General features: G+C 40.6%; 3 protein-coding genes across 9 annotated transcripts in view; all 3 read right to left on the reverse strand.

The window, feature by feature from the left end:
- Positions 1 to 3,936, reverse strand: part of smpd4 (sphingomyelin phosphodiesterase 4) — a 24,055-nt gene extending 20,119 nt beyond the window's left edge. For 2 of the 6 annotated variants that reach the window (XM_062047308.1, XM_062047290.1), the window contains exons 1-10: positions 3,775 to 3,935; positions 3,436 to 3,519; positions 3,276 to 3,362; positions 3,011 to 3,147; positions 2,850 to 2,925; positions 1,748 to 1,856; positions 1,594 to 1,646; positions 1,366 to 1,514; positions 422 to 554; positions 279 to 344 (exon numbers count right to left, since the gene is read on the reverse strand). In XM_062047308.1, the coding sequence (XP_061903292.1) occupies positions 279 to 344; positions 422 to 554; positions 1,366 to 1,514; positions 1,594 to 1,646; positions 1,748 to 1,856; positions 2,850 to 2,925; positions 3,011 to 3,147; positions 3,276 to 3,362; positions 3,436 to 3,474 (849 nt within the window). In that variant the 5' untranslated portion in view covers positions 3,475 to 3,519; positions 3,775 to 3,935. Of the gene's footprint in view, positions 1 to 272; positions 345 to 421; positions 555 to 1,365; positions 1,515 to 1,593; positions 1,647 to 1,747; positions 1,857 to 2,849; positions 2,926 to 3,010; positions 3,148 to 3,275; positions 3,363 to 3,435; positions 3,520 to 3,774 lie in introns of all 6 variants that reach the window. The other 4 variants (XM_062047270.1, XM_062047260.1, XM_062047280.1 and 1 more) reach the window with 4 other exon arrangements.
- An 8,259-nt stretch (positions 3,937 to 12,195) lies between these two features.
- On the reverse strand, positions 12,196 to 39,171 carry si:dkey-49n23.1 (semaphorin-3D). The gene is made up of 18 exons (XM_062047321.1): positions 39,037 to 39,171; positions 37,359 to 37,462; positions 35,720 to 35,874; positions 33,964 to 34,026; positions 33,774 to 33,893; positions 33,388 to 33,478; positions 30,374 to 30,499; positions 30,132 to 30,274; positions 29,940 to 30,054; positions 27,874 to 27,943; positions 27,643 to 27,787; positions 27,336 to 27,558; positions 26,900 to 26,988; positions 20,766 to 20,807; positions 18,989 to 19,146; positions 17,293 to 17,357; positions 16,078 to 16,208; positions 12,196 to 12,746 (listed from the first exon to the last, which is right to left on the reverse strand). Exons 2-18 carry the CDS (start codon positions 37,456 to 37,458, stop codon positions 12,357 to 12,359), a joined length of 2,226 nt encoding a protein of 741 aa, XP_061903305.1. The 5' UTR covers positions 37,459 to 37,462; positions 39,037 to 39,171; the 3' UTR covers positions 12,196 to 12,356.
- Positions 39,172 to 39,355: 184 nt separating this feature from the next.
- ssuh2.1 (ssu-2 homolog, tandem duplicate 1) lies at positions 39,356 to 51,638 on the reverse strand. 2 transcript variants are annotated; one of them, XM_062047342.1, is made up of 12 exons: positions 51,574 to 51,634; positions 47,868 to 47,958; positions 47,716 to 47,800; positions 47,521 to 47,650; positions 45,727 to 45,787; positions 45,495 to 45,619; positions 41,189 to 41,251; positions 41,041 to 41,120; positions 40,865 to 40,957; positions 40,698 to 40,803; positions 40,507 to 40,614; positions 39,356 to 40,337 (listed from the first exon to the last, which is right to left on the reverse strand). In XM_062047342.1, exons 1-12 carry the CDS (start codon positions 51,592 to 51,594, stop codon positions 40,203 to 40,205), a joined length of 1,098 nt encoding a protein of 365 aa, XP_061903326.1. In that variant the 5' UTR covers positions 51,595 to 51,634; the 3' UTR covers positions 39,356 to 40,202. The 2 variants fall into 2 exon arrangements, with proteins under 2 accessions (XP_061903326.1, XP_061903319.1); XM_062047335.1 differs by having other exon boundaries at positions 39,358 to 40,337; positions 47,868 to 47,960; positions 51,570 to 51,638.
- Between the last annotated feature and the right edge of the window lie 543 nt (positions 51,639 to 52,181).

Below are 52,181 nucleotides of genomic sequence, written 5' to 3' on the forward strand. Positions count from 1 at the left end.
CAATGTGACTTCAGGCTGACCTTAGAACCATGCAACATAAAGTGAGAGTAAACATGCGGGAGATCGAGCAGCTCTACAAGAACACGCCTGCGTTATGATCCCAGCCGATACCTGACTTCCACTGGCCTTTATTCTTTCCACGGGAAAACAAAAAACTTAATGAGCGGTGGGCGGGGTCGGCCAATACACAAGCAGCCATGCAACGCTGCAGTGAGGGGGTATGGGAGGGGCATTGTGTGTGTGGAGGGGGCAGGGTCACTTGATGATCTTACCTTTACCTGAGGAGACTGAAGCTTCTGGTACATCTCTAAAGAGTAGTGATGGAGCCACACTTCCACAAACATCTGTACACACACACATTATCAAAAGGTCCGATTTATTCAGAAAGTCTATGTCAAAGTATGTTGCTACGGAAACACACCTGCAGCAGTGTTTCCGACCTCCAGATTTCCTGCGCTGCAGGATCTGCGTTGACCGAGGGCTGATGGAAGATGTGATGCTTTAAGAGACTTGGACTATGGATGCCATAACCTGCCAAGGAAATGTTGGACGATCTACGGAACGAAAACAGAAGTGGAGTTTTTCGTGTCTCTAATGCAGGGACATTTTAGTAAATTGCTATTAGTCTTCTTTTGTATATTCAGTAAAGCCAGGTGTTCTCTACAGTCAACATTTTGGTCTATTTATTTTGTCAGCGTTACAGGAGAGCTATGCTGTTTTTAAAGGACCTTCTGCAAAAAAGCTAGTCAAAGGTTATCTGTATGACAGCACTCTATAGGTTTTTAAGAATCTGCTTCACAAATTTGAGTCTCTCATAACTTTTCAGAAGTGTGGGCCACCAATTCAATGGCCCAAATGATGCAAAAGAGAGGACCTAAAATACTACTTTGAGGAACACTAATAGTACAACTAAAGAAGTTGAACAAACGATTACTGACTGCACCTTAAGTTAACAAGCTATAGCAACACCTTAGTTACATATATCACAAAGAAAAAAATTTAACTGCCAAAAAGAAGAGGCCTTAAAGGGTAACCTGAAGAACACCTCGGTTATGTACAAGTTTGGGCCCCAGAGTTCTGTTTGCTAGTTAAGTTTGATCTGCCAATGTGTTTACAGTGGCCCAAGTGTTTCTAAACAACAGCAACACTCCAGTGTTTTTAGGAATTTGCTGCAAAAATGTTTGCATCGCAAGTTTTGAACTGAACTCGAGGGCTGGTATGATGTCATTCCCAGGCCAGTTTTTGGCCAATGGGCCGCCAGTTGAAATTGCACTTATCTATTGGCTTAGTTATTGAACTGCATGTGAAGGGCCTGCTGAGAGGACGTTATCTGTCATTTGTGTGTATGTGTGTGTGTGTGTGTACCTGGCAGGAGGCGCGCTGACAGAGCCTCTGTTGTCAGAAAAGGGAGATGGGGGTACACTTTCTTCAGTAGGCAAGAAATACTTGAGGTACATGTCCACCAATACAAAGTAGGCGCTGTCAGTGGCACTGTGTTGGCCCGAAGAAAAGTTCTGAAACGGTATGAACACTCGTGACCACTTGGTGTTTTGTGTGTGTGTTTCTGAATTTTCACACAGCATCTCTCCCCACCTTTGGTGTAATGAGACAGGACGCAAAATAGAACATGAAGAACTCAAAAGGATCTGCGCAATATTTAAGAAAAACTATCAACATTTAGTTTCCCAACACCTTATCCTCCCGAAGTCCATGAAAGGGCATGTGACACATGAGGTACAAAGGATACTCAGCGCCATGTTGAGAGTCAGCATGCCAGAAATAGGGAAGTGCGGCCGGTTGTGAAAGAGCGGACAGTCTGGAAGGACGCCTTCCTGGATGGAGGCTTTCACTGGAGCCTGCGTATGCAACCATGCAGGGCACAATTACAACTCAAAACAAACACACTGCAGCAATGTTACTCAAAACAGCAAAGACAGAGCGAACAATCTATTTTTTGTTGTGGTGGCGGTCCGCTACAAATAAATTCAAAATATTGGTCGTCCATTTTGCCTTCACTCACAAACACATTACGATGGGACAGCTTGTTGTTCCAACTCCCTAAAGCAGATGGCATTGTAAGTCTGCTTCTTAACACGCCTCACATACACCTCCTACAGCTGAATTTGTCATTACAACACATTTTTTCACCAATATAGTGTCTTCTAATGCAACACAGTGTGTCTATAAAAGCAAAAAATTAAACCAACACTCATGCAAAAATTGGTTCTTCTCAGGTTTCTCTATGTTTACATTTCACACTCTACACTATTTTGATGCACTTAATTAAGCATTTTTAAATATTCCTTATTTATGCACCTTAATTTAAAGAGGTTATTGTTAAGTGTTTATTGTGATTTTAGAATATTGTTGACATTGATCAATTGAGTGTTTTCCATGGTTGTGTTGACATTTCTTATCCTTTCTGCCTTGATAGCTGAGGGGTTTATTATCAGAGGAACGTTCATCTATCCATCCATCCATCCATTTTCTACCGCTTGTCCCGTTCATGGTCGCGGGGGGTGCTGGAGCCTATCTCAGCTGCATTCGGGCGGAAGGCGGGGTAGACCCTGGACAAGTTGCCACCTCATTGCAGGGCCAACACAGATAGACAGACAACATACACACTCACATTCACACACAAGGACCAATTTTAGTGTTGCCAATTGTTTCATTTGAAAAACATTTTTAACACTTAATTTGTTTCCCTGGTCTATCTTTTCCATAGGTTATAAAAAATATAAATAATTATCGATATCGACCAATATAAAAAACCAATATCGTGACGCGGTTTTCAACCATATCGCCAATCTCGGACACAACATAATAGCAAATATGTGAGGCGGTCCTACCGGCAGATAATTGACAGGGACTTCGTACTTGTACTCTTCGGCTTGAAGTTTGTAAACCAGCTTCATCATGGCCCCACTGAGGAAGACAGCAAGTAGATATTTATATTTCCTAACACACATGCGCACAACCCCCAAAGTGAATTATGGATGACAGGAGTCACCTCGGCTTCAGGAATTCCACAACGAGCGGGAAATCGTTGCAGCGGGACTGCAGAAGGCGAAGGTTCCATCCTCCGAGGACGCCATCGAGACTTCCGAAGACACTCTCCACCAGCCACGAGAAAATAGCATGCAGCTCCTGAATAACACAAGGAGGTCACAACACGAGTGGCGCGGAAAAACATTTTTGACTTTGTTTTTCTAATGAACTATGGATGATACAGAGGCAACACACAGCAGGGCAGTTATTTTACTACCGTGACAAACCTTTGCGGGGTAGTCCTCGATGATTTTGACAAGGTCCTGACATCGATGGAAAAGAGTCTTGGTGGACGAATCTGCTTTAAGGTTGGACTGCAGCAAGAACACGTCATGTCATCGAAATGAGCTTTGCTGGAGGGAAACAATTGGGACATTTCGGCCTTACCAGAAGGAAGCCAGGGTGCTGCAAGCCTGGGGATGCCATTGAGGTTGCGTGAAGTCTTCAAATATCCACTTGGACCTTGTCTCACTGTAAACAACAAACAACACTAGAAAAGTAAGCGGAATACCTTTTAGACATATTTTAACTAAATTAACGCGTTCACAGACGACATGGATAATGTTTAATCTGTTTTTTCGACAATAGAGCATATAATAAACAAAAGTCGCCATCGGTGGCGAGCGATACATCATTATCTGCTAGCAAAGCTACACAAGCTTGACGAGCATATAAACACGTTACTACAATCAAACATAAACATTGAGGCAGAACACACACACAAACCTTCACAGTTGATTATAAAATATTTTAAAAAATGTCAATTTTGACACCAACGCTTCCATTGGCGTTTCAAAAAAAAAATAGGCAACAGGCGGCTGGATTTTCTTCTTCACCGCCTTCGTCGTCTTCGTCTTCGTGCTTATTTGCGATTGGCAAACGAGGTTAAGGCGCACTACCGCCACCCTCTGGCATATAGTACGCAGAGCATAGCTTGAGTCTTGCGGTCTGGTGACTGGTAGAACGGGGGAAACTCGTATAAATGATCTGAAACCTACAATTCCCCACAAAGCAAGGTTAAATCATTTTTTTAAATCCTCAGGAGTTTACCGCTCAGAATCATTTTTAAAATGTCGTTTTGTTGTTAATGAACGCTTGTTCATTCTGTGATGGGGATATTGAATCAACAGTACATCTATTTTATGAATGTACGTGTAGTAAAGCTTTGTGGGATAATGTACATTATTGTAATTTCCCCAAAACTCCAAATGTTCCTATATTTTGTGAAACTGATTGTAGGAGCCATTTAAGGCATCTTTATTTTTGTGTTGGCATTACTTTATTTTGTCACTAGGTGGCGGGCTTTTTGGTTGAGCAGTGCAGGGGGGAAGGCATATGTAGGAGCACAGGTGAGCCAAACAGTAAGGACTCAGGTGTGGGAGCACAAACCGTTCTTACCAGCAGCAGACAGCAGCAGCAGACAGCAGCAGACAACAGCAACAGGCAGGAGAACATATAACACAATATCACTGCAATAATCCCTGGTATGTTTCATTCACCCTGCAAATTCGTTAATAAATATGCATAAACTGGATTTTCGACTGGACCTCACTTCATATACAATGTTTGCTACTGCGTAGGATCACTCCCTCAAACCTGTTGAGTAATGACAATAAATTGGAACATTTGAAGGTGAAGATTGCCATTACATTCAAGTAAGAACGCTGCTCTTCGAGTGAAAAGGACAACAAGAACACCGAAGGCCATCAAAAAGCCGCAAGAGGACAAACTGTGCCACGGCCACGCTGCTGCTCATCAGCCAGGGTGATTGGAAACACCTGCCAGCTCTATAGGGTGAGTTGTGTGGAGCTGAAAGCAACACAAGGGACTTGGCCAATTATGTCTGGTGGAAAAGATGATGTACAACCACAAGGTGGCGAAAATGTGGATCCTGAAAAGGAAAATGTACAATATTTTGGAAAGGGAAAAAGCGCCATAACGTATACTGCCAAAGGCTTGGAAATTAAAGTTGACAATTATCATAAAGCAATAGGAGCATGTGTTAAAAAAGCTGCTAAAATAAGGGACACAATGAAACAACTCATGCATTCAAATGAAAATGATGAAAATGCAAATGCTGTAAGAGGTCACTTGGATGAATTGATTCATTTGTGTGGAGAGGCAAGGGAAAATCATTCCTCATTGATTGCCTTACCATTGCCTGAAGAGGAACTTGATAGAAAAAATGACTGGTTTCAAGAAAAGATTAAGATACTAGAAGGTTTCATAAAACTTGTGCATGAATGGTTATCAGAAGTGAAAAGGCTAACCTCACATGACACTGCCCCTGTTGAAGAGGAGTCACAATTGCATGTCTCTGAAACACATGGCTCAGTTGAAACGCAAGTCCAAGATGAAATGCATGTCCCACTTGCCCATGATGAACATTTATGTGTTACACTTTCTGATATTGGAGCCCAGGACAGACCATCGAATGTCTCAATCACACGCAGTTCCATAACATCAACAACCTCTTCTACCTCATCTGCTCGCATTCGAGCCCAGGCCGAAAAGGCTGCTCTCATGGCAGAGGCGGCTGCATTGGAGAAAGAACATTGAATCACAACAAAGAATTCAACAGTAACAATTCGCAAAACAACAGGAACAACTCAGAATGGAAAAGGAAAATTTGGTAATGGAAACCAAGCTGGCAGCAGCAAATGCAAGGGAGCAAGTTTTTGCAACCATGGGATCTAGGGAAGGATCAAGAGTGTCAAGAATGAGCTCTGAATCCCACAAGGGAGCTGCTGCTCCAAAGAAAACAATGCCCCTCTCTGACACACAGGTTGGGAAGCCAAAACAATTCATATATGAAAAATATACCGAAGCTCATTACATGACTCTAAGACAGGCTGCTCTCTCTTTAATGCAAACTGACAATCTGTCAAAATCAACTGTACAAATGAAAAAAAAGGATGTTAAAGGTCATACAGGTCACACTACATCCCCTGTCACAAATGCCATCAAAAAAGATCACATTCTTGATTTACTAAAAGCACAACATGATTTCAATGCCTTATTGGTTAAGCAGAATGTCCATTCCTCTTTACCATCAAGAGACGTACCTGTGTTTGATGGAGATCCGTTTCAGTATGAAACCTTTATAAGGGCATTTGAATATGGAGTGGAGAAAAAGTGTGACACCTATGACTGTTTGCATTATTTGGAACAATATACTAGAGGGCATCCAAAAGAGCTGGTTCAAAGTTGGTTCAAAGTTGCCAACATATGCCTCCGTCCCAGGGCTACCAGAAGGCAAGACAGCTACTCAAGGAACATTTTGGTAATGAATATCATATTGCAACAGCATATATGGAAAATGCTTTTTCCTGGGGAACAATTAAATTGGAGGATATAAAAGGATTGAGAGCATTCTCTCTATTCCTCAGAAGTTGTTCCAATGCAATGGGAAATCTGGCCTATATGGAAGAAATGAATGTTGTTTCTAATATGAGGACCATCATCCTAAAGCTTCCATACAAGCTCAGAGAGCAGTGGAGGAACAAGGCCTGTGACCTACAGGAGAAGCAAGGCCATTGTGCCATTTTCCCAGACCTTGTGAACTTTATTGAAAAACAAGTCAAAATACTCTCTGATCCACTGTTTGGTAACATTCAGGACACTAAGCAATCAACTGTCAAACCCTCATCCGTCCCTAAGCCAAGGGTAAAGTCAAGTCCAAGAAGCAGCTTTGCAACAACATTAATACCCATAAAAACTGTGGAGTCAAATGAAGGAAAAAGGAATGTGATTGTCAAATCTCACAGTTGTCTTTTCTGTAAGAAGAGTGGTCACACACTGGAGTGCTGTCCACAATTCAAGAGGAAGAAACACAAAGAAAAAATAGACTTCTTAAAGGAAAAATGAGTCTGTTTTGGCTGTCTGAAAATAGGACATTTAAGTCGAGACTGCAGAAATCGTCTATTATGTATAATCTGTAAACAACAACATCCACAAATACTCCACATTGAACAGACAGAACAAACACAAACCAAATCAATTGGAACCAATACTGTTGTCCCACCTCCCAAGCATACTTGTGGTCATATTGGGGCCGGGGATGACCCCCCCATCTACTCCATTGTACCTGTACAAGTTAAAAGCAACAAGGGAGACACAGCGTTACAAACATATGCATTTTTGGATCATGGAAGCACCTCCACATTCTGCACAGAAAAACTGATGCAAAGACTGAACATTACAGGACAAAGAACAAACATCCTTCTCAAAACCATGAATCAAGTGAAACCCGAAACCAGCTACCACATCACTGGACTGGAAATAGCCGGGATAAATACGAATGACTTTATTCAATTGCCTGATGTATTTACACACAAAACCATGCCAGTTTCACCATACAATATTCCAAAACAGCAGGATTTGAAACACTGGCCATATCTAAATCATATCACATTACCTGAAATTGACTCTGACATCGACCTCCTCATTGGCACGAATGCCTCTAAGGTACTGGAACCCTGGGAGGTGGTCAATAGCCAGGAGGACGGGCCATACGCAGTGAGGACCCTATTGGGATGGGTCATTTATGGTCCTTTAAAAGGAGATGACACCAGCAGGCATAATGGCTGCCCTGTTGCTGATGTCAATAGAATATCTATTCTAAACCTGGAGGAGTTATTAGTCAAACAGTACAACCAAGATTTCAGTGAAAGATCCAGTAAGGAAACAGAGGAAATGTCAAGAGAAGAGGAAAAGTTTCTTGATATTGTGAGTCACTCTGCAAAGATTAAAGATGAACATTACTGTTTAAACTTACCTTTTAAAGAAGATCCCATCATGCCGAACAACCGTTGTATTGCAGAGCAACGCATCCAGAGCCTGAAACGCAAGTTCAACAAAAATGAAAAGTTCCATAAAGAATATACATCTTTCCTCACAGATATGATTGACAGTGGCTATGCTGAATTGGTACCAGCAGACCAGCTGAATAGAAAAGATGGAAGACTCTGGTATATTCCACATCATGGTGTGCACCACTCAAAAAAAGGAACATTAAGAGTTGTTTTTGACTGTGGTGCAGTCTTTAAAGGAACATCACTGAACTGTGAACTACTTCAGGGTCCTGATCTTACCAACTCACTTATCGGAGTCCTCATCAGATTCAGACAAGAACCGGTTGCCTTGATGGCAGACATTAAAGCCATGTTCCATCAGGTTAAGGTGTCTGATAAGCATGTCGACTACCTGAGATTCTTATGGTGGCCTGACGGTGATATGCAGCAAGATCCGACTGAATATAGGATGAAGGTACATTTATTTGGAGCTGTGTCATCACCAAGTTGTGCAAATTTCGCTTTGAGGAAAACTGCTGAAGACAACCAAGCTCATTTTCCACCTGAGGTGACAGACACAGTACGCCGTAACTTTTATGTAGATGACTGTTTACATTCGATTCCCACAGAACAAGAAGCAGTACAATTAGTAAAAGATCTGACTGCTCTCTGCCAAATGGGTGGGTTTACTCTGTCCAAATGAAACAGGAACAGCCGTGCTGTATTAACATCTATTCCACAAGAGCACAGGGCTAAAGAAATCAAGGAGTTGGATTTGGACAAGGACAATCTACCAATGGAAAGAGCCCTAGGACTACACTGGTGTGTGGAAACTGATGTGTTCAAGTTCACAGTTGTTGTATCAGAAAGACCACACACTAGACGTGGCATTTTGTCTGTGGTCAGCTCTGTATACGACCCTTTAGGATTTCTAGGACCATTTACTCTGCCAGCCAAAATGATTATGCAGGAGCTCTGCAAGGAAAAGCTTGAATGGGATGAAACCATACCACACGTTTTCTCTCAACAGTGGACAGAGTGGCTACGGAACCGTCTCATATCTAAGATTGGAAAACAAAAACAAAGAAGTGCATGTTGCATTCATCATAGGAAAATCAAGAGTGGTACCATTAAAACAAATGACAATTCCCAGAATGGAGCTGGCTGCAGCTGTCCTCGCTGTCAAAGTTGACACAATGCTGCGAAAGGATCTACAGTTAAAACTGGAGAAATCATTTTTGTGGACGGATAGCACAACCGTGCTTAAATACATTAGCAACGAAACCAAACGCTTTAAAACATTTGTAGCAAACAGAGTCTCTTTTGTAAGGGATGCTACCGACATATCACAATGGAGATACGTGAGCACAAAGGAAAACCCAGCAGATGCAGCATCAAGAGGGCTGACAGCGGATCGCTTCGTAGGCTACAAAAATTGGATCAGAGGACCAGATTTTCTCTGGAAAGCAAGCCAAGAATGGCCAATCTTGCAAGTTGAATCCAAAATCTCTGTTGATGATCCAGAGATCAAACCTGGCATCACAGTAAATGCCATTGTCAAAAGTCAGTTGAACCCAACTAACTAGTTCATCCACTACTTCTCATCCTGGATGAAACTGAAGATTGCAATAGCCTGGCTTTTAAAAGTAAAGACCACACTCTTGCAACTGACTAGGAAAAGAAAAGAAGTTCAAACTGCTGTGAGTAGTGTTGAAAATGATCCTGTCAAATTGAAGAAGAAGAAGTGGAAGAAGAAGAAGTGGTGGAAAAAGAGGATGAAGTGGACAAAGGAAAAGGCAAAGACAAGGAAAAGACCAAAAACAGCATACTGGAAAGACCAATAACCAAGATATGTATCCTCCAAAAGACTGAAATTGAAGATTAATGAAGATTCAAGATTAATGAACTATAACTGCCGACATATTTTTATTTTTTGAAATTATGAGGAAAAAAAAGGGAACTGAGAAGAAGAATTGTATAAAAGTGAATTTGAATGGCTCCCTTTCAAGTAATTGTTACAGTGTAAACAATTAGGGGCCGGTGTGTAGGAGCCATTTAAGGCATCTTTATTTTTGTGTTGGCATTACTTTATTTTGTCACTAGGTGGCGGGCTTTTTGGTTGAGCAGTGCAGGGGGGAAGGCATATGTAGGAGCACAGGTGAGCCAAACAGTAAGGACTCAGGTGTGGGAGCACAAACCGTTCTTACCAGCAGCAGACAGCAGCAGCAGACAGCAGCAACAGGCAGGAGAACATATAACACAATATCACGGCAATAATCCCTGGTATGTTTCATTCACCCTGCAAATTCGTTAATAAATATGCATAAACTGGATTTTCGACTGGACCTCACTTCATATACAATGTTTGCTACTGCGTAGGATCACTCCCTCAAACCTGTTGAGTAATGACAATAAATTGGAACATTTGAAGGTGAAGATTGCCATTACACTGATATTATTTTTGGTATGATAAGAAAGGAAAAACATTGAAAATGTGTCAAATTAAATAATTGCTATAGGTAAATGTAGATTTTTCAAAACAAAACTAATCCTTCCAAAAATAGCTTATCTATAAAACCTATTTAAAAAAACAAAAATCAAATCTTTAAAATTCATGGACAAAAACAAGCTGTAGAACTATACCATACAAATAAACTAAAGTTCTCTAAAATGTTTTCTATTTTTTTCCTGATATTTAATACAGTATGTCTAGTTATATGTATATTTTTTACCATATTCGTATTTTTTTACTCCTGTTCTGACAATCCTAGTGTTATTGTTCTTGATAATGATGCCATATTCGTTGTAATTCTTCTTTTCTGTTAAATAAAACAACAAAAAATAGTCTACTACTTGGGGGACTTCTTGATTTTATGGTGGGTCACGACCAATATTACTAGGTGCATACTGCCGCTGTACTGGTGTGTGTATCCTCAGGGTGAGTACTACCAAAAAATCACTTTTGTCTTACATCCTTGGCGGACTATTATTCTCCACTAAATACACTATATTGCCAAAAGTATTTGGCCACCCATCCAAATTATCAGACTCAGGTGTCCTAATCACTTGGCCCGGCCACAGGTGTATAAAATAAAGCTCTTAGGCATGGAGACTGAGAATAGACCGCTCTCAGGAGCTCATTGATAGGATGCCACCCGTGCAACAAATCCAGTCGTGAAATTCCCTCGCTTCTCAATATTCCAAAGTCAACTGTGGGCTTTATTATAAGAAAATGGAAGAGTTTGGGAACAACAGCAACTCAGCCACCAAGTGGTAGGCCACGAAAACTGACAGAGGGGTCAGTGGATGCTGAAGTGCATAGTGCAAAGAGGTCGCCGACTTTCTGCACAGTCTGTTGCTACAGAGCTCCAAACCTCATTCGACCTTCCAATTAACCCACGTACAGTACGCAGAGAGCTTCATGGAATGGGTTTCCATGGCCGAGCAGCTGCATCTAAACCATACATCACCAAGTCCATTGCAAAGCGTCGGATGCAGTGGAGTAAATCTACTGGACTCTAGAGCAGTGGAGACACGTTCTCTGGAGTGATGAATCACACTTTTCCATCTGGCAATCTGATGGACGAGTCTGGGTTTGGAGTTTGCCAGGAGAATGGTACATTTCGGACTGCATTGTGCCGACTGTGAAATTTGGTGGAGGAGGAATTATGGTATGGGGTTTTTTTTTTCAGGAGTTGGGCTTGGCCTCTTAGTTCCAGTGAAAGGAACTTTAATTGCTCCAGGATACCAAAACATTTTGGACAATTCCATGCTCCCAACCTTGTGGGAACAGTTTGGAGCGGGCCCCTTCCTCTTCCAACATGACTGTGCACCAGTGCACAAAGCAAGGTCCATAAAGACATGGATGACAGAGTCTGGTGTGGATGAACTTGACTGGCCTGCACAGAGTCCTGACCTGAACCCGAAAGAACAACTTCGGGATTAATTAGAACGGAGACTGAGAGCCAGGCCTTCTCGACCAACATCAGTGTGTGACCTCACCAGTGCGCTTTTGGAAGAATGGTCGAAAATTCCTATAAACATATTACGCAACCTTGTGGACAGCCTTCCCAGAAGAGTTGAAGCTATAATAGTTGCAAAAGGTGGACCGCCATCATATTGAACTCTATGGGTCAGGAATGGGATGGCACTTCAAATTCATATGTGAGTCAAGGCAGGTGGCCATATACTTTTAGCAATATAGTGTATGTACTGTAGCTGACAACCTTAACATTACAGCCACACTGTCAAATAGGCTGTCAAATAGGCTGAGAACAAACCTAATCTTTTTTCATGAAAATGTTTATGCAATTTGCCAAATAAACACACTGAAACATTTTATGTTTGTTTCAGATTTGTTTTAGTAGAATAACATATTTTAGCAAAGTCTGTTGGCCATACATACATACATAGCTACATAAAATACAGGGCATGTGAACTTGTTTATGTTCTCCATCAGTCCATGAGTGCCATGTTCACAGGACCTGACTGATCTCAGGTTCTCATGTCATGTGTCTAGTTCCTCCTCACACGACTTTTTCTACTGCCATGCTTCAGTTTCAGCGCAAAGATCTTCTGTTGCCGCCGTTTCTCTCGGAACCACAGCTGCTCGCAATATTGCTCCACCTTGTTCTGGTCCTTGGGGCTTGTGGGCCAGCTGCGGTGCGGCAGAGACGAAGCAGCAGCGGGCGGGACTTGAGGCTGCAGCCGGTGGACGGTAGGGCGGCCGCGGGCAGCGTGGAGGCGTTGAGCGGGAATGACGTAAAGGCGATAGCGGCTCACAACGCGGTTGTTGGAGAGTTCGGCGCTAGTGCAGGTGTAGACGCCATCGTCGGCCAGTTTGAGGCGTTGAACCAGCAACCCTCTCTCTGTGTGGACGTGACTCTCGTCGTCGCACAGACGAAGCTGAGGAAAAACAGGCATTTTATTCATTTCCATTTATACAGGTGTGGATTTTGCGACAATTCTTGCAAATTCAAAACAACCCCCCCTCAAATTTTTTTAACTTATTTTACCCATTCAATATCTACACCGTCTATTTGTACTCGTGTTTGACTTTCCCTTCTACTGCTACCGAATAGCGTTATTTTTGTGTTACTGAGATTGAAAGATACAAACCATCTCTTTAATTTATTAATTTCTTCTGTTATTATTTGTATTAGCTTCTGTGTGTTCTCTCCTGAACAAAAAGCAGTCGTGTCGTCTGCAAATAATACTAACTTTATGTCCTTTGTAACTTTACAAATGTTGTTTATATAAAGATTGAACAATTTTGGTCCCAGTATTGATCCCTGGGGTACGCCGCAAGATATCTCTAGCTCTGTTGATATAGTTTCACCTAGTTTCACGTATTGCGTCCTGTTGGTTAAATAGCTTCTTATACAGTTTAAGACCAGGCTTCTGATGCCATATCATTCTAATTTTGTAATTAAGATATGATTAATTGTGTCAAATGCTTTCCTTAGATCCATAAATACTGCTGCTGCACACTGTTAACCATCTATTGCGTTGGTCATTTCCTCTGTTATTTCGAATAATGCCATCAATGTTAAAATGTTAGCTCTGTATCCATATTGGTTGTCTGTGAGTGTTCCATTTTTATTAATGAATTTGTCTAATCTGTTGTTGAATATTTTTTCAATTATTTTTGAAAACTGTGGCAGTAAAAAAAACAGATCTATAGTTTGTAAATTGGTGTTTGTTTCCAGTCTTATAAATTGGTACTACTTTTGCTATTTTCATTTTTGGGGGACTTTTTTGCAGTTTTAAATGACAGATTGCTAATATATGTTAAAGTCTTTGAAATTTCTTCAATAACTTTTTTATCGCTTTCATATCAATTCCGTGCCAATCAGTTAAAATCTTGGATTTGCATTTCTTTACAATTTTGATTATTTCCTCTTTTGTCACATTAACGAGGAACATAGGGAATGGGATTTCTATCTATAGAGTCATACCAGTCTTCAACTGACCCGGTAACTGGAATCCTTTGCTCAAGGTTAGTTCCAATATTTACAAAGTAATTATTAAAGTGTTCCACTACTTTGTTCATATTGTCGTTTGTTACGTTTCCATCTGTGGAGTATTTAGGATCATCTTTCTCAGGGCTGTTTTTAATGATACTATTGAGTATGCCCCATGGAGCTCTCATGTTATTTTTGTTCTTGTTTAATAAATGACTGTTATATTATTTTTTACATGTTCATAAAATGTTGGTTAGCTTATTTTTATTCTTTTTATACCTATTTTCTGCCTCTATAGATTTTTGTGTTATAAATGTTCTATATAATAGATTTTTTTTATTACATACATGTTCAGTCTTTTTGTTATCCATGGTTGATTGTTCTTTTTCTGCTTCCTACTTGATTGTTTCCATGGACAATGTTTATCGTAAAGCGTCATGAAAGTACTGAAAAAATTACCATATGCTTCGTTTACATCATTTTCACTGTACACATTATCCCATCGTTGTTCTTTGAGATGATTCTTTAAAGTGGTCATACTGTCATCTGTACATAATCTTTTAAATGTCTGTTTGTCATCCATGTTCCTCTACTTGTAGTTTCCATCATAGATTGTGAAATCTGGTAGACGATCACTAATATCAGATATTAGCAGACCACTTGTAGTATCGTTATCAAAATCGTTAGTAAAAATATTATCAATAAGTGTGGTACAGTGATTTGTGATTTTGCTGGGCTTTTTGATTTTTTAATATAAACTCATGCAATACATGGTATCTATGAAATTGTCCATGTCATGTAGCTTATTGGGGTTCAAGAGGTCAATGTTGAAGTCACCACTTAAAAAAATATTTTCTGGTTGATTCCAGTGAATGTTGCCTTAATACAGTGGTCAAACATTTTAGTGCTTGACTGAGGCGTCCTATATATACAGCTGATTAGTACGTTTTTGCTCTTTCAATTACACATTTCAATAGTTATAAATTCCAAAATATTATCAATCTTAAATTACATGTTTTTTACCACATGGTATTGTAAGTCCTTCATCACATACACAGCTACTCCTCCTCCGTTCTTGTTGGTTCTGTTTATGTAGTTTAGTTCATATCCTCGTAGATCAAAGTCCATTCCTTTCCTATTTACAATCCAAGTCTGTGAGATAACAATCACTTTGAATGGATCGTTGAATTGATCCAAAAACTGTTTGACGTTGGTGTAGTTTGCGGATAAGCTTATGATGTTGAAATTAATGATTGACAGTTTGTTGTCGGATTCAATGCTGTCTTTATATTGTTCGTCAGTATAATAAAAACAATTATTCCTGATGTGGGAGAAAAAATGGATGTCCGGATCTATACTATTCTATAATTCCAGATTTTTATATTCCATATTGCTAAAGGTCTCAAATTGCATATTGGATTGAGTGCTGCCGGTGTGTGTCATTGGTGTGTGTCGCATAATGTTATCTTTTACAGTACAGTAATGTTTAGCAGGCTGAATATGACATTTTAACTATATATAGAGAAGGTTAAGACTTTGTTATGCAGAGATCGGAGTACCATTTACTTGTACAGCATGAAATGTACAGAACATCAGAGACATTTTTTCAGGTAAAAATATCGCAGATTACATTACCAAACATCTTTGACAATCAAACCATGATCGTAACAATCCACATTTTGTGCTATTAATGTGCAAAAGTGGTATCTAAAAATGGTGTAACTCCGCTCCTCTCCTCTGAATGTAAGTGCTCCTACAGCAGGAATACAAATTCTGTAATTCTACAAAATCTGACAAGATACTAATGCACGTCAGGTATTTTTTATTTTTTTCATTAAATGTGTGTTTATGTCCATATTGTGTTGAGCGGTTTAAAAAGCATAATGTTTTAAAAAAAAAACATTTAATTGAAGCAAACTATTTGTACAGTCATGGTGTTAAAAACTTTAAAATTATCTGTCTAAGGAACACTCATTAATGATGAAAATCTACAGTATCTGTGATTAGAGTTAACTATAACAAACTGCGATAAATATTTTAATTGTTTGACAGCCCAATATATATATTTATGTTACAGATTTAGTAAGGAAATGAATCCTGGTTCTTTCTCATTCACCCACACTTTGAATTTCATTCCTGTTCTATAGCGCGTGTCCTATTTAGGATCACGGTCCAGCTGGAATTTATACATTGAAACCTATGGGCCAAATATAAGCAGGCGTCATGTTTTTGTACTGTGCAAGAGTGTGGAGGAAGTCAATTGTGTGACTTACCAGATGACTTTGTTCATTCTGCTGCTGCAGCGTCCACCTGAGTTGAGCTCGTGGCGAGCGAGGGACGCACTCCATGAAGGACGTGTTTCCCTCCACGCCATACACAACCTTGACCTCCACAGAGTCCCAGTCTAAATGACAAACATATTCACGACAATGGGGTATATGTGAAGGATCAAGAGTAGGTCAATCGTGACTCAAGTACAAAACCCAATACCAGTTAAGTTGGCACGTTGTGTAAATCGTAAATAAAAACAGAATACAATGATTTGCAAATCCTTTTCAACCTATATTCAATTGAATAGACTGCAAAGACAAGATACTTAAAGTTCGAACTGGTAAACTTTGTTATTTTTTGCAAATATTAGCTCATTTGGAATTCGATGCCTGCAACATGTTTGTTGTGGCGAAAAAGACTGAGAAAGTTGAGGAATGCTCATCAAACACTTATTTGGAACATCCCACAGGTGAACAGGCTAATTGGGAACAGGTGGGTGCCATGATTGGGTATAAAAGCAGCTTCCATGAAATGCTCAGTCATTCACAAACAAGGATGGGGCGAGAGAAACCACTTTGTGAACAAATGCGTGAGCAAATTGTTGAACAGTTTAAGAAGAACATTTGTCAACGAGCTTTTTCAAGGAATTTAGGGATTTCACCATCTACAGTCTGTGATATCATCAAAAGGTTCAGAGAATCTAAAGAAATCACTGCACGTAACATTGAATGCCCGTGACCTTGGATCCCTCAGGCGGTACTGCATCAAAAAACGACATCAGTGTGTAAAGGATATCACCACATGGGATCAGGAACACTTTAGAAAACCACTGTCAGTAACTACAGCTGGTCGCTACATCTGTAAGTGCAAGTTAAAAAACTCTACTATGTAAAGCCAAAGCCATTTATCAACAACACCCAGAAACGCCACCGGCTTCGCTGGGCCCGAGCTCATCTAAAATGTACTGATACAAAGTGGAAAAGTTTTCTGTGGTCTGACGAGTACACATTTCAAATTGTTTTTGGAAACTGCGGAAGTCGTGTCCTCTGGACTCCAGTTCGAACATTAAGTAATTGTCTCTGCAGTTTATTTAATTGAATATAAGCTGAAAAGGATTTGCAAATCATTGTATTCTGTTTTTATTTATGATTTACACAACGTGCCAACTTCACTGGTTTTGGGTTTTGTATAATCACATTACAGACAAGACTCCTTACGGCCATCTGTGATTGGACAATGACTCCAGGGGTCGCCATACGTTGTGTCCTGTGTCCGTGCCCTCCTGACACACACACACACACACACACACACACACACACACACACACACACACACACACACACACACACACACACACACACACACACGCACACACATACAGTTCAGACATAATTCAAAACACTTGAACGTTGTATGAAATATGAACTGTATGCTCCCCTCAGGCAGTGAACTTTATTGCAGATGCCATCTTAAAAAAAATAATAAAAAAATAAACATTATAGTTGTTTATTACGTCCAATTCTTATTTACTTTTCAGTGTAACTGTATCTATAGGTTTGTGCAATGCTGATTATGCTCAGCCTAGTAGGCTTCATCAGTTCCTGCTCCTAGACTTAGATTAGTCAAAATCTAGTCTCAGACTTAGATTGGTCACATCTCGTTTTAGAGTTACATTGTTCAGATCTCGTTTTCGAGTTAGATTGTTGGTCAGATCTAGTCATAGACTTAGATTGGTCCCCTTTAGTTTTAGACTTAGACAGGTCAGATCAAGTCTTAGACTTTGATTGGTCAGATCTTATTTTAGATTTAGATAGGTCCGACCTAGTCTTAGACTTAGATTGATCACCTCTAGTTTTAGATTGGTCAGATCTAGTCTTAGACTTAGATTGATATCCTCTAGTTTTAGACTTAGCTAGGTCAGATCTAGTCTTAGACTTAGATTGGTCAGCTCTATGAGCATGAGACCAATCTTATAGATTTGGATAGGTCAGATCTAGTCTTAGACTTAGATTGCTCACCTCTAGTTTTAGATTTAGATAGGTCAGATCTAGTGTTAGACTTAGATTGATATCCTCTAGTTTTAGACTTAGCTAGGTCAGATCTAGTCTTAGACTTAGATCGGTCAGCTCTATGAGCATGAACTGATGATGCCTACTTGGATGAGAGGCGAAACCATCCTCTAAGACAAAACGAACAGTCCAGTTGTGATCGATTGAATGCCCTGAGAATACAATGACCTGGATGAATAAGAAGTTTCATAGGCACCCTATAACATCTATTTTGTGCTAATTGAATTGGGTATTAAAATGTAGAAAAGTTAAAAAGATGAAAAATCACATTAATATAAAATCACAATTTAATTTTGAATTGTAGTCATTTCCAACATCCACAAAAAACGATCCCTGCGCACGTTGACAAGACATCTACTCAGTGGTGGAATCCACTTGGCCGACATTTGACGCTCAAATGGCAGGCCATATGGCATTGGACGCCGCCAACCCTCTGAGATGAGATCTGTGCTATTGACCCCGCCCCCAGAGAGGGCCGGGCGTGCTCCATCTCACCTAACACACGTTAATACAGTCAGTCACAATGATGACAAATTTTGTTTACAATGTTTCTGTTGTTTTGTGTGCCACCCCCTGTTGATTTGGCGTGGTTACTTGTTTACAGTGTTAAACCATCAGTCGCGTCTTTTACGGAAGAAGGTTCTGCAAATAATTGTCGTCCAGAGAAGTACTTAAAAACTTCCCCACCCCTGACCCATCATTCTGGTTCTGTTACGACCCTGACCGTCCCTTCGAAAGTGGAATATTGGCAGAACAACTCAGTCCTCCGTTCTACGCTGGTGCTGTTTGTACAAAATTGTGGCGTTCACACATCGTCAATCACAGGAACCATCTTTGTATCTACCTTTTGCTGGAGGCAAAGTATCTGGAGCAGGTCTGTCCGTCCCAGATGCAGTACGGGTCTCTGGCCAAGCGACAGTCTGTGCAGTCTTTGCCGTACAACTCGCACCTCTGGAACGCCAGCTGGGCCACGCCCCCTTCACTGACCACATACAGCTGTTGCTGTGAGGGACGAGAACAAAATCTATATATGTACATGATATATGTTCATAATCAATATCTAACAAATATACATATTGATGGTTTAATAAGTTAAAGTTAAAGTACCAATGATTGTCACACACACACTAGGTGAGGCAAAATTATTGTCTGCATTTGACCCATCACCCTTGATCACCCCCTGGGAGCAGTGAGCAGCAGCGGTGGCCACGCCCGGGAAGAATTTTTGGTGATTTAACCCCCAATTCTGCAGAGTTGTCCAAAGTGCGGCCCAGGGCCATTTGCCGCCTGCAGCTAATTTTTTAGCGCCACAATCATTAGCATTTTAATATTTGCATGCTAGCTTTTTTGTTAATTTTGCACGTATAAACCTCAGCGTCAAATTTTTTTTAACTTAACAAATAATACCTGTTAGCATGCTAATGTTAATATGCTAGCTTTTTCAACTCGGTCATATTTTAGTACTTAATGCATGATGATGTTAGCAGATTAGCAGCTACACACCTCAGAGTAATTTATTTTGGTACGTCACGCACGTAACAGTTAGCATTTTAGCATGCTAGATATTTCCGCTCATTTAGCAGGTATATGATGATGATGGATTAGATTTTATATCGCGCTTTTCTATTATTAGATACTCAAAGCGCTCACAGAGAAGTGGGAACCCATCATTCATTCACACCTGGTGGTGGTAAGCTACATTTGTAGCCACAGCTGCATTGGGGTAGACTGACGGAGGCGAGGCTGCCAGTTTGCGCCTACGGCCCCTCCGACCACCACCTATCAGTCATTCATCATTCATTCACCAGTGTGAGCGGCACCAGGGGCAAGGGTGAAGTATCCTGCCCAAGGACACAACGGCAGCGATTTGGATGTCAAGAGGCGGGGAGCGAACCTGCAACCCTCAGGTTTCTGGCACGGCCGCTCTACCCACTACGCCATACCGCCCCTAAGCATATAGTGTCAGTGTGATATTTTGGTATTTCTCTAAGCATGCTATTGTTAGCATGTTAAAAAAGCATGAGAGATTCTTTTTAGGTCATTTTGCTCATATCTTTTGTTAATTGTCGCTATCTGCCCAGGATGCTAAATGTTAGCATTTCAGTTCGGTTTTGGCTCTTCAGCATTCAGAAGAATTTTATAAAGAAATTGCATTTTCTAGTTCTTTGGAAAAAAACAACTATATATTGTACTGGTTTTGAAGGTGAAAACTACTAACCTACTCAGTGGCCTAGTGGTTAGTGTCCGCCCTGAGATCGGTATGTTGTGAGTTCAAACCCCGGCCGAGTCATACCAAAGACTATAAAAATGGGACCCATTACCTCCCTGCTCGGCACTCAGCATCAAGGGTTGGAATTGGGGGTTAAATCACCAAAAATGATTCCCGGGTGCGGCCACCGCTGCTGCCCACCGCTCCCCTCACCTCCCAGGGGGTGAACAAGGGGATGGGTCAAATGCAGAGGACAAATTTCACCACACCTAGTGTGTGTGTGACAATCATTGGTACTTTAACTTTAACTATAATGGCACCCGCATCCTTTGATTTGTCAGTCTGTGGAACTTAGTGGAAAAAGTTTTGGCACCCCTGGTTTAATGATTAAACTATCCATAAAGGAACTTACTTTCTTGCTGGAGAGCTTCATGCTAAGAATCGCAGCAGGACTCTGGAGGACAGACACAAAAAAAAGTGTGAAAGACATCCCTGACAATGTGTTATAAATTGCACCTCTTTTTTTTAGTACAGTACAGTTTCTTGCCACAGCACGCTTCAAAGTTTACGGCTTGACTCTATCCCAGATTTTAAATTTTTTCATCCTGTGGAGGAAGATGTGGCCAGCGCTGCCTGCAGGAGCAAAGGTCACCGCCTTTGTCCATGATGCTGAGGACAGAGCACCATCAGACGGGGGTGTGGCAGTGCTGACGGCGAGACACAGCTGGCAGGTGATTAGATTTCACAGGTGGTACGTGTTAATCTAATCATCTGTTGTCTTTAACAGTAAGCGGCCGGGAGCAGGAGAGAGAGGATATGGACGTGACTGAAAAGTCACGTTCTGGGGGAGAAAGACTTTGGATAAAAACCTATGTACATTAAAACCTTTGTTAAAAACTGCACGCCTGGCTCTTGTGCCGTGTCTACAGTGGAACTGCCAGGCAGCAACTTCCACACATCCTAATTTACGTATAAAAATAACATAGCTTTTAACTTTTAAAAGCATTATTCTTTTTTTAAATTTACAGCATAGGCAAAATAATCTGTCTACGTAGAGCTAAACTCTATTTTACTCTCAAATCCGTCAAATAGACGCCTCATAAAAATGGTCAGCCCGTTGCCGCAATACGTCAATGCGTCCGCCATATTGGATGTGGCAAGTAAGCACCGTAAACTAATACAAGGAAATGGACAAAACGTAGAATATTGTAGTAAATATACACTTAAATGCACTCACTCTTTTCATCCTTCCTCTTCAACCTTTGCTCTGTCTGGAGCACTGACTCCTAGTAAGGCCTTCTTATTGTGAGAACACCATGAACCTATTGTGGCTATTCCTAATACTGTTATAACATTGACTTGCTATGTCCTCGTAAACTTAAAACTAATTTTACCCATCCTATAGTTTTAATGACGTACACAACCCTCTCTTATCGACGGATGGCTCCACCAAGGCGCCTCCTGATGGTCTTGTTGTGCCAAAGTCACCTGGACTATTATCCCTTGGACTCGCCCCCACCTTCGTGCGACCATGACGTTATCCGGCCCAGACGGACTTTGTTTTGCATGGACTATAAAAAGAATGAAGAATCATTGATCGAGGCTCATTTAATGCGATCATACAAATGCCACCTAAGCCTGTGACCTTTGCAAAATAAATGTTGTTAAAATTGTTCAAGGAAGTCCTGGCCTCTGACTGTTTAATCCAGGGGTCGGCAACCCAAAACGTTGAAAGAGCCATATTGGACCAAAAATACAAAAAACTAATCCGTCTGGAGCTACAAAAAATGAACAGCCGTATATAAGTGTTATAATGAAGGCAACACATGACGTAAGTGTCTATATTAGCAATAATAGCCTACTATCAAATTGACTATGTGTTGCAGGCTGAAGCAAATCTTTGTTGACAGAAATGTTGAAATGTTATGATTATTCTACACATTTTTACAACATTAGAAACCATTAGTAAATCAGAGGCTACTCAGAAGGTGAGATAACTCCTGGAAATGAAAGGTATATATGTGTGTGTCCAAGTTAAAGGAAACAGCAAGATGTGTTCATTTAATAGATTTATTACAATCTTTGGCAAGCTAGGTAATGTTTTCTATGGTCTGGAACAACATGGCACACAAACATCTGAAATTCAGCCAATATTACATACCGATAATGTGTCATGAGACATGCACAACTAAATAATACACAAAGAGGATAAAAGTAAAGGATATTAAATAAGCTCAAATATACCTACAAATGAAGCCTAATGATGCAATATGTACATACAGCTAGCCTAAATAGCATGTTAGCATTGATTAGCTTGCAGTCATGCACTGACCAAATATGCCTGATTAGCACTCCGACAAGTCAATAACATCAACAAAGCGCACCTTTGTGCATTGACGCACAGCATGAAACTTTTGGTGGACAAAATGAGACAAAGGAGGAGTGGAAGATTTTACATGTAAACAAACTGTTGCGTCACAGTCCACACTATGGTGAGTTCAAGAACCGCCGAAATTAGTAGGACAAATCAGTGAAGCATACACACTGAACACACAAACATATTGAACAGTGGGCTTTCTTACAATTGGGAAGGTTTGTGTCATGTTTGTCCTCAAACAAAAAACATACTAAAACAGAATAATTATTTTCGCCCCATCTTTTTCCATTTTCAATCCTTTTTTTAAAATGCTCCAGCGAGCCACTAAAGAGCCGCGGGTTGCTGACCCCGGTTTAATCGAAGAACGCGGGTAGAGCCTAACGCACCTTTCTTTATTGTTCGGAGGCTGGTTTCACCACGAGTGAACAGTGTCACGCGCAGGACTTCATTGTACTAACAAAGTCAGCAAATTCTCTTTGTAAAACGATGTTATAATGGCCGAATAAAATCAAAAGTATTTATTCAGTCTTGCATACAAAATGTATCTCCATGAAATCCGGTTTGGACCGATTCCATGCAGCACATGAATCTTCTCCATTCATTCGCTCTTGCCACATCCTATATGGCGGCGACCTTGCTAGTTTTATCCAATTACCAGTCAAGACCATACTTGACAACCCTCCCGAATTTTCCGGGAGACTCCCGAATTTCAATGCCTCTCCCGAAAATCTCCCGGGACAACCATTCTCCCGAATTTCTACCGATTTCCAGCCGGACTTAAGGCACACCCCCTCCAGGTCTATGCGGACCTGAGTGAGGACAGCCTGTCGGCACGTCTGCTTTTCCTTCATATAAACAGCGTGCCGACCCAGTCACGTTATAACATCTACGACTTTTGGAGAGTGCACAACTGCACACACAGCAACAAGGAGACGAAGAACGAAGAAGAGGCAGTCATGGCGACGACGAGTGACAGAGAATAGAACGAGGATGAACAATTCAACCCTAAATTCACTCCTTTCCTGCAAATTAAATTTCACAGATGCTGCCCATACCTATGCTCCTTCAAAGGCTGTGCTACTGGCTGCAAAGCATTGCACTTTCAAATACAACAATGAGTAGAGGAGTGTTATGTGTGTGTATATGTGTAAATAAATGAACACTGAAATTCAAGTATTTATTTTATATATATATATATATATATATATATATATATATATATATATATATATATATATATATATATATATATATATATATATATATATATATATATATATATATATATATATATATATAATAAAATACGTATATATACATATATAGCTAGAATTCACTTAAAGTCAAGTATTTATTTTATTTATATATATATATATGTAAGAAATACTTGAATTTCAGTTAATTCTAGCTATAAATATACTCTTCCCCTCTTAACCCCGCCCCACGGCACCGCCCACCCCGACCCCGCCCACCCAAATCTCTCGAATTCGGAGGTCTCAAGGTTGGCAAGTATGGTCAGGAAACATTCATAGCCTCACGAAAAGTCAGTAATTACAGAACTCTTTTGACAAATGCACATTTAAAAGTAAGAAGGCTAAAGAGCCACACGCAGGTTGCTGACCCCTGGTTTAGTTTCACGTGCACTCAAAAAAATACAACACAGCATTTACAGAAAGCATGTGGTCATTCGCAAATCTTTCAAGGACCTCCGCTAAAATGAGTGACCATGGGGGTTCACTTCCTGTTTTCAAGTTCAACTTGTTTCCTGTTTCTTTGTTGTGGTTTCCTTCACCTGGGTTGTGCCCGGGAAGTCTCTCCTATCATGACTCTTTTTCCTGAAGTCGATGGCCAACAGACTTTGGAAGTCAGACGTGCAGTTTGTTCCCAAGCAGACGACTGGGGGTCATTGCGTCATACGTCACCACAAACTATCTCACCACCCTTTTTCCACGTGGACTAAATAGGAGCAGGCTTACCAACAGACGACTGAAAAACATTGCTCACACATGAGTGAAAGGAGTGTAATGTGCATGTAAGGCCGCTAGTTTTCAATGTCCTTTTGTTAAACATCAGCGTGTATGTGACGTATGGAAGTCATGTGACGGTGTTGGTTGTGTACTATTATTTATGTACTCTCATTTAGTTTGCATATTCATATCATAGCTTGTGTGTCTGTTACTCTCTATCCATTATATGTAGTTTGTACTTAAATGATTTATTCTGTACATACATACATAACTATCTACATACATACATAACTATCGTGGGATCACACTCCTCAGCCTTCCTGGTAAGGTCTATTCAGGTGTGCTGGAGAGGAGGCTACGCCGGATAGTCGAACCTCGGATTCAGGAGGAACAGTGTGGTTTTCGTCCTGGTCGTGGAAATGTGGACCAGCTCTATACTCTCGGCAGGGTCCTTGAGGGTGCATGGGAGTTTGCCCAACCAGTCTACATGTGTTTTGTGGACTTGGAGAAGGCAATCGACCGTGTCCCTCGGGAAGTCCTGTGGGGAGTGCTCAGAGAGTATGGGGTATCGGACTGTCTGATTGTGGCGGTCCGCTCCCTGTATGATCAGTGTCAGAGCTTGGTCCGCATCGCCGGCAGTAAGTCGGACACGTTTCCAGTGAGGGTTGGACTCCGCCAAGGCTGCCCTTTGTCACAGATTCTGTTCATAACTTTTATGGACAGAATTTCTAGGCGCAGTCAAGGCGTTGAGGGGATCCGGTTTGGTGGCTGCAGGATTAGGTCTCTGCTTTTTGCAGATGATGTGGTCCTGATGGCTTCATCTGGCCAGGATCTTCAGCTCTCACTGGATCGGTTCGCAGCTGAGTGTGAAGCGACTGGGATGAGAATCAGCACCTCCAAGTCCGAGTCCATGGTTCTCGCCCGGAAAAGGGTGGAGTGCCATCTCCGGGTTGGGGAGGAGATCTTGCCCCAAGTGGAGGAGTTCAAGTACCTCGGAGTCTTGTTCACGAGTGAGGGAAGAGTGGATCGTGAGATCGACAGGCGGATCGGTGCGGCGTCTTCAGTAATGCGCACGCTGTATCGGTCTGTTGTGGTGAAGAAGGAGCTGAGCCGCAAGGCAAAGCTCTCAATCTACCGGTTGATCTACGTTCCCATCCTCACCTATGGTCATGAGCTTTGGGTTATGACCGAAAGGACAAGATCACGGGTACAAGCGGCCGAAATGAGTTTCCTCCGCCGGGTGGCGGGTCTCTCCCTTAGAGATAGGGTGAGAAGCTCTGTCATCCGGGAGGAGCTCAAAGTAAAGCCACTGCTCCTCCACATCGAGAGGAGCCAGATGAGGTGGTTCGGGCATCTGGTCAGGATGCCACCCGAACGCCTCCCTAGGAAGGTGTTTAGGGCACGTCCGACCGGTAAGAGGCCACGGGGAAGACCCAGGACACGTTGGGAAGACTATGTCTCCCGGCTGGCCTGGGAACGCCTCGGGATCCCCCGGGAAGAGCTGGACGAAGTGGCTGGGGAGAGGGAAGTCTGGGCTTCCCTGCTTAGGCTGCTGCCCCCGCGACCCGACCTCGGATAAGCGGAGGAAGATGGATGGATGGATGGACATACATAACTGTGTACTAGTGTTGTCCCGTTACCAATATTTTGGTACCGGTACCAAAATTATTTCGATACTTTTCGGTACTTTTCTAAATAAAGGGGACCACAAAAAATTGCATTGTTGGATTTATTTAAACTAAAAATCTTACAGTACATTAAACATATGTTCAAATCCACTTGTATTTAATTGTGCAAATGACAACTAGAAGCATTTTATCTACAGCATTTGATTAGTTTTAATTAATTATGATTGTTTTTATGATGATTGTATTTTCTGATTTTAATTTAAATAATTTTTCCTTATTTTAATTTATTAATTTTAATTGTCTGTAAAGCAAACTCAACAATCAAATTGCCTTGTGTACAAAATGTGCTCTATAAATAAAATAGCCTTGACTTGCCTTATACCGTGACTCCAATTGAATGTATTCATCAATTATCTTCTTTCTTGTCATTCTTCTCTTATCTTTGATTAGTGGTGAACCCCTATACATTTTATCATTTTGAATTTAATTTAATAAGTGTGTGATGTAAACTTCCTGAACATCGAATACAAATCAACCTTCTTGTTTTTGGATAATAAGACCGCTTAGATCTCACCTGGAAGACCGTTAACTCTTCTAGAATGAGCTCCTCGTTCTCCAACGTGTCTTTGACCTCGGACGCTACCTTCAGCACCTTCCCATCATCTGCAGAACGCACAAAGAAATGAAACATTCGCATGTTGAAGGTTTGTTTTCCATATTTTCTACAATTTTAACTTAGAACGGTGATCCTAACCGTTGGGAGTTTTACCACTGTGTATCATTAATACCACTTATCATTACATTCCTAGCCTACAGCAAACTCATTACCTGATAACATGTGAAAAAGTGCCAAAAAAGTTGAATATTTTAAACTTCTGGTCAATACGTGCCCTCTGATTGGCTCGTGACCAGTCCGGGGTATACCTGGCCTCTCGCACAACAACTGCTGTGATAGGCTCCAGGTCACCGCGCTATAGAAAAAACAACTGAACCCTCGCATTCCTGCTCACCTGTGCCCAGGAATAAGACGTCGTAAGTTCCGTCCTCTGTATCCACCCTGTCCACCACCACCCTCGTTAACATGTAGGACACATTGACCCGAGTTAAGATGGGTCTGCCGCCCAGAGGTAGGACCGGTTCCCACATCAGCTGATGCTGTCGGATGAAGCTCACCACCTCGTCTGGGAAATCCTTAGTGGACTTGTGGAGCGAGTCATAGGTTTCACTGGGACACTGGTGGACAAATCAAAGAGACCATCCAGTGTGTCTAAACTCCAATGTTCACTTCACAAATGTGGATGGTCAATATACACTCACAGCACCAGGTCTCGGGTACGGGATGCGGCCTTTGTACTCCACCCAGCGATAGTCGGGACCTTCCTTATGAGCAAACGGCCCGTTGAACGCCGCTCGAATCGATGACATTGAGAAGACGCAAACGGCCGAGCCTCGAAACAACGAGCTGGTGGAGGAAAGAAGACGTAGAAACAAAGCAGCTTAAAAGTCTCACTTGAAGTGAACTGTGTGAACGGGTCAAGGTGGACCAACCTGGAGGTTTTAAAGACTCCATAGATGATCGGGTTTTGCGGGTCCTTCGACTCCAGGATGAAGACATCTTCTAAAAAAAAAAGGAAAATGGAAAAGTAAGTTTGCGGACAGTAATGGACAGACCCTTACACTTGTAGACAAAGCTTGTGACCCCTAAAAAGCTGCATGAGTGTGGTCTGGTTCTGTGTGTCGTGTCACACAATATCTACAATATCTACCCTTTTAAGGCAATGGTGTCCAAACTTTCTCCAGCGAGGCTCGAATAAAGAAAAATGTAAAATGTGTGTCCACTTTGATACAATTATCAAAACCTAATCCAATGTAGATCAATATAAATGACTAAGCAAATGAGTGTACAGTGGAACATCTGTTTACGAACCCCTTATGGTACAAACTTTTCGATTTACAAGGCACAAACCGAATAAAAATATGCTTTGGTGTAAGAAACTTGTTTCAGTGTATGAACGTTTCATCCACCCATTGTGTGCCCGGCAGAACCTCCATTGTGGGCGGGCTGATCAATCTCCGGTGTGCTGCTGTTAGCTACTGTGTTCAGTGCTACTTTGTGTGCTTTTTAACAGTTTTTTAGCCTTTTCACAACATTTTCCTTGTTTTTCTAGCTCGATATCAGTCAAAAGAAAGCAATAGACAAGCAATGTATAGTTTTGAAACATCAGGAAACATCCACAGGGTTGTCCCCACTGCATACTTGCCAACCCTCCCGGATTTTCCGGGAGACTCCCGGAATTTAGCGCCTCTCCCGAAAACCTCCCGGAAGAAATTTTCTCCCGAAAATCTCCCGGAATTCAACCGGAGCTGGAGGCCACGCCCCCTCCAGCTCCATGCGGACCTTAGTGGGGACAGCGGCGACAGTCTGTTTTCACGTCCGCTTTCCCACGATATAAACAGCGTGCCTGCCCAATCACGTTATAACTGTAGAATGATCGAGGGTGAGTTCTTGGTTTCTTATGTGTTTATTGTTAGGCAGTTTCATTAACGTCCTCCCAGCGCGGTAACAACACACAACAACAGCGTCACATTTTCGTCAACCGTAAAGCAGTTCGTCTGCCGTAAACAGTAATGTTGTGACACTCTTAAACAGGACAATACTGCCATCTACTGGATAGCCTCCGGAACACTGAAATTCAAGTATTTCTTTTATTTATATGTATAATAAAATAAATATATATATATATATATATATATATATATATATATATATATATATATATATATATATATATATATATATATATAGCTAGAATTCACTGAAAGTCAAGTATTTCATACATATATATATATATATATATATATATATATATATATATATATATATATATATATATATATATATATATATATATATATATATATATATATATGAAATATATATGAAATACTCGAGTTGGTGCATTCTAGCTGTAAATATACTCCTCCCCTCTCAACCACGCCCCCAACCACGCCACCCGCCCCCAACCACACCGCTGCCCCGCCCCGCCCCACCCCCAACCACGCCACCCCCCACACCCCACCTCCCGGAAACGGAGGTCTCAAGGTTGGCAAGTATGCCCCACTGTCTTCCGCTGCACTCGTAGAAGATTAAACAACAAGGTAAAATTAATTTATTTTTTTGTTCCTAATCTATGTAGGAGTTTTGTGATTTCAAACTATGAGTGCACCACAGGGCTAGTGACAGTGTGTGTGCGTGTCGGCAGGGCGGGCTGAAAATGAAGAAAGTTCAGCTATTGTTGTTTTGTTTTGGCTTTGTTATTAAATCAAAAGTTGATCCATCACCCATTTGTTATTATGTTTGATATACAGTACTGCATAGTGCTTTATAATGTTTTCAAAGTGTACAATTATTACGTAAATATGGACTTTTTCGAGATTGGAACCCATTATTCATGTTTACATTGTTTCTTATGGGGAAATGTTGCTTCAATAAAACAACATTTCTATTTACCAACCCTGTTTAAGAACCAATTAAGTTCTTAAATTGAGGTTCCATTGTAATACTTGATAATAACATAATATAATAAGAAGATAACAGGAAGGAAAAGCATTACCAAGTTCATCAAATTGCGTGTCGACTCCAGATGGACCTGGCACCGAACAGACTAGTCTGGCTTTGAGGAATGTGGTCCAGCGATTGATCAGGCTCCGCTTGCCTCCTACATCATTCTGGATAGAGGAGACAGGAAGTGGGAAAAGCGCATACTCAAACCAACCTTGGTTGTGGTGAACCCAGGTCCACATACCTTACAAACTCGAGCCACTCGGCTGTAGACCCTCTTGTCCCACTGGTTGGCCTCGACAGCCGCCTCCCTGAAGAAGAAGTAAATCTTGTCGTCATCAGGATTGTGAGTGTCTGGAATGGAGAAGGAACCCACGAACTCCGGCACTGATATGAGACACAAGTCCATGTTCAAAGGGAGTCACCAAGGGATGTTGGAGAAGGTGAGACGAATGTGTGAGCGTGTTAGGTGTGTGTGTGTGTCACCGTTGAGCCAGTTTTGGTCATAAGCTTCCGTGCGGAGATGCCGACCGGCATCCTGGATGGACGTACGAATGATGGCCGCATTGGTTCCGATTAAATTCAGAGATGTGCCAGCGTACACATCGTTGTCTGAAGGGAAAGCACAACACTTGACTATGCACCTCATCACATTTGAATTAGACACAAATTAATATAATTAACATGTGCGGTCTTAGAAAAGAGAATTTTTCATGATATTCAATTAACAAAGTAAGCTACATTATGTAAACCTCACTTCTCCACACCTTAAGAGCAGTTCTGGACAACGCATTGACAGCTTAGGTCAGGAGTGTCAAACTAATTTTCATTGAGGGCCACATCACAGTAACGACTGCTTTCAGAGAGCCGCTTTTTTTAAATTAATTTACATTATGCATGCGGGTAATAACCTGTGATTAATCATGATTATTCTAAATGCATATGCATTTGATTATTAGATTTTTTTTAATGTATAACTTGCTTTGAAATCATAAATAAAGGTGATAAGCAGATATTTAACTATTTGTTTTTATCTCACAAAAATAGTTTTGCAATACTGTATATAATAATATAATTGGCATGATCAGATAATATTAAAGTTTAAAATATGCATATTTTTTTTCTGTCAAAATTGAAAGAACTAATGCATTTAGTAAAAAAAACAAAAAAAACTTTTTTTTATTGAAACCCATTTTTTCTAGGCTTTCGCGAGCCACATAAAATGATGTGGCAGGCCAGAACTGCCCCCCGGGCCTTGAGTTTGACACTTGTGGCTTAGAGGCTTTGAACTTTTAGTCTAGATAATATGTATTGGATATGCTTTGGTGTGAATTTTGCATACATTTTGCTCCCCAGTCACTTTTATGACTCGTTTTTCGAGACCGTCTGTATGATGTTTGGTTCTGAAGGCGTTCCCAGATTGCAAATTAAACCACGCCCTACCCTCTCCAAAAGCATCAGAATGTATCTTTTGAAAATGTCCACTGTTTAATTATATATCATGAAGTCGTCTGCAATATTTTTTCCCAGACAGTCAAATATAAACTGTAAAGTTCGCAAAGGTCGTGTTTCTCAGGATGCAAAAAAACAAGGAGGAAGCAGCGTGCAGGTCTATTTAATCCCGAATCAAAGTTACAAAGTAGGAAACAAAAGGAGATCGTGCAGCTAGGAAAAGCGCACAGGAAAACTAAAGCCTTACTTGTCACAGAGGGAGAAAAACAAACACAAGCTGTTGCATGAAGCAAGCAATGGGACCACACCTGCGAACTGACCAGACAGGTATAAATAAGGAGCATGATTGACTAGAAAACAGGTGGGAACACTAATCAATAACTGAAGACAGGTATGGGGGACAGCGCTCAGGAAGTGATTACGTCACAGCTGGATGACACAAACTCAAGGGAAGGAGAAACCTCAATAAAAGCGCAGAAATATAACCTCAATACAACAGAGGGAGAAATAACAACTAAAATACAAAACTGGACATTCCCTTACATAAGAGGCAATAACATAAACTTCATAAAAATTACATAGATTCACCCGGTCACAACATTAGGTACACCTGCAAACTTGCTGATCGATTCAGACTCTGCACAAACAAAACAAAGCTTTTATCAGCATTTATGTCACTGTATGTCACACTTGAGTGTTATTATGCTCCTCCCCCTCTGGCTCAGCGTTTGATCTAATGTCTCAAGTACATCCACCTCGCTCTGATGTCACAACATAGCCAGACTGCAGAATCCAGGGAACGGCGCCATCCAAACCTTATGATTTGACTCTTTGGCATTGTTTAGGTATCCAAACCTGCTCAGAGGCCTTGTGGTTAGAGTGAGACTGGAAGGTCGTGAGCCATACCAAAGACTATAAAGCGGTATGGCGTAGTGGGTAGAACGGCCGTGCCAGAAACCTGAGTGTTGCAGGTTCGCTCCCCGCCTCTTGACATCCAAATCACTGCCGTTGTGTCCTTGGGCAGGACACTTCACCCTTGCCCCCGGTGCCGCTCACACTTGTGAATGAATGATGAATGAATGATAGGTGGTGGTCGGAGGGGCCGTAGGCGCAAACTGGCAGCCTTGCTTCCGTCAGTCTACCCCAGGGCAGCTGTGGCTACAAATGTAGCTTACCACCACCAGGTGTGAATGAATGATGGGTTCCCACTTCTCTGTGAGCGCTTTGAGTATCTAACAATAGAAAAGCGCGGTATAAAATCTAATCCATTATTTATTATTATTATTATAAAAATGGGACCCATTGCCTCCCTGCTTGGCACTCAGCATCAAGGGTTGGAATTGGGGGTTAAATCAACAAAATGATTCCCGAGCACGGCCACCGCTGCTGCTCGCTCCTCCCCTCACCTCCCAGGGGGTGAACATGGGGATGGGTCACATGCAGAGGGTAATTTCACCACACCTGGTGTGTGTGTGCCGATCGTTGGGACTTTAACTTTAACAGTGTAACAACATTAATATGTCAGAAAGGACAGAATTCATAATAGGTCCCGTTAAATATCTGATACCGTAGTAAGTGAACTCCATTGCGGCTAGGGAACACTTTAATTAGCGTCTACGTAAATTTCCAGTATTTTAACTATCATCATGAAAAAAAAAAACATGGAGCTTCCATGGATGGAGCTTCCGTTTCCACATTGGAGCCAAAACATTCTGCAAGGACAATGGTGTTGTCCATTGGCAGTAGGATTTCCAGTATCGTTCACCACTGTCATCCAGTCATTTTTGCTGGTTTTTGCCTGCTCAGGAACGTTCAGGCCAAAGCTAGTTGCTGACATGTTAAGTTTATGACTATTAATATCACTGTACTATGTTGCTGATGTTATCTCTCAACTTCACAGCCAGGTACAGCATGAACCCATGAACACGTTTCAAGCTGTGTGTGTGACAAAGTCAGCAAGACGATGCAGAAAGACATGTTCTTCCATGTAGACACCTCGCAGAGCATTGGTGGGTCTGGTGTGCATGGGAATGGCGAGACGTACGTACCGCTCAGTCGAGCAGTGAAAGGCTCTCTGGGACCGTACGGACATTTTCCTTGTCCGGATACGACTGTGTGAGACAGCAGAGACAAGGCCTCCTATTGACACACACGTAAGTCCATGTTTTTGTTAAATGAATATTGTCATTATCCATCCATCCATTTTTCTACCGCTTGTCCCTTTTTGGGGGTTGCGGGGGGTGCTGGAGCCTATCTCAGCTACAATCGGGCGGAAGGCGGGGTACACCCTGGGCAAGTCGCCACCTCATTGCATAACCAACACAGATAGACAGACAACATTCCCACTCACATACACACACTAGGGTCATTATAACATATAATATTTTTAATAGACACCATAAGATTGACAATTTCTGCTTGAAATTGGCATTACCTCTGTGTCCAGCGTGACTTGGAGGAGGCCACACTGAGGATGGAAGGCACCCGTGGCGCAGACGTAAACGTGCGTCTTGTTGAAAGGTTGGAGCAGACGCAGAAAGTTGGCACACTCGCTCTGAAAAGGACAGCAAAAAGTTGAACTTTGTCGTCGGTTGGAGCGCTCAAACAAAATGCTGACATCTCACTTGCAGACTTCTGCCGATCATGAGGCAGTGGCGCACGTCTCTTTGGGCCGCCGGCCAGTGCACCTGTGTACAAGTCGTGACAGCATTGTTACTTGTGCTAAACCCAAAACCGGTGAAGTTGGAACGTTGTGTAAATGGTTAATAAAAACAAAATACAATGATTTGCAAATCCTTTTCAACCTATATTCAGTTGAATACACTGCAAAGACAAGATACTTAACATTCAAACTGGAAAACTTTGTTATTTGTTGCAAATATTAGCTCATTTGGAATTTGATGCCTGCAACATGTTTCAAAAAAGCTGGCACAAGTGGCAAAAAAGACTGATAAAGTTGAGGAATGCTCATCAAACACTTATTTGGAACATCCCACAGGTGAACAGGCTAATTGGGAAAGTGTGGGTGCCATGATTGGGTATAAAAGCAGCTTCCATTAAATGCTCAGTCATTCACAAACAAGGATGGGGCGAGGGTCACCACTTTCTGAACAAATGCGTGAGCAAATTGTTGAACAGTTTAAGAACAACATTTCTCAATGAGCTATTGCAAGAAAGTTTGGGAATTCACCATCTACGGTCCGTAATATCATCAAAAGGTTCAGAGAATCTGGACAAATCACTGCGGACCTTTGATCCCTCAGGCGGGTCTGCATCAAAAAGCGACATCAGTGTGTAAAGGATATCACCACATGGGCTCAGGAACACTTCAGAAAACCACTGTCAGTAACTACAGTTTGTCGCTACATCTGTAAGTGCAAGATAAAACTCTACTATGCAAAGCCAAAGCCATTTATCAACAACACCCAGAAACGCCGCCGGCTCCGCCAGGCCCGAGCTCATCCAAGATGGACTGATGCAAAGTGGAAAAGCGTTCTGTGGTCTGACGAGTCCACATTTCAAATTGTTTTTGGAAACTTTGGATGTCGTGTCCTTTGGAACAAAGACGAAAAGAACCATCCGGATTGTTCTAGGTACAAAGTTGAAAAGCCAGCATCTGTGATGGTATGGGGGTGTATTAGTGCCCAAGACATGGGTAACTTACACATCTGTGAAGGCACCATTAATGCTAAAAGGTACATACAAGATTTGGAGCAACATGTGTTGCCATCCAAGCAACGTTATCATGGACGCCCCTGCTTATTTCAGCAAGTCAACGCCAAGCCACGCGTTACAACAGCGTGGCTTCATAGTAAGAGAGTGCGGGTACTAGACTGGCCTGCCTGTAGTCCAGACCTGTCTCCTATTGAAAATGTGTGCCGCAATATGAAGCCTAAAATACCACGGACTGTTGAACAACTTAAGCTGTACATCAAGCAAGAATGGGAAAGAATTCCACCTGAAAAGCTTCAAAAATTGGTCTCCTCAGTTCCCAAACGTTTACTGAGTGTTGTTAAAAGGAAAGGCCATGTAACACAGTGGTAAAAATGCCCCTATGCCAACTTTTTTGCAATGTGTTGCTGCCATTAAATTCTAAGTTAATGATTATTTGCAAAAAAAAAACAAGTTTCTCAGTTTGAACATTAAATATCTTGCCTTTGCAGTGTATTAAATTAAATATAAGTTAAGAAATGATTTGCAAATCATTGTATTCTGTTTTTATTTACGAATTACACAAGGTGCCAACTTCTCTGGTTTTGGGTTTTGTAATTGGCTGCTGCAAAATGATGTCATCTATCAGTGTATCACTTGGCAAAATGCAAATACAACTAAAATGAGCTGCTGGGATACACTTCTAAAAAGTGATTGCTTATAACTCACCGCCTGCGAAGGAAGATCCACTCTGTGGGACCTCAGCAGGTGGATGTGATCTTTTCCTCCAACCAGCAACCAGCCTTGATCCTCATCCAACAGCAGCACCTGGAAACCCCCGCTGGTGCCTTCCCCCCAGTAGATCGCCGAGCTATTCTTCAGTGCTGACAAATTTAACACAAACAACTCTGTTCACTGTTCATTAATCATTGTGAGAATGGACATACACCATCATCATTGCTATTGTGTGAATGAACATAAACCACCATCGATAATCATTGTGACAATCTAAATATGCCACCAATAATAAATGTGTGAATGGACATACACCACCATCTTTAATAATTGTGAAAATAAACATACAAACATCTCCACAAATAATGACTTTTTAAACAGACATACTGTGCATTGCCACAAGTAATCTTTGTGTGAATGAGAAAACATCACCACCATTAATTATTGTATGAATATACAAACAATATATCACCATCATTAATCATTAATTGTTGTGAGAATGACTTACACCACCATCATTACCATTGTGTAAATAAACAATTACTATCATTAATCATTGTGTCAACCACCAACACCACCAACAATCAAAGTGTGAATGGACATACATAACCATCATTAATTATTGCGTGAAGGGACATAAACAAACATCATTAAATATTGTATGAACATACATACACCACTCTATTAATCATTTTGTCAATGAACATCCACCTCCAATATCAATTATCCTGTGAATGGACATACATCACCATCATTAATTATTGTGTGAAGGGACCGAAACAAACATCGCTAATTATTGTATGAACGTACATAAACCACTATATTAATTATTGTGTCAACGAACATTCACCCCTAATATCAATTATCATGTGAATGGACATACACCATCCTCATTAATAACTGTGTCAACAAACATATACATCTCGAATATCAATCATCGAGTGAATCGACATACACTACCATTATTAATCATTGTGTCAACAAACATATACATCTCCAATATCAATCATTGTGTGAATCGACGTACACCACCATCCTTAATCATTATGTCAACACACATGTACACCTCCAATATCAATCATGGTGAGAATGGACACACAGTGCCATCATTCATCGAACTGAAAATACACCACCACCATTTTTCATTATGGAGTCATACCACCATCAACCATTGGGTCAGCAAACATACACCACCACCATTATTCAATGTGTGAATGGGCATACAATACCATCATTAATCATTGTGTGAATTACCATAAACTAACCCGAAATTGATCACTGTGTGAATGGGCATCATATTAATATTTGTGTGAATGGACATACACTACAAGCATTAATCATTGTGTGAATGAGCATATGCCATTATTATTAATAATTGTGTGTATTGAAATACTCTCGCAGCATTAATCATTGTGTGAATGGGCATGCTCCATCATTATTAGTAACTGTGTGAATGGACATACTCCACCAGCATTAATCATTGTGTACATGGACATGCACCATCATTATTAATATTTGTGTGAATGGACACACGCATACACATGCATGGTTGTGGTGGTTTAGCGTCCTGCTAAACACACATCACTCCGGGTTGTTGTTTACTTGTTCCCATGGGAACGTGCACATTTCCTACCTTCATGCGACAGCTGCAGCCGGGGTCCCGTTTGGCTGCGCGGGTTTGCGGCTGTAGCCGTGAGCGCGGCCAGAGGGAGGAGCCACAGAATCGCCGCCATCTCACTTCGAAGAGGATACAGAAATCGATGTCACTCCCATGCAAATGTGTTTGTGTGCAGGAATGTGTGGTGGCCTTTATTAAAAATTAGAGATGTCCGATAATATCGGACTGCTGCTATTATCAGCCAATAAATGCTTTAAAATGTGATATCGGAAATTATCGGTATCGGTTTCAAAAAGTAAAATGTATGACTTTTTAAAACGCCGCTGTACGGAGTGGTACACGGACGTAGGGAGAGGTACAGAGCGCCAATACACCTTAAAGGCACTGCCTTTGCGTGCCGGCCCAATCACATAATATCTACGGTTTTTCACACACACAAGTGAATGCAATGCATACTTGCTCAACAGCCCTACAGGTCACACTGAGGGTGACCGTATAAACAACTTTAACACTGTTACAAATGTGCGCCACACTGTGAACCCACACCAAACAAGAATGACAAACACATTTCGGGAGAACATCCGCACCGTAACACAACATAAACACAACAGAACAAATACCCAGAACCCCTTGCAGCACTAACTCTTCTGGGACGCTACAATATACACCCCCTGCTACCCCCGCCCCCACCCCCACCCCCAACCCCGCCCACCTCAACCTCCTCATGCTCTCTCAGGGAGAGCATGTCCCAAATTCCAAGCTGCTGTTTTGAGGCATGTTAAAAAAAAAGAATGCACTTTGTGACTTAAATAATAAATATGGCAGTGCCATGTTGCCCTTTTTTTCCATAACTTGAGTTGATTTATTTTGGAAAACCTTGTTACATTGTTTAATGCATCCAGCGGGGCATCACAACAAAATTAGGCATAATAATGTGTTAATTCCACGACTGTATATATCGGTATCGGTTGATATCGGAATCGGTAATTAAGAGTTGGACAATATCGGAATATCGGCAAAAAAGCCATTATCGGACATCTCTATTAAAAATAGAAAAAAAACCATGATATTATTGTTTGTGTCCCTTTGAAGTGAAATTTTGAATTTCATTCTTTACATTTTTTTAAATGATTTAGTTCTAGCTACTAATCTGCGTCATTTTATCTCAATGTGATCTTTAATAATGGATGTCACTGTTGTGTGCCGTCGGAAATTGAACTGATTTGTGTTGTTAAAGTTTTCCATCAAAGAAACAATAGCAAGCTGAAATGTTCCCATAGGCACGTAAAGAAACACACGCACACACACGTGTGCGCACGCGCACGCGCACACCATAGGAAACAGGAAGGTAGTTACAATGGTGAGACCCCAAGAGACATAAACACTTGAATAAATAAACATAAATCATTGAATAGGTTAAATATGGTGTTTTGTACCGCCTCATACAAAAATTCCCAGGTTCAATTCCAGATTAAATTGATTTCTGTTTCTCCAACTGCCAAAAAGCATTGCTTTTGCCTGAGGAAAGACAAAATGTCTCTACATTTGACTAATTAAGTACATTTATCTCTATATTGACATAATCCCAGTTTCCTGAACGCACCATCTTGCTCATCGATCCTCCTTCTCCAGTTCACAATAACCAACATTTAAAATGTAAAATTTCGTAATTAAACATTTCATAACAACTCACCTGTTCAGTTGGCGTGACAGTGACGTCACATGAACAACGATGACGTCAGAGAAAGACAACCTGCACTCCGTAATGTCAGTGGTGACGCGCACGTGAAAGCTGAGTGCCTGGTTTAAGGAGTGCCGCCTTCACGGTCACTGGGACAATATGTCGGGTCATCAGTCCCTTTCCGGCCAGGTGGGCGTAGTCTTCATAACTTTGAAACTTTAGTTGTTGTTTTTTAATTCATAACTAGATCTTTCATACATTTTTCTGATCATCAATGTCAGTCAGCAGTAGTTTTACGTTTTATTGAAATACATGTAGACACTTTATGAAGTTGTATTGCCATTGTAGTGACTTAGAAGTACTGTAATACATTCGTTTAAAGATGCTATGTATGGAGTGCCAAATGAGACATTAAGTTTATTTTGAAGTACTTACTTAAATGTGTCAATAATTTTAAAAATCATGAAATCAATAACTGAATAGTGAAACAATTAAAACATGAAATAACCAAATCAGTATTTAATCAAATTACTGAATGTAATTTTACACTAAACAAATTAATGACACATTTATTTAATTCCAATTATAATCAATGACACATTTAAATAATTATTGAAATATGTATTCATTTAATGTTATCCCATCTGGCAGTCTATCACTAGATGTGGTACAGTATAGATTTATATATATATACAGACAGGCCTATATAGTTTATTTCAGTACATTATAATGTGTCAGATACATACATATACAGTAGATACATTTGTGATGAAGTCATCAAACATTGCTATATAACTATGACACGAGATGACAGTCCTGTATTTGCAAGATTTGTTTCTTTGAGGTTAACAGTGCCCCCTACTGGAGGACTTTATCATTGTACACATGTGCAAAAAAAAGTTGTATTTAAAGGAGCAATATCTTGTAAATGTGTGGTTAACAGTGCCCCCTACTGGATGACTTTATCATTGCACACATGTGCAAAAAAAGTTGTATTTAAAGGAGCAATATCTTGTAAATGTGTGCGATTTTTTTTCATCTCCTTTAGCACTCAACTTTTCCAACAATGGTAATTTCTGATGACATTATCGACCATACATTCCTGGTCAGACCGTTGCCATGTGAACTCCACAAAAGGTTGCAAGTTCAAAATCAACTGTGTTCTTCGCCTTGTTGTCCTACAAAATGGCACACGCTGACGGATACTTGGAAGTGAACACTTTGTTCTCCACTCCATACACGAAGAAGCTGAAGTCTTTGCCGCTGTATAAGTAGAAGGCGTGCGTTAGCGGCACCAGCTCCACCGTCTGCCGCTGCAACAAAGCACACAGAAAGTTAGCATTGATACAAATGGAGCGTTCTTTACCAAGATGACTATTCTGGGATGTTGGGAAAGTATAATTTGGTTACTAGGCAGGAAGAAGTCACATATGGAAATCAATTATTTGCAATCTGTTAACAGCAAGACTTGTGTTGACGCACTTGCTGCAGGATACGACAGGTGGTGTTGAAGCGATTCAGGTGTTCATTTATCAGCTTGTGGGAGGCGTCACAGATCTCCTGGTCGGGAAAGCCTTGAATGGGATAAACCTGCATGGAGGAAAGCCAAGGTAAGCTCGCTAAATGCTAACAACAGTTGACACTAAATCAAGCAGAAATATTTTTTTTTTTACCAGTAAACTCTCATCCACAAAGAAGGGGTCACCTGTCACCTTCTCAAACTTCTTATCCGGGAAGTCAGGCTGGCGATCAGGAATGAAATCCTCAACATTGTTCTTCCTACATGTACGCACACCAAATTATAAAAGTTTGAATGTCGTCTGCATGTGCGAGCACCTACCAAGTCACTGTAAGCTGGATGAAATGAAGGAGGTTCTGACAGCCATGACACACAATGCACGTCTTAGAGCCGTGACCGTGACAGGAAATACACCTGAGAGGAGGCGGTGCATGTCAATCAATGGATCTATCAATTTGTCGAAACAAGTTTTTTCCCTCTAGGTCTCGCCTTATCACCTTCTGCGTCCACGGCCGTGACAGGAAGTGCAGCGCTTGTTGTGAGAACGCCCGTGACCGTGGCAGAATGTGCAACGTTTCTGTGGGCAGACAACCGTTTTCAGGGCAACGTCACACTTTCTGGTCCATCACAAAGAAGGACGCTCACCATGCCTCTGCCGTGACACGACACGCACCGAGTCCTTCCACAGCCGCTGCACTTGTGACACAACTACAACACAAAGTATGTCATTGTCCCACACGCCATTAGACTGTACAACAATTTCTCAAGCAAGGGGACGGCGTGGCGAAGTTGGTAGAGTGGCTGTGCCAGCAATCGGAGTGTTGCTGGTTATTGGGGTTCAATTCCCACCTTCTACCTTCCTAGTCACGTCCGTTGTGTCCTTGGGCAAGACACTTCACCCTTGCTCCTGATGGCTGCTGGTTAGCGCCTTGCATGGCAGCTCCCGCCATCAGTGTGTGAATGTGTGTGTGAATGGGTAAATGTGGAAATACTGTCATAGCGCTTTGAGTACCTTGAAGGTAGAAAAGCGCTATACAAGTATAACCCATTTATCATTTATCATAACTCCTCTCTGGGGGAGGGGGATACTAGGATGACAGGGGATGCAAAACAATAACTGTGCAATACTTTTTCATAACATGGTCACTACTGCCTAGTTTCTCTTGTTATATTCTTATTTTACTGTTATATGTTTATTCTCATTGTTGCTTTTTATTTTTATTCTTATTATAATATTTTTCTATTTTGTTTCCATTTATACCCCCATTACTTACTTTTTAAATTCGATCTCAATTCTGTACACTGCTGCTGGAATTTTAATTTTCCTGAAGGAATCAATAAAGTACTATCTATCAATTTGGGGGCCCAAAATCCTTGCGCGTAAACAAAACTGCATGAGCGTAAACTCATTTTACACACAGGACATCATAATAATAGGTAATGTCATTGTTTATTCGGTCATAGTGTAAAACATGTACCGGTATACAAAATACACTAATATTAGGTTATTTTTTCTAAAGGCTCTAATCTTGTCTATGGATGTTCTCATTCATCCAGGTCATTGTAATCTCAAGGCATTGAATCGATCGCAACTAGACTGTTTGGTTTGTCTTGAAGACGTTCCGCCTCTCATCCAAGTAGGCCTCATCAGTTCATGCTCATAGACTTAGATTGGTCAGATCTAGTTTTGGACTTGGGTTGGTCAGATTTAGTCTTACCCCGAATTTCCACTGAATGCGAAAGGGCTGCGGTCAAAACATCATCCTCTGCGAGCATGTCACACAATAAGTCCCTTGCTCTCCCGGTCTCCGTATCAGCTGATATTTGACACAGGTCCCCATTTTCCCATTTAGCTGCCCGGGATATGCCTGTACATTATTCTTTAATTTTGGACCTCCAGAATCAGCATGTCCTCATCCATTTGTGTCAACAGGATGAAATTAAGTCTGAACATTTTTGACAAGTTGACTTCATGTCCGTCGCCGCCCATTAGGACCTTTCAAAGTATAAAATATGGTCCGCCTTGAAGGCGGGGTATTTTATTTTGAAAGTAAACTGAATACTTTATTTTGTGTTTGTGCATGAGTTTCTGTTCAACACTAGCAGATTTTAGCGAAATTTAACGGATTTGTGACGGCGTCCGGCAAAAATAGAAGCTGTGCGTATATTTAGCGGTGGAAATTGACACATGACGTGAATAAAAAAGGAAAGAGTCTGCTGGCGCGTGTGTGCCGGTCCGCAACTGTTCCGCATTCAGTGAAAATTCGGGGTTCGACTTAAATTGGTCAGATTTAGTCGAGCGGCTGGTGCCAAAACCCCAAATATTTATACTCCAATACTAGGAGGGTGTGCCTGGGCAAAGATGGTTTCACCCTATCGTAGGGAGAAAAAAAACTGTAGAGATGCAAACAAGCAATCCTACTGTCAATGCCAATGACAGTTGTTGAAGTGTAATTTCCCCTAATTAGCATTGAGGTATTGGGTTAAGGAGGTATAGGTTTTGGCACTAGCCGCTAGACTAGATCTGACCAACAAAGTCTATGAGCATGAACTGATGAAGCGTACTTAGATGAGAGGCGAAACGTCTTTTAAGACAAACCAAACTGTCCAGTTGCGATCGATTGAATGCCCAGAAAACTCTAATCTTCTTTAGAAGAGAGACACAAAAGGTTCCCTCGGATTGGCTCTGAGCTGGAGATAGCAGATGTTAAGTGACCAAACAGAAAAAAGGGGAGCTGTGTATTTACTGCCTGTCTTTAAGTACCAAAAGGGGTTTCCATACCAAAAAAATATGTAAAATTAGCTGTAACATCTTGAGGAAAGGATAAACGACATGTCTTATTTTGTTTTCTTCCCTTTACTTTTGTAATTGCACAAAATACACACAATCAATTTGTCCAAAAGTGTCACTTCTTTTAGAAACTTCTCTTTCTTCTTCTCGCTCCTGTCCAGTCATCTAAATTAGCGACACCTGTGATAACTGAATAAAAAAAAAACTAATGAATAAACCAAAATAGCAATTAACATGGAGTTTGCATGTTCTCCCCGTGACTGCGTGGGTTCCCTCCGGGTACTCCAGCTTCCTCCCACCTCCAAAGACATGCACCTGGGGATAGGTTGATTGGCAACACTAAATTGGCGCGAGTGCGTGAACGTGAGTGTGAATGTTGTCTGTCTATCTGTGTTGGCCCTGTGTTGAGGTGGCGACTTGTCCAGGGTGTACCCCGCCTTCCGCCTGAATGCAGCTGAGATAGGCTTCAGCACCCCCCGCGACCCCGAAAGGGATAAGCGGTAAAAAATGGATGGATATTAACTACATATTCTTACTGCAGTAAGACAATTTGATTGACCTACAGATACACAAAAAAAATAAGAGGAATGTCATGCGCATATGGAAAGAGAAAGACATTGTGAGCGCAAACAAAGTCAGCCCGCGAGCAAGACTCTTTGAAGTGTTGTAAGACACTACGCGTGCACACAGAGGTTACACACGCGCAAACAAGAGGTTTTGCACGCAAGGAGAGGCCGCGCCAGTGCAAACAGAGTCTGCATGTGTGGACTCGACGCTGCACTTGCGCAAAGTGATTTTTATGTGCACCGATTTTGCACAGTTTTGACACCAAAACCCACACACACGCAGAGACATTCATACACATAAAACATACACACTCACTCATAAACAAACAAACAGAAAATACAATCCATAAGTGTGATCACTATTGTTAATTAGTGTTAGAAAATTACTCTAAAAAAGCAATTGATTACAGTTGTTTGTTATTTTCCCAAAAAAGTAACTGAATTACTAAAGTAATTATTATTTAATGGATGTAGTTAAAGGGACTATTTCTAACTTGCTCACAGTTTTTCAAACCAAATAATACAACAAGAACACTATTGGTTATTTTATATTACCATTACTGGTTTAACAGAACACATTTGTTTTAAAACTATCTATTTTTGTCACACATACTAAGTTTATGCTATAAAAAAAAATTCCGGCCCAAATAAAATTGATTGGTGTTCACGGCTGTCTCTGACCTTGTCTCGTTAAAACATACGTGCAAGAAGCATGTGCACACATACAAAAACAATCCAAAAAAAGCAACAAACAATTTGCAGTCATGTTGTGGTTATAAAAGAATATTAATTCAATAATAGCGAACACTAACCATCCGAAGCACAATTATTTGCTAACAACACCTAAATCTAATGCGTGTGCATTTGTTACATACGTATGTAGTTACGTCATCACGTTCGAGAAGCCGTAAGAGGGCAGGATATATTGTGTAAAATACATTGGGAACTTAGCGCACTCTAGGCATCCTTGTAAATGTTGCAAACAGCCCCTTTAATTACTTGGGTAAGTAATTAATTTGTTACTTTATTTTTAACTTACATGTATCAGGTGAATGCAGTTTAGAGATGTTTGTTTGTGCGTGAGTGTGTGTGTGCCTTTAAAAAGTGCTGTCTGTTGCCAAGTGAAGCGTGACGTGAGTTTTAGCTGAGCAGTGGTAGTCTGCGGACTGGAAGGAGATTGTTTACTGCAGCATCTGTGGAATATTTTTACTGATAGTTAATTAAACAATTGAAAGTGCGTCAATGGCTGTGTTTCTCCTTGTCCACAAACGTGGTATTGTAGGATTTTTATTGTTGATGACTGTCACTTAATTGAATGTTCATTATTCCCCCATAGTAGTAGAGATCGCGTGTGTGTGTGTGTGTGCGGTGGTTGCTGCTTTTGCACTACTAAAGAGCTCCTTACTAGCTATCTTGTCCTCAACAAAAGTAGTGTGCCACGTTACATCAAACACATTGGTACTAGATTTTCAACGTACATAAAAGTAATTACTTAGATTACTTGTTACTAGAAAAACCGACAACATTACAAACTATTATTAACGGCGTTAGTTAGTTTTTCCAAACACTATTGTTAATAAAGGCAATGTCGAACCTTGACGAAGGATGAGTGCGGAACTCGGATCATCTCCACCAGGTCAGTGAATCTTGGGGGTAACGTCACAGGAATGTCCCACGGAGGAGGACTCATTCCAAACTGAGGACCATCCACAGGCTGTCCTGTTCAATCACAATACACACTGTTTTGTACACCGGTACATGTGAACGCGTACACGTGTACAAGGAAGAAGACGGCATACAGTGACAGAATTGTTCATAAGGTTTACCCTTATAGGATTCGAAGTCCCATTTGCTGGTTCTGGTCTCGGTGTAAGTCTCCAGTCTGTACTGCAGAAGAAAAACAGCATGACACACTACAACATGCAATATTTCAAGTCTTGTTTCTTTGATCCTAATATCAATATCATCAATACCAAAGATAGTTTCAGCATCCAGCAAAACCTCCGAAAAACTCACATATTTTGTCTTTCTTTGCCGACGCAATACCGTTTCTGTAATTTTCTGGTACAATACTACCTCCATTAACAATATTAATTGGCTCTCCAACGGAGTTCCTAACCCAAAACAATTGTATCTCAAATCAAAGTCTCACATTAAAATGAGTTCAAATCAATTTAATTGGTGTTGACCGCCGAAAACACCACAATTTTAACATGTAAAATGCCTTTTAAAAATAAAAAACTAACTTTTAGAAAAGATATATGGAAAAAAAAAATGTCAACGGAATATACTACTAACAACTATAGTAATTTCTTAAAGTAATGTAATAATAATGTAGAGCATTTACCTTGGAGATTGAACATCTACGATACCTTCTTCTAGAGTCTTCTCCATCAAATCTTCTTCTAGAGGCTTTTCCACCAAACACACAATCAGCAGCGACTTTATGTTATCATGGATAATTTTGCTGGCGTTTAGATGTTATTTGAATGTTCTTGGCTGGGGTTAAGACTCCTCGCTTCAGTATGGTGCATACTAGCAGTGATAGGCCCGAATTACTTCACCAAGTTGGCAACACGCTCTGTCAAGTTTTGGATGGCTTCTTGCAATTCCTTCAATTCAATGGATATCATCCACTTCTTCTCAGCACTGCCCTTCACACTAACTTTTTGCCTTTTTATGGTTGGAAAACAACATCATGTCCATCTCAAGCTATAAGCTAATGTAAAACCAGATGTTTTTGTCGGATCTTACGGGGTTCATTGTGACATTTGCTATACAGACTAATTGCGGGGATACATGTAACTCAAATTTTTGCTTGCAACTTAAAGCCATAAAAATCAGCTGGGAGATGACTCTTACCTCAAAACACTTAAGTAGAAGTACTACTCTATTTTAACTTTCATGAAAAAAATTAATCAATTTCCGGTCTGCTCAGCAACACCTGGAGTATCCGTATAACACATCCATCTAGTACACTGTATAGTTTATTATTATTTATTACTTTTTTTTAAATTATTATATTTTTACTTGTGATACTATATGTGAAATCTGTACCACGACCACAGAATTGACCCACTGTGGGATAAATAAAGTCTATCCTATCCTATCCTTAATTACCACAATTTCATAACAGTAGACAGTTGGGTGTTTCCACCAGCACACCCCCAACTGCCTCATGCAAGATGAGAGGTTGGAGGATAGGTGAGGGTTTGGGGTGGCTCAGTAAAATCTGCTATATTTAAATGCAAATATTGACCGGAATTGTAGTCAGTGTTCTTGAACATATGATGGTTTTGCAGTCGAAAAAGCCCCAAAAATTTTAATGAAAGTTTTTTGTGAGTTCAATTATTATTTCCATTATTATTTCCCTGATCAACAAAATAAAGCCAAAATTCCTCACACAAACCAATTTCCAGTGAAAAGTATTGGTATGAGCGCAATGCTGACCCTGTATTTTTTGGCATCGCAGAAATACCATAATTTGCAGTATCGCCCACCCCTAGTTAGCAGTTAGCTTATCATAAGTGTCACACTTTTAAGTTTGTACTGACTTGTTAGTATTCTCACAACCAGCAGAACATTTGTGGATGGAGCAGCAGGCACAGAAAGACTCATACCCGGTAGACGGTGACGGGTCGGAGTTCTTTGAAGGTCAGGTTGCGGGCTGGCTTGGAGCTGTAATTCCACTTGGACTGGACAAATTTAAGCAGGGCATCTCTGGCCACATCTTCCGACACTGAGGGAACCCTGGAAAAGATCACAAAAATGTTTTTTTTTCAAGGATTGAAAGTTGTAGACTTTGGGAGAGTTACCTAACGTCAGGCACCACAGTGTTCCTATCCACTTGGGGCTGGGGGGTGTAGGCCGGAGGGGGAGGGTACACGGGGTTGTCGTCATCTGGACATGTGCGTGACACAAATACGTGAAGACATGACGCATGTGCACAAAAGAAGAAGGAAAATACCTCCTTTGTGACCCTGGTATCCCATGATGTCATCCAACCATCCAGGAGGGGGCGCTGAAGGTCCCTCCTCTGGAATGTTGGGGTCAAAGGCGTCTGAGAAAAAGAAAAGAACTTGTTCTTTATGCTGTTAAAGGTCAAGTTTCTGTAACTACAGTAACTGCAAGTAACTGTGTGCACTTTCACTCAGCATCCTGCAGTCAGACAACTGAATGCAATAACGGCGTGCAGGGTAGCCCCTCCCTATGTAAAGATCACGCACTGTGCGTGGGTGGATAAGCGCCTGTAAAATGTCAATTAATGAATGACAGCGCACTTCATGACATTTCACCGCAAATATATTCCTAGCCCCTTCCTGATGAGAACATGATCGAAAATTACTCTCATTGTCCCTGGTGCTGCGCAGCGTTAGTGCTGGGCTGGTAAACAGTTAAAATGCCATCGAATCTTGGCTGTGGCAGGAAGATAAATACAATTATATTAAATTTGTTATTTTCCAATAAAAAAATATATATATTGAACAATTTATTTTAATTACGTTTAGTTTAATTAGATTAAAAGGTATAAAAATCACAAACACAATCATCCAATCAGCCTGACTGTGTGTACTTTCACTCGGCATCTTGCAGTCATATATTTAGACGTAGTAACAGTGTGTATTTTCACATGGCACATAGTATGCTGCAGTCATATAATTAAGTCAAATAATTGAGGAACAGCGGAGCTCATACTCCAACAGGCTCCTTCAGCTTTGTTCCCACAGTGTTCGATTCAAGAACACCTTCATTCCGCACTCCATCCAGCTGTATAATCACTCGCCATACAGCAATAGATGATATCTGTCTATTGCCTGACCGCTTCTATGTTAGCTACCTCTCTTTGTTTATAATGTATATTTTCTGCTGGATCTACTCTCTATTTTATGCTGCAGCTTTTACATATACTGTAATATTGTACATGGTAATTGTTATATATTGTATATATAATATAAAAATATAATATAGCATAATATATCAGTATATAAAATATACTGTATATATAATATGTAAATATTACATATATGTTATATTTTATATTGCTATTACGGTACATTTTTTGTCTACTTTATACCTGCATTATCCTGTCCATCCTTTGTAACTGAGCTACTGTGTGGAACAATTTCCCTTGTGGATCATTAAAGTTTGTCTAAGTCTAAGATATAGTAACTGTGTGTACTTTCACTCAGCATCCTGTAATCATAACAGATATTATACTACTGCTAATTAAGCCTGGGCAATGTATCGATTTTATTAATACATTTGAGTTTTTTGTTGCAAACGATTTAAAAAATTAAAACTTTTTCTCCTCTTGCTCCGGCATACTTTTTGCCCTCAGGAACTTAAGTGTCTTCCGCCTTTCGCCTTACTTCCTTAGCAGAGATTCACACACGTAGCAAAACATGGCGAATGGTAATTCCATCGAGAGCGAGACGTGTGTTCCAAAGAAAAGAAAAGTGTTGTCAGTAGTTTGGTTTTGCAGCAACAGGCGTGGAACAAATGACTGCGCGCTTCAAAGTTTGTTTAAAAAAGACAGCAGCACAACAAACTTATTCCAGCATCTAAAACCGAAGCCTCCAGTCCAATAGGGGAAATGCAACTCTTTACGAGGCAAACAAGACCTTTACCACAAACAAACTCTGACTAGAAAGCAGCTTACTGCGGTGGAATAATTTATACAAGCTAGAATTTATGATATGAAAACGATCACTAAAGCAGTCGCCAAGATGTGTGAATGAAAAAGCTTGCATGCGTTTATCCACTTACTGAAAATATAGTCGTCTCAGTGCTTTACTTGATTACTTATTTGCATACAATATAAACTACTACATTTTTATTTACAAATGTATTTTATTCAAGACAGAAGATTTAAGTTTGCACTTTATCTCAATTTTTGAGACTATTATTTATTTGCATGCAGTGTGCAATGCTACATTTTGTGAGCAGAAGTATTTTATTCAAGACAGAAGTATTGCTTCCTCGAGGAAGCTCTTAATTTAATTCTTTGAAAATTACTCCTTAAAAAGTCAAATGTATATCTGGTCTGAAAAGAACAACATTTAAAAAATGTGAATATTTTTGTAAAAGTAAGATGCAATGTATGCAATCAGTGTCATTTCAAACTTGCCTTAGGGGAAACTGAGTAACACATGGCACACAGACAAAGCTTAACCTATAGTTACTATAACAATCTACAAGGTTAATACAGTTCGATTCACCTTCTTCCCCTCCATTTACCTGCTTTCTTTTGTATTTCAAGTTATCATTACATATATGTATTGTTGCATTTGAAACAATTGTATTGTTGATAATAAGAGGTAATTATTGTTATTATTAATTATCAATAGTATTATTTCTATTGGTATTTGTATTGATCCATTTGTAGTGTAATAATGCTCATTGTCAGCTCTGTATTATTAATAATTATTTCACTAACTGCTTCTCTGCCATCACTTTTACCATCATATTTGTACATATCCTATTCGCTGATGCTGTTCTGTTGTTGTTATTGTTATTGTTGTGGTCTCGCTGTCTTATCCCCCTCTTGGCCCCGCAATTCCCCCCTCTGTCTTCCTTTTTTACTTTTTCTATCCCCTCCTACTCCGGCCCGGCTGCACCAAATAATAACATAAATTCATTTAATAAAGTCAAATACAAATTAGACAACAAGAGAAGTATCCCACCCTTCTCTTTTGTAAAGTAAATCTGTACAGCCGATATGGGCATGTACATCAACAATATGATTTGCCTGAGTAGTTCGATTCTCCTTCTTCCCCTCCATTTACCTGCTTTCTTTTGTATTTCAAGTTATCATTACATATATGTATTGTTGCATTTGAAACAATTGTATTGTTGATAATAAGAGGTAATTATTGTCATTATTAATTATCAATAGTATTATTTCTATTGGTATTTGTATTGATCCATTTGTAGTGTAATAATGCTCATTGTCAGTTCTGTATTATTAATAATTATTTCACTAACTGCTTCTCTGCCATCACTTTTACCATCATATTTGTACATATCCTATTCGCTGATGCTGTTCTGTTGTTATTGTTGTGGTCTCGCTGTCTTATCCCCCTCTTGGCCCCGCAATTCCCCCCTCTGTCTTCCTTTTTTACTTTTTCTATCCCCTCCTACTCCGGCCCGGCTGCACCAAATAATAACATAAATTCATTTAATAAAGTCAAATACAAATTAGACAACAAGAGAAGTATCCAACCCTTCTCTTTTGTAAAGTAAATCTGTACAGCCGATATGGGCATGTACATCAACAATATGATATTTTTTTTAGGTCATATCGCCCACGCCTAATAATACTTTGTTCCACTACTACTACTACTGTATTTGGCAACTTTAAAGTAATAATGTAATACATCCGATCAAAATTACTTTTACAGAACATTCACATTAAAGTCAGGGTAGTTTAAAAAAAAACGTTGCAAATTTACTACTGTATTGTTACACAATCTTTAAACTGTGACGTCATCGTGATACGAAACCAGTGTATTTACGAAATGAGCGCGAGACTTTCGAGGGGCGAAAAAGAGAAGAAACAGAATTCCGCTGGTGGGCTGAACTAAACGTCAGAACCGACCCAAAGCGAAGAAACAGAACGTCAGTGGCACAAATAGGTTGTATTGAAAGAATGTCTGTGAAAAGTTCTGACCCTTGTCTTCGTGTTGGTCGTCCATGTCCCGCCTGGTTGGTCTCTGAAGTGCCCGGATGAGATCATACACCCACAACTCATTTCAAAATAAAAGCATACAGTGGTAGTGTACGCCTAGGAAAATAACGAGGAGCTTGTTAAACATAAGTACATGATTTCATTCAAATAACCTAAATAAATGACATCTATCTATCTATATATTCACACAAAGGCCATGAAGTTTGATGAATACTGTACATGTGTCATGAACAGTATCGTGCAGTGAGTTTTGAGGTTGGGGAAGCACTGACCCACTAGTCAGATTTACAAACATGACAGTATGATGCAATGGCACCGGCTCAAAATAACAAAAACACAGTATTATGCTAGAATAAACCATTTCAACACACTTAGCGCACAATTTCTCTCTCTCTCTCTCTCTCTCTCTCTCTCTCTCTCTCTCTCTCTCTCTCTCTCTCTCTCTCTCTCTCTCTCTCTCTCTCTCTCTCTCTCTCTCTCTCTCTCTCTCTCTATGTCCACTACTTGCTGTCCATATCCTACCCCCCCCCTCCACACCCCTGATTGTAAATAATGTAAATAATTCAATGTGATTATCTTGTGTGATGACTGTAT

This window comes from Entelurus aequoreus, linkage group LG01 (genome assembly GCF_033978785.1).
Source record: "Entelurus aequoreus isolate RoL-2023_Sb linkage group LG01, RoL_Eaeq_v1.1, whole genome shotgun sequence".
Taxonomy (NCBI): Eukaryota; Metazoa; Chordata; class Actinopteri; order Syngnathiformes; family Syngnathidae; genus Entelurus; species Entelurus aequoreus.

Coding starts and splice junctions, on each gene's coding strand:
- si:dkey-49n23.1 (XM_062047321.1), bottom strand. CDS start 37,458: ATGGCGGCGATTCTGTGGCTCCTCCCTCTGGCCGCGCTCACGGCTACA. Junction 33,479..33,773: donor AAGTCACGCTGGACACAGAG/GTAATGCCAATT, acceptor GTGTGTCAATAG/GAGGCCTTGTCTCTGCTGTC. Junction 30,275..30,373: donor TGACCAAAACTGGCTCAACG/GTGACACACACA, acceptor GTCTCATATCAG/TGCCGGAGTTCGTGGGTTCC.
- ssuh2.1 (XM_062047335.1), bottom strand. CDS start 51,594: ATGGACGACCAACACGAAGACAAGG. Junction 47,961..51,569: donor CGACCAACACGAAGACAAGG/GTCAGAACTTTT, acceptor TCTTTTTCTCAG/ACGCCTTTGACCCCAACATT. Junction 45,620..45,726: donor GGACTTCGAATCCTATAAGG/GTAAACCTTATG, acceptor GTGATTGAACAG/GACAGCCTGTGGATGGTCCT.